The sequence below is a fragment of the Lycium ferocissimum genome, chromosome 4 (genome assembly GCF_029784015.1).
Source record: "Lycium ferocissimum isolate CSIRO_LF1 chromosome 4, AGI_CSIRO_Lferr_CH_V1, whole genome shotgun sequence".
Taxonomy (NCBI): Eukaryota; Viridiplantae; Streptophyta; class Magnoliopsida; order Solanales; family Solanaceae; genus Lycium; species Lycium ferocissimum.
The window spans coordinates 1,351,940-1,424,028 of NC_081345.1; the positions used below are offsets into that span (position 1 = coordinate 1,351,940).

Below are 72,089 nucleotides of genomic sequence, written 5' to 3' on the forward strand. Positions count from 1 at the left end.
ATAAAGAGATAATGGAAGACCTCTATCTCTGGATCTGTTATAGTGGAAGAATGTGATGAGAGAAAAGGACAACAATCTACAAGGGATAGAATTTAACGTAAATTGTATTAATTCACAAAATTCTTAATAAATTGTGTAATTTGATTCAATTTTAAAAAACAAGGTGGAAAAAATGACTAAAAATCGCATTAGTTAGTAATCATCAATTTGTATCGAATTGCAACAATTTCTCAAACAACTGAAATTTGATGTATCTGTGTAGGTTATAAAAAACCTGCACAAAATAATTGCCACAACAAGAACAATTTTGTGGAGGTTGAAACAAACGCTACAAATTGAATGTATAGTGCTGGAAAAATAATGATTTTAATATTTCAAAAGGAATTATTATTTTCTAATGTCTGCTTTTACAATTTCAACATACAATTCACACAAATCTGGATTGCGTTAATGGCATTCAATATGAGTAAATTTTGGTCAGTTACCAAACATCATTTTTAACAATTGACTATTGACTAGGCCTTTAATTTTGAAACGATTTTTTTTTAATGGGAGAGGTTTTTAATTCGGGTGGGTGTTTTAATTCGGGGTTTTTTTTGTGGGGGTGGGGGTGGGGGCGTTTCCAACAGATTATGGGTGTTTTAGTGTTGGATTGGTTCTTTTAGTCAGACGACGCCACATGTCATCTCCGTCAAAGTAAGGGTATATTTAAAACATTGGCTGACGGTAGGGGCTCAAATGGCCAAAAGATATAACCGGGACAAAGTTTAACAATAAAACAAAGTAGAGGGGTATATCCGACCCTTTTCCGTTCTCTAAATCTATATATGTTCTTTCATGTGCTCATTTTTGTAATAGTGAAAAAATAAAGGAAAACTTCTTCTTCTCATTCTGTATTGCTGGGTTTTCTTTAAGATAAATCTTTGTTAGATTCTCGCTCCTAATTTATACTAAGGAGCTTGTTGAATTCTGGGGGTACACCTAAATCGGACGAGATAACCTTACTGACTGTGTCTTTGACATGCCTTGAGCTTTCAAGAATTCCCGTCAATTTTTGTGACCAAGTATTTTTCGTAAGATTTCTAACATATAGTAGGGGTCTTTTACAATCGCCACACTTAAACCGTCATAAAAAGAATTATTTTGTGGGGGTTGACTCAAACACCGCAAAATAAATGCATATTGGGGTTTCTTATGACCTCTATAAATAAACCGCCACAATATAATAATTTTTTTATAGTGTTACAAGTAGCCGATACTCGACGCATTACAAAATACTGAACAACTTTAAATATAAGACAAGTTACCCTTTGAGTTCTAATTACGAATTGTGATAAAGCAGAAAAAGATGATTTGAACGTAAAAAGTAATATAGATATCTATTACGAATTGTGATAAAGCAGAAAAAGATGATTTGAAGGTGAAAAGTAAAGATGATTTGAATGTAAAAAGTAAAAATACCTGTCATTTTTAAAAGAGAAAATACATCTTTTCACCTCTAAACTTGGCCGCACAACTCACTTTAGCAATTAAACTTTAACGGCGTTTATAGACCCCCCTTATATATTATGAAGTGAAATTAATACCACCCTAAGATTATAATACCACTTTCACAATAGAAGGTGCATTACACACGCGCCAAGTCACTACCTTGTCAGCACCACATCACAGCCACCTCAGAGCCACCAATTTGTTCTTTCCTCTTCTCCAACTCTCAATTTCATTATCCCGTAAAACTTTCTCATCAATCTCCTTCAAAACTTTCTTCTCTATTTGATTCCCGGAAACTCCACTTCGTTACTCTTTTTCCTCTGTGATTTTTCTTCTTCTTTTGGGTATAACTTCACTTCAGATTTGTAGTGCCGGATAGTAGCAGTACCACCGTCGTTCGGCGAAACTCCATTAGAACCATCACTACCCGCTTCAATTTCTGAGTAGTAGTGGAAACCCATGCCCAAACTTTTTGCTCTGTACATTTTCCAGCAACATTGGTTATGAAATCTTTGCCAGCAACATTGGTTATGAAATCTTTGATATTATTACAAACACTTGCAATTGGAAATGATCCAAGACTTAAAAGAATGATTTATGTGGTTGAACCCTAGGGACTGCTAGATAAAGAAAGGAAAGATTTTTTTTGTTTTAAAAAAAAAAAGAAAAGATGAGCAGACATGGCACATATGGAAAAGAAAGAGAGAAATTGGGGGAAGGGGGCGGGCTAGAAAGGAGGGGGGTTAGAAGAAGGAGAAAGGGCCTGGGCCCATCTCTATTTTCGTTTATTATTTTTATTGGCCGATGCAAATATTAAATGGGGCCCACCCTTTTTAAAAATATTTATGAGCTTTTATATTTTTTTTTGTCACGTCAGCATGGGAGGTGGTATTAATTTCACTTCGTACTAGATTAGGAGGGTATGTAATTACAAGTTAAGTTTAGTTGTTAAAGTGAGTTGTGCGGCCAAGTTTAGGGAGAAATGATGTATTTTCTCTTTTTAAAAATCAAGATAAAATTAGATATCTTTTTCACATTTTACCCTTTGTATTAATTACAACATTTAAATTTAAGAGGGAGTACATCATTGATGAAGTTGACAACTTAGCATAGAGATATAGTAGTAAATATTTACTGAGCAAAGATAACATGGTGAAATATTTTAAGAAAGTAAAATAGTTAAAATGTTATCCGTATTAATATTTTCTTAAGAGGCGTGTAAATGAAAAACAGGATAACCAACCCGATTTGCAGGTATCGGGGCGATTTTTTGTCCGACCCGAATCCAGATAGTAGAAAGAAAGCGCGTAAATTTTCCCTCCTTAAAGCGAAAGAATTCCCCTGTGAGTGGCAGTATCCGCTATTTTCACTGGAAACCAAGGGCATGTCTGTCATAAAAAAAATTCAACCGAATGCACTTGTCTACTGTATTTTCCCAACACGAGAGGGAGAGAATAGAAGAGATAATAATATAATATAATAATAATGAAAAAAAGATCAACAACACGAAAAAGGAGTTTCCAAGGTGCACTCGTATCATATCGGTGATGATTAGGTTAGGTTTTAACTGATCCAAATTCATCACTGAATTAGCTTCTCCAAAGTTAATTTTTTTTTTTTTTTTTTTTACTGAAAACCCTAATTGAAGAAGAAGTAAAAGTGAAATTGGGGGGTTTGTGGAAGCTTGAATGGGTGCTCGAGAGAAGTCTTGTACCACCAACAACTCCATGCAGGTTACTTCACTTTACTCTCCTACTTATACTCTTTTTTCTTTTTAATTTAGTGTTTTTGCTTTACACCTTTCATTGAGCTCTAAATTGCACGAATTGTCCTTCAAATGGGCTGGTCTTTAATTTTTGGTCATGAATTTTTGCCACTTAGCAATCGAACTTATGCCTAGTGGGGCATAACTTGTGGGATATTGTGATGGGGAAGTATAAACTTATGCCCCGCAAAAAAGTTACTTGTTACGAGGGGCAAAAATTAAAGACCAGCACAAAATAGGGGCATTAGTGCCTGGTTAATTTTAGTTTTGTTTATTGTCAAATATGATGAATCCTTGAAGTAATAGCCGACTTTAATGAGTTTTGTATCGCGGGGTAGAAATGATTTTTTTGGTTTGTTAGCGATGATAGCTAATGTTATAAAGATAATTTCCAGTGGAACTGTTTCTTCGAGAATTTGATATTGGTGTCCTTTATAGAAGGTTTTTGTAGGAAAGTGAAATACTGTATCATTTATGCTTGTTTCGAAAGTCTACTTTTGACTCCTTATTAGATGCAGTTCACATAAGATAACTTGTAACTTGTAAATTAGGAACAAATGGTTCCAGCATAAATGAAAAGGGAAAAAGAATAACATCGTAATGAGATTGTAATCTAAATGCAAAAAGAAAGAGAGAATTCTAAAAGCAACAATTTACCTGGTTGGTGTTGAAAGCATCAGTGTTAACTCGTGAGAATCTAAGAAAAGGGGGAATTCATATGAGTTCAAGATGTTACTTATGTGGTCAAAATGCAGAGACAATTAGCCATCTATTTGTACATTTCATGGTGACCAGTCAGTTACGGGATTTGTTGATAAGGTTTAGAGATATAAGATGGACAACGCCAGGAAGAACCTCAGAAGTTCTGACAAGCTGGAATTCAGAGGGGGATAGCAGCACAAATGAAGACAGATGGAAATTGTCCGGTGCAACAATTTGGAAGGAAAGCAATTCTAGGTGTTTTGAAGATACTAGTTGTTCCTTACAAAGGATTAAGATGAATTTTATTCTTATGTTTTGTTATTGGTGTAAATCAGAGTATGTAGACGATCCAGTTTCTGTTATAGACATCCTAGTGTCCTTATGAGATAATATAGGGTTTAGCTTTGTCTACAGTTTATACTTTTGGTTTGGATCCACTGATGTAAACACTTCATTTTGGTTTCCAATACTTTGTGTTGATGATTCATATACAGTTTATTACCTTGTAAAAATAGAAGAAGAGGGATATGGTGAAACTGATAGATGCTACACCTTATTGGATTGAGCCTTGGTATGAAAACTCACTAATTGATCACTTCCAAATTCAAAGAGATGATGGAGTTGAAAAGATAGGACATGGAAAGAAGGTCAATACCATCCTAACAGAGACAAAAAATACTAGGTCATTTCTTCATATCTATCCTAGCCTTGGTGGGCATAGTCACATAATAACTGTTGCATAGCATAATTACCTGATACCTGTTGCTAATGGAAAGTGGCAGGTATCCAGTGGAATTAGTCGAGGTGCACGCAAGCTGGCCTGGACACCACGGTTAAAAAAAAAAAAGGTTAGCATCATTTGCCTAAAATGGTGTAATCCGTATTTGATTTGTTTCCTAGCTTAGACTAGGCATCAAGTCCTCAGAGGTTTACATTTACGACATATTTTTGTTTTCATATTTGTCTTATGAAATAATAATTGGAAGAGTAGAAGAAAGAAGTTGATAAAATGTCTCTACTAGAATTTAGAACGACAAAATGAAATAGAAGAAAGATCCCTAACCGTCCACTTTCTCTTTCCTTCTCGGGTCCTAATTTCCATGCTTTCCATCCCCATGTATTATTTTTTAATGATCATTTCTCCGACGGATCATTCTAAAACTTTTGATGGAAAGAAAGTCTTTTTCTTATTCTGATAATAAATCGTCCGAACTTAAGGAAAGATATAATGTAAAGACTCTTGGTTTGATGGATTGAAAGAAAACCTGGACTTGTTAGGCGGATATTAATCACTCCTCGTTACAATGGATATGTTGTATTCTCTTACTTCTTTTGCTTGCCTTTGAACGTTATGGTAATGTTATTTGCAGATGGGTTTCTAAGGCAAAACATATTCATCTTTCCATTTTCTAGAATTTTAATAATTCTAAAAGATAAGGGTGTTTCACTAAAGCTTGTGCCTTCATCAAAACCAACTCCACCATTTAACATTTTCACTTCCAATTATTGTGCCTCTTGTATTGAAAATCGCTCTAGAGTTTCTCAAACTGAAACTTGTCAACATCCATTTAAATTCTAAACCCAACTTCCCAGGCTTAAACTCCATCCGCCCTCCCCCTTTCAACTAGAAAGTTACTCTTATCTCCCTACTAACACTCTTTGGCCATTCCATCCTCTATGGGTCTGTGAGGCCGTTTGGATTTAGCTGAATTTAAGTAACTTATAAGCTCAAAAAAAGAAGAAGTGTTTTTGAATTGTGATTGCACCAAAAAGAGGGAAATTTTAAAAAAGCAAAGAGACAGAAAGAGGCCATGACTTGGGAAATGGGGCCTACTTTCTAAACTCTCCTTTTCTTTTTTCCTTCCCCCACGAGCATTTATTCCAATGAAATTTATTACCTCTTTAATGATGGTGAATAAAATATTTGTTATTTTGGTAAAAACTCTTTTGAGTTATTAGAGATCAATGATGATGGTAATAAATGGTTCTTATTAATAGAGCGCATCAGGAGAGTTTAAGAAAATTTTCGGAGGGTATGTGATGCTCTGAACAGGCTTCTTAGGCGAAAGAGAATCGTTACAGATGATGAGGATGGAAAATGCAAGTTTACACTAATAGAGTTTTCCAGAACTTTAACAGCTATGTCATCATGTTAGGATTAAGACATGGCTGGATGACAGAAAATCTTCCATCATTATTTCGGCATGAAAATGCAACTGTGAATAGGGAGAAATAACAGACAAGATCCTCCGATTCTTGGGCATACTACCAACTCAAAACCAATCTCTTATGTCTTAGACACCAAGTCTTTCATGGATGTGGCAAGGATTCCACAATGGCAAGATAGGGCATCACAAACATCTAAACTGGGACCAACAAAGTTTATATTGGTATTGAGATGTACAATAATCCTTATCTTTCTAAATGTTTGGCAGGAAGTTCCAATGACCCCTTCAATATCAGTTCAACACCGAAACGATACAAGAATGGCTCATTAATAGATCAGTGCAGGTCCGATAAGAAGAACCTTGAAACACAATACTTTCCTTTTTGACTTCCACTTGAGGAAAAAAGCTATTTTTTTTTTTGATCAAGTAAAAGATTTCATTAATCATAACAAGGCCAACTTGGACGTATACAAGTGGTATACCAAAAGAGGAGAAACCTACAACATATGGTTCTCTCCAAAAGACAGCCAATCCTCTGAACAAACTGGAACTACATGGGTGCATCAAAAGAAAATAAGGGATCGGAGACTACTCCTCAATTGAGCAAAGCTCATTTACACCCCTTCAAAAGCTCTCTTATGACTTTATCTTCCAATGTAATAAGCATTTAAAAAAATGCTCCCAGGCCCAAACCCCGAGGTAAGTTTCAAAACCCTTTTCAGACTTTTCTCTCTCCTCTAACCTTCTTTCCGATCATCTCTTCTACTGCTCCAACATGACCCAGATCCATATCCGACCAACCTGCACCTTTTTTCGACCTTCTTTCTCTTCCCAAATGAACTAGATTCTATTTCCGACCACCAAGAACCTTTTTCCAGCCACCCATAACTTTTTCCGACCAACTCTTTTCTGTTAATCATCATTTCTCTTTCATTTTTCATGCAGAACAAAATCTTCTTTTGTTTGTGGGGAGAAATCTTTTGAGATTATAGATTCCGGCGAGGGGTGGTTTGTTCTGATTAAAAGGGGGAAAAGATTCTCTTAAAAAATCAAAATGGAAGAGGAAAACTTCCGGCGAGTGTGTGAGGCTCTCATACAAGCCTCCAAACAACCAGGAATTTTTTAGAGAAAATAAGGATGGAAATCTCAAGCCTACTATTACAGGGTTTTCGTAAACTTTAATAGCTATGGTTGTTTCATACACATTGAGTCATTGATGGGGGATAGGATGAATGCAGTCATCATCCCAGAAATTGCGCATAACTCGGGATGGGGAGATATTGTAGACAAAATTCTCAAATTCTTGGGGAAGCAAACTTCGATCAGATTCAAGCACACCAATACACACCTGCTGAACACCTACGTTGATACATCAAAACTTCTTCATTGGTCGGAGACTTCAAAACCCACTACACCTCTTACAAGGGAGAACAACATGGTGACAGAAGATGAAAGTCACCACTTCCTTTCAAGATGCTTGGTCGGAACCTTCAATGATCCTTTCAAATTCAGTCCAAACAATGAGGTCTATTCAAAAATGGTTTTTCAATAGGTGGAAAATCTGTGCCGGCATGAGAGTAATTCCTATGGCCCACAACCAATTTCTTTTTGAACAGCCTTCGAGACAGGAAGCTACGAGAGTTCACGCCAGAGATTGGTTCTGGAATGGTCATCACTTATCACTGGAGTGGTGGTCTCCGGTCATCGGCATAGAAGTAGCAACTCAAAGATCAGGTCAAAAGTGGATCAAGGCTTTTGGAATCCTAATTAATGCGTGGAGGTTTGATACATTCAAATCTATCGGGGATATTTGCGGAGGATTTGTGGACATCGATGAAGACACTAAGAATCGAAGTCACTATTCTTGGGCAAGAATCTGTATTAAAAACTCCACAATGGAACTCCCAGATAAGCTAGATCTGGATGTGGCAAATTGGAGATTTGAAATCTCGGAGATTGATTTGGGGAAAAAAGCTGATGGTAGGGTCAACTCGAAGTACGTGCGTGGACAGCTGGACAAAAAACCCTTTCAGTCACAAAATTATGGGGTCCTCTACCTAGTCGTATCAACAAGTGGGCTTTTAATCAGAATGGGCCCAATGAAGCAAGCAGCTTTAGAAATTACAAAGAAGATGAAATGGGCCATTCAGATTTCACTCATTATTACAACAAAAACCCAAAGAGAAAGGCTAAAGTCAAAGCCTCAGGAGTGGCGTCCAAATGGGAATATTCACGAACGGAGAATACTCGAAGATATGACCTTCTCTCCTATTGATTCTTCATCACAGCAGTTCCACCCCAACACCACCAGTACTGTCTCTCCTTCATATGCAGAAGTTATGGGGTCAACTTCGGAGGCTGACGATGAAGCAGAGGAGGCAGAAACATTCATTAATAATCTCAGATTTCTTTCTCAAAGACTGGGTTGGCCATTTTCTACTTCTTCTACCATCGTTTGTTCTGATACGGACTCACACAATGATTCACTTCCACTGCTTTGGCATCAAGATGATCAACTAGAGACAAGAATTCAAGAGCCAAAATTAGTAGAGATCTCCAAATGGACAAAGCTGATTATGGGGAAGGCATGCAAAACCTGTTGGGATTAATTGTGAAGGATTTAAGCATGAAATCTTTGAATTAATTACGAGAATGGACCAATACAGGCAATCACAATTGCAAAGAAAAAATTCTTCTGATATTCCCAACAAGAGACAAGGGAAGAAGAAAAGGGAGATTGAAGTCCAAAACTTAATATGTGGGATCAACTATGAAGGGAGCAACAAAAAAGAGAGGGACAGGCATCACCATAACTTTTCCAGATAAAAGTGAAGGTATTGAGCTGGAACATCAGGGGTCTTAATTAAATGGGTAAAAGGAGTACCATATCCTCTCTTGTAAAAAAATGGAAAACAAATGTTATATGTATTCAGGAAACCAAAATGGAAAACTTGAACACTGACTTGATCTATTAAATTTGGGGAAACAGATAGGCAGAATGGCAAGAATTGAAAGCCAGTGGAACTAGAGATGGCATTATCATCTTGTGGGATAAGAGAATGTGGAAATTCATTGATTCCCACCGAGGTTGCTTCTCAATTACTTGTTTTTTTGAGAGCCTTCAAGAGGACTTCAGATGGGAATTTACAGGTGTATATGACCCTCACACTAACATCGAGAGCGAGGGATTCTGGAATGAACTTGGGGGAATCAGGGGTCTATGGAGTGACAACTGGGTTGTAGGAGGGGATTTCAATGTGTGTTGATATATAACTGAAAGACTGAATTGTACCAGAAGATCTAAGTCTATGAGATGCTTTTCGGAGACAATGGAAGATCTTCAACTTATAGATCTACCATTGGAAGGGGGCACAGTTCACATGGTCTAGAGGTGAAACTTTGCTACAAGCCTCTAGAATAGATAGATTCCTAGTCTTTTCAGAGTGGAATGATAGTTTCAAAGTCATCAAACAAATAGTACTACCAAGAGTCATCTCAGATCACAATCCTATACTACCAGAGAATGGGGAATGGGATGCACCACCATCTGACTTTAATTAAATTTCAAAATATGTGGTTTCAACTTGAGGGGTTCCTTGACATAATGAGAGGATGGTGGCAGAATTATTCAGTCAGTGGCACCCCAGATTTTGTGCTAACTCAAAAATTGAGAAACTTGAAGAAAGATCTTTCCAAGTGGAATAAGGAGGGTTATGGCAGATTTGAAACAAGGAGATGCAAGGCTCTTGAAGAACTAGCTATCTTAGAGTAGGCAACAGAAACTAGTGTTCCATCTCAGCTAGAAAAACAAAAGTTTATTAGCCTGAAACTTGAGTTGGAAGTGATTGCCAAAGCTGAAGAAACCTGCTGGAGACAAAAATCAAGATGCCTTTGGTTGAAAGATGGGGACAAAATACCAAATATCTTCACTCTCTGGCCAACTCACATAGGAGGTTCAACTCTATTGATAAGCTCCAAATTGGCGATGTTATTATAGAGGACAAAGATTTGATCAAGGGGGAAATACTGAACTATTACCAAGAGCTATACAAAGAAACTGAAGAATGGAGGCCAACCACCAACTTTGAGGACGTTGCTAGACTTTCTGTGGAAGACCGTGAGGGACTAGAAGTTGCCTTTGAGGAAGAAGAAGTTCATGCAGTCATTCAGTCCTTTGCACCGGATAAAGTCCCAGGGCCAGATGGCTTCACAATGGCATTCTTTCAAAAATCCCGGGAGTTCATAAAGCCAGAAATCAAGGGTGCCATCATTCACTTTCACTAACACAATTATATGTTGAGATCATGCAATTCCACATTCATCTCCTTGATCCCTAAAAAGACTGATGCTATGGAAATGAGGGACTTCAGGCCAATAAGTCTCATTGGTAGTGTTTATAAAATAGTGGCCAAACTTTTAGCAGAAAGGTTGAAGAAGGTAATTGGGAAGCTTGTTTCCAGTCACCAAAATGCCTTCATCAAGGGAATTGATGAAAGACAGATAACTGATGTAGCCTTAATTGCTAATGAAGTTTTGGATTGGAGGATTAAAACAGGAACCCCTGGGATCATGTGCAAACTTGATTTAGAGAAGGCTTTTGACAAGATTAATTGGTCTTACCTGACAAGATTAATTGGTCTTACCTGACCTCTATTATGAAGAAAATGGGATTTGGGGCAAAATGGGTTAAATGGATTAAATATTGCATCTCCACAGTCAAATATTCAATCCTGATAAACAAAGGGCCTGTGGGTTTTTTCTTTCCACAGAAAGGAATCAGGCAAGGAGATCCACTCTCACCTTTCTTGTTCATCTTGGCTATGGAAGGTCTAAGCAAGATGCTGTAAAAAGCTAGACAACTGCAATGGATACAGGAATTTAGTGTGGGCACAAATATAGGAAACACAACGCCTATCTCACATTTACTCTATGCTGATGACACACTAATATTTTGTGAAGCAGAGATGTCTCAAATCCTTTATCAGAATCTTACACTGATGCTTTTTGAAGCATTATCAGGATTGCACATCAACATGTTGAAAAGTATAATTTATCCAGTTAATGATGTTCTTAACATGGAGGAGCTGGCAGGTATTTTGGTGTGCAGTATAGGATCATTTCCTAGCACTTATTTGGGCCTACCTTTGGTTGTCAAATTCAAGTGTCGTGATATATGGAATGGGGTGGTGGAGAAATTTGAAAAAAGGTTACCCAGATGGCAAATTCAATATCTCTCATTAGGTGGAAGACACACTTATCAGTAGTGCTCTTGATAGTATACCAACCTACCTCATGTCCTTATTCCTCATTCCCAAGACGGTGCTAGATAAGCCTAGCTGGACACGATCAGGAGAAATTTTTTATGGGAAGGGAATAGCAGCACTCACAAATTTCGTTGGGAAACTTACATAAACAGCTACCTTTTATAAGCTCCTAATACTATATAGCTACAAGTTTGTAATTTACAAACCGTAGCTACCTTTGATGTGGTTTCGGCTGTATTTCCTTTTTTTTTTTAAAAAAAAAATACAGCGAAATACATGTATCATAAAAACAGAGTGAGTAAATCCTTTAAGGAGTTTCAGCTGTATTTCCGTGTTTTTAAGTACAGTGATATACATGTATCATAAAAGAGTAGAGTAAATCCTTTAAATACACAAATGAGTTGTGTATTTCATTGTATTTATATACTGATAATCCTTTTATTTTCACTGTATTTAACTGTATTTCAGTGTATTTCAGTGTTTACACTCATAAAATGACAAAATGAAGAAAATACACTGTAATTAAAAAGGAAGAATACAATCAAAACCGATCGAATCTCCAAAGGAAATACAAAATACCACTGTATTTACTCTAAAAGAATGAAGAATACATTCAAATCCTTTTAAAAATACATTATATTTACTCAAATCTGAGATAGATTCCGGTCACATACAAAAAATACAATTAAAAAAAATAACGAATACACTCAAATACACTCAGATCTGATATACAAGAAGGAGAAGAAGCCATAGATTCCGGTCCAATCTTCTATTAAATACAAAAAAATACACTAAGAAAATGACGAATACACTTGTATATGAGCTACAAGAAGGAGAAGAAGCCATGAATTCTGGTCTCCACCTTCATCAATGCCAATAGGGCAATCAATTAGAATAAAATCAAGTCTACTTTCATCATGAGCTTTTAAAGCATTCACAAGCCAAGCCAATGCTTTCCCACCAAACCCAATTGGCAATTTAGGTCTAGGCTTGGAAATACATAACAACTCAATAATTTTGGGTCTAGTAAGATTTTCAGGGATGGGTTTGTGAAGAAGGCTGATTTGGGGAAAAGGGTTGTTAGTGAAGGAGTGGGGGAGAGAGAAAAAGCCAGGGGACCCGATGGGGGAAATGGCGGCGGCGATAAAGGTATTAGGGGATTGATTTGTGAGAATGGAGAGGATGAAGATCTATATGACAAGAGAGTTGGAAGAGATGAGAATGGAAATGGAGAGAGAGAAAGAGAGGGGCGAGGGAGAAGATAGATTTGGTAGGTGAGAGAAAATCAATTTAAAAGAGGAACTTGTGAAATACAGGACACTGGTTATGATGTGTAATTTAAGAAAATATTTTAGCTAGGAAAAATAAATAAAATAAAAGGTAGTTATTATTTATAAATAGGTCTTAGAGATAGCTATGACAAGTAAATTTTCCAATTTCATTTGGTAAAATGGGACAAAGCATTGCTCCCAAAGTGCAATGGAGGCCTAGGAGTCAAAGATCTGGCAATTCATAAAAATTCTTTACTTATGAAATGGCTTTGGAGGTTTGGCTCAGATGATGGAAGTCTTTGGAAGAAGGTGATCATAGCTAAACATGGTAAAAAGGACAACTGGAGCTCTAATACTGTGCTTTTACCTTATGGAGTTGGGCCATGGAAGTATATCAGTAAGCTGGGTTCTGAGTTTTCTCATGGAATCCACTTCAAACCTGGTGATGGTGTTCATATTAAGTTTTGGAAGGATAGATGGCTCAACAATACATCTCTCATGGAGGAATACCCCAGCCTCTTCAACATTGCCAGAGACAAGGATTCCTCAATTGCTCAAAACAGGAACAACAACAGTTGGGATGTGCATTTCAAAAGGTTTGTACAGGATTGGGAACTTGGGAGTTTGATGGAAATGTTAGCTAAGGTGGAAGCTCACAACATTGATGAAAGTGCACCAGACAAGTTGAGATGTGCAAACAAAGGGACATTCACAGGGAAAGAATGCTATAGGCAACTATGTTCTCATAATCAATTGCATGATATATGGCCATGGAAGCTAATATGGAAGACTAAACTGCCTATGAAGATTAAATGTTTCAGCTGGGTTATACTAAAGAATGCATGTCTTACTCTGGATAATCTGAATAGAAGATGCTTCCAGTTAGACAACATATGTTATTTCTGTGAGAGCACTCAGGAGACAGTTAACCACCTCTTTCTGCATTGCCCATTAGCTTAGGACCTTTGGAACATGTTTCTATGTATTTTTCAGTTAAGCTGGGTGATGCCACAAAGTTTGAGAGAAGCCCACATGTCTTGGAGTTTATGGATAGTTGATAAGACCATCTGGAATATGATTCCTGCTGCAATTTTTTGGTGTATTTGGACTGAGAGGAGCAAGAGATGTTTTGATGATACCTCAACTCCTATTCAAGCTCTCAAAGCCAAATGCTTAGTTAATCTTTTTTGCAGGACAATGTTGTCCCCACTCCCCAGTATCTAATACTGAACAGTTTTTAGAAATCAATGTATAGGGGCCTGCAATTCTGTATTTTTTGCATATCTGTGGTTACGATCTACTTGATGCTTTTCTAATGAAACATCTTACTTAAAAAAAAAAAAAGGCTCTCCTATTTCGCTCTTTCCAATGACCTACATTAAAGCAAGAGGAGTAACATTCTAAGCCTTGTGCCTTCTTCTCCTTGCTCCACTCTTCCAGCTGAACGTCAACTCCTTCACGTATGTTGGCATTACCCAAGAAAAGGTACTATAATTAAAGCTGACGGGTGGTTCTGAAATGGAAGAATCTGTCACTAGAATGGTGGGGTGTTGTGACTGAACATAAGGACGGGGGATGGGAGTTAGAAATCTTAGAGCTTACAATCAGAGTTTGTTATGCAAATGGATATGGAGGTTAAATAATGTGGAAAAAGTCCCCCGGAAAGATATGGTAGAGGTTAAATATGGATAGAGGGTTTAGCGCACCTAAAACAGTCAAAACACCGTATGAAGTAGCTGTTTGGAGGCAGATTTGTAACCTTTGGGCGGAATTCAGTACGTATGTTGGATTGATGGCGGACAATGAGAAAAAGATTAGACACCGGAAAGATAATTGAGAGTGTTCTGGGTTGCTGAAAGATCAATATCCTAACCTATACAGGTTGTGTTATAATTTTGAAGTTTGTGTAGCAAACATATTTTCATATAGGATGAAACTTCCATTCAGAAATGCAATAAGTTAACAACTATATTTCATAGACTGTAGCTGCTCCTTTTTTCCTTCAAAACATTCCTTATTTCTATCTTTCCATACAGTCCAAGCTATGCACAGAGGAATAGCTCTCCAGGTTTTCTTTAAGGATGCTTTTGGACATGCGTTTTCCCACTCTCTCACCCATTCTTAAACTTCTTAGGACTTGCCCATTGGATGCCAAAATTAACCATGAACATGATCCATAACTGCCAAGTAAACTCACAGTGCACAAAAATATGATCCATGGATTCACATGATCTCTCATACAAGTAGCATCTGTTGCACATGATCCAACCCCTTTTCATCAAATTTTCTTGTTCAGACATGCTTCAAGAGACACTAGCCAACCAAGCAAGTAACTTTTGTTGGAAGTGAGGTCTTCCATATCATCTCAAGGCCACTTTTGCACTTGCACTGACTGATCAGCATTGAGTAGTTTATATAATGAATTGACAATAAAAGAACCTTTTTATTAGCTTTCCAGAACATGCCATCTTCTTTTTCCGGCATTTTTTTTATTTTTTATGATAAGGTAAATAATTTTATTTACACTTGTGGAATTCCATGTACAAGACATATACCAAAAGAAGAGAACCTACACCAAAGTATGGTTCTCAACAAAAGAGATGCAATCCACTATACAAATAGGGACCTCATAAGTACACCTAAACGAAACTAGAGACAACATATTGCTTTGCATTTTCATAAAATCTTGTTCCACCCCTTCAAAAGCCCTCTGATTTCTCTCTTTCCAAATAACCCACATGATTGCTAAGGGGGCAACACTCCATGCCGTTAGTCTAAAATCTTGTTCCGGCATTAACTCTACTGATTGCATCTTCTAAATCAGAATACATCATGTTTGCATTATTTGTACTTTTGAAAAGAAGACGTTATGGATTTTCATAATTTGTTGGACTTGCTAGACTGCATAGGATTTTAATGTAATCAAGTCCAGCTTTATCTATGTATTTTCGCAATATCAGCTTGATACTATTTTCAATAAAATCTTACCTTATAAAAAATAAAGCTTACAATTTTTTAATTTTAAATTAATTCAAATGCAAATTAATTTGAGTCACAATTAACTTTAAGTTATAAGCTGAAATTATTTATTTTTTAATAGATGGTATTTATTTATATTCTCTTTATGTGAATATTTGTAATAATAATTTCATAACCGATTGAATATCAAATAAATATCATTATGTCGGAAAGTAAAATTGTAGCTAATTATTGATAATTGCTTTGAACTTTGACATAGACATGGGAAACATCTAGCCAATGCAATATATTGTAAAACGAGCATTGGTTGGTGTAGAAATCTTCTGATGAATGGTTTTCACTAATATACACTTAGCAATTGCATTAGCATATTAGCATATATGTATGATAACAAAAAAGAAATAGACAGAGAGATACAAGAAGGGGGTAAAAAGAATTGGAGTAAGGCTTTTAATGAGAAGATATTTTGGGAACTATAAAAGAATGCAAGATATAATACGGTAAGTTACGGGGTCAAACCAAAGTAGCTTTCTAAGCTAAAAAATAATAAGTTGGGACCTCCAACTTATAGCTTTTGGTTTATTTTGGCTTGAAAGTACTTGATTTTAACTTTTGGTGTTTACCAGACACCCAAACAAGCCAAAAAGTGCTTTTAAGTTGGTATGACTAGCTTTTAAGCCAATTCAAACACCCTCTGTGTCTCGACAAACCTGATGACGACAGAGATATTAAACCAATCTACATTCAGGATATTGCTCCCATATCCTTTCTGGATAATCCTCCACAACTTCCTTGGCATGGTGATTCATCGGGCCTTGACATGTAGTTGCTTCCCTCTGTTGAAGATACGTCAACTGGGATCAAACATAATGCTCCTAAAATCATGAGTATTTTATATATCAAAGGTGACACAACAATTGAAGAAATTATTTATTTATTTATGATAAAAATGCCAAGGAATTGTTTAATAATCCAGAATATGTACAATATGTCTAGAGAGAGAAGCTCCTACTTCTCTCTAGAATCAATAAAATTGAAATTTCCTTCAAAGATATGTTAGATTGGTCAGCTCAGAAATTGGGTGGCAGATGCTTGAAGACAGAATCAGGAGAGAACATTACTTCTTGTTGTCTAGTGACATGTTCTGCGAAGGAAGAAATTTCTGAAGACTTGCTTAGTTGGGTCCTTCTCAAAGTGGGTGGGTTCGTCAGAAGCTGTTAGTAATTGGGCTACGGAAGGTTGGAACGTAGCTGATGGAGTGAAAATCACCAAGCTAGGTGACTCCAAGTTCCTGTTTCGATTCGCCAACAAGCTTCAAGCCATGCATGTTCTTGAAGTTGGCTTGACGATAACTATCTAAAGCTCGAAAGTTGGTAGGAACTTTTTGGATGTGACGATTCAAGACTTCCCAGCAAACCCGAGAAAGTTGTCGGAACAACTACATTGCGTCGGGAGTGATCTGAAACGTTTGTATATGCGATGGGTTAGGTCGGGATTATGAGGCGAGCACCACTGAAGGTTGATTTGTGTCAAAGGTTGCCGGAAAATCTTCGGACGCGTTGGTGTGTGTCAGAGACGTGCTCGCTAGGACCATAGCTTTAGGTGGCGCGTGAGAGGGCTTCTGCTGGAGGTTCTAACTGGTAAATTGCACAGTGATTATTCCCAGTTCTGGTACCATGTGAAAAATAATAACCCGAGAGAAAATGTTTATTAATATTTGTATCTCTACTGTATTACACTGAACTCTATTTATTTATACTTATATTTTATACAAAAGACATACACCTTTTCCAATATGGGACATAGTCTAACATTTTCTTGATCAAGTAAAAGTATTTTCATTCATAAACATTGCCATAACAGCCGTATACAAAGGGTATACCAAAAGATCAAGAATCTACACACTATGATTCTCTACAAACTCCGCCCAATTCTCTATACAACTAGGAACTTTCTATTTACACCAAAGTAAATAAGAGAGCAGAGACTATTGCTCAACTAAGAAAAACTCGACTCTACTCCTTCAAAAACTCTCCTATTTCTCTCATTCCATACTATCCACATGAATGCAAGCGGTACCACGTTTCAAGCCCTTCTTCTCCTCCTCCTCTGGCTCTTCCAACTGAACATCAAATCTTTCACAGTTCTTGGCATTACCCAAAGTGTGTGAAACCACCTAAACATATCCCACCATAAGCTCATGGTAATCCCGCAATGTAGAAGAAGGTGATCCATGTACTCGCCTGTCTCCTTGCACATTAACACCAACTAACGCTGACAACCTACAACCTTCTAGATTTTCCGTTGTCAAAATCACACCTCTAGAGGCTAGCCAAGTGAAAAAACACATTTTTCTCGGCACACTTGGAACCCATATTGCATTACATGGGAAATCAACCTCCTCCATGACCAAAAGACTCTCATAAAAAGACTTCACAGAGAACACTCCATTATTTCCGAGGCCCCACCACCACACATTGGGATTAGTCGCCGGATTGACTTGCCTATGAAGTAAGTCTATCAATCTTTGAAAACTCACTCACTTCCCAATCTTGAAGATCTCTTCTAAATCTCAAATCCCAAAAAGTCTCTCCACCTTGTGTCCTCCTAATTTGTTGAATTGTCAAGTCTCTTTGGCAAGATATTCTATACAGACTCTGGAATTCATCTTTAAAGAAAATATTCCTACACTAATTATATCCCCAAAAATATACTCTACTCGTGTCTCCTACCTTGAATGAGATATTTTCCACGAAATCATCCCATCCCTTGATGATATTCCTCCACAAACCACACCCAAAAGGAAACATGATATCTCTAGTTTTCCAACCCCCTTCTGTAGTCCCATATATATCAACTATCACCCTTCTCCATAAAGCTTGTACCTCCAACCCGAATCTCCACATCCATTTGCCCAACAAAGCTTTATTAAAGACTTTTAAATCTTTAACTCCAAGGCCTCCCCATTTTTTAGGAGATGTGACAATCTCGCACCGTACCAAGTGGAACTTCCTTTCCCCATCCACTGCATCCTAGGAAATCTCTCTGAATTTTTTCCAACTTTCCAGTTACCGAAGTCGGAGCGAAAAACAAAGACAGGTAGTAAGTGAGAATGCTCGATAGTGTGCTCCTAATAAGCACTTCCTTCCCACCCTTGGGCAAATATCTTGCTAGTTTCTTCTCGACTCTCTGAATAATCGGATTCCACACGGTATGATCCTTGTTTGAAGCACCTAACGGTACTCCAAGATATGTAGTCGGAAGAGCCCCAACCCTACAATTCAAGACTTGAGTGAGTGTCCAAGATATGTGGGACATAGTCTAACATGTACATTAACTACTCTTGATTATCAATATAATATCATTCATATCCCATGTTCTGAGAAGTGCGGTCAATGGGATTAGAATTTGGCTATAAGTAAGCCTAAGGAAAGGGCAGGATGAGGCGATCACTTCTATGTGGGAAAGACAACCCTAAGAAAGAAGGAAAAGGAGGAAGGAGGGGGGTGGTTCCAAAAATAGGGCTTATAGGAATTCAGAGGAGCAGTGGACCTAGCTGTCTTTCTTCTTCTTCTCTTTCATTGTTCTCTTCCCCTGGATCGCTGTCTTTTAGCGTCTGTGACTGGGGTTTCCATCTTTTTCTCTCCTGTGTCTTTGCACTGAGTCTGTGGGTTCCTTGTTAGTTGGTTGTCTCTTTTTCTTTGTTTCAAGTTAGCATCTCAGTAATGCTATAATCTGTAAGCTTTTTATATGTGTTTCTTGCTTGTTTGCTCTGTGTATAAACTTCATATTGAATATTTGAGATTCTTATAGAATAACTGGAATTATTTGTGAATCTGGCAATGAATTTTATATGTGTGCACACATTTTTCATCTAATTGTGTAAGGAATGTATGCTGTTTGCTTTTTAGCTTAAATTATGTGGTTATTTTGTTTATTTACTTAAAAAAGCTGGCCGTGTGGTATTTCTATTGTTATAGCTACTCATTTATGCATGTCAGTTATCTTTTATGTTTTCTTTTAGTTGGGCACTTCATTTCTATTAGGCTCGTCGTCTTTGATTCTCACTTAAAGCCTTCACGCCTTGTCTTTGCCTTGCATTTTTTGCTTTCAGAAGACTGTTTTTAACTGTATATGGCTTTGTGCTTAAAATAATGTGCAAATAAATTGTTCTGTGTGCTGAGTTTGTCTGCTTTTCATCTGAACATTGAAAAATTTATTCTGATTGTCTATGAGAGATGTCAAAGCATCTATTTTCCTGGGAACTATTTTTACAGCAGACTGCAACTAGTTTGGGATTTGTGGTGTTGTCGATTAATTGAATTATCAAGAATTTTCTTTAGCTGTCTGTACCAAGTCTTATGTAAATAGTTTCTTTTTTCCTTTGGGCGATAAGCTAATATTGTAATTTAAACTTTGTATGATTCTTGTTGCAGCGTGTAAAGGTCTATCGTCTGAATGATGATGGGAAGTGGGATGACCAAGGAACAGGGCATGTAACTGTAGATTATCTAGAGGTGACTATTACCAGAACTTGCAATAAAAAAGACTATTACCAGAACTTGCTACCTTGTGCTTTCTGTTGGCAAAAAATCTTAGATATGAATACCCCCATATTCAAAATTTGGACTTTATGATGCAGGGATCGGAAGAACCAGGTTTGCTTGTAACCGATGAAGACGAGCATGAAACATTGCTTCTGCACCGCATCAGTGCAGAGGATATCTACCGTAAGCAAGAAGGTATTCTCAAGTGTAGTTATTTGTCATTCTTCCTTTTCATGATTTTATTGTTGTCTTGTTCTGCAGCTTCTTAATGGGAAGTTCTTTCTTATCCTCAGATACAATTATTTCTTGGAGGGATCCAGAGCTTTCAACTGAACTAGCTCTTAGTTTTCAGGAGACCACTGGTTGCTCATACATATGGCAAGTCTTGGAAATAATTTTCTAGCGTCTCACCCTCTTTTTCTTGGTTGTAATCTATTTTCTTGAGGTTTATTTCTGGATTTTCAGGAGGTGGTACAAATTATCATCTAAATGACATCTTCTACCTTTTCTTTTTCCTCTCTGTAGGGACAGCATTTGTAGGGTGCAGAGAAACATGCAATTTAGTAGCCTTAATTGTAAGTCTCTACATCCTACTTATATTAAAAAGATGTCTTATCCATTTGTTTAACAGAGCATCTTTGCATTTCAATGGTTAGTTATTTTGGCCCTTAGTAATAAGATTATACTTACCTGGGGACAGCCATATCTGTGTTTGTGATGCATAGCTGTTTATTTGTACTTTTCAGTTGAGCAAATGAACTAGCTACACCAGACTTTCACAATATGTTTCTGGTTTAGAAGTGGAACAAGATTGTTTTCTTGAGTTGTAGCATCACGTCACCAAGATTTCAGTTCACAACTCAAAATCAAACACTAAATTTAGATTTCAAGTTACATATTACCAAGGGTTGGCTGCTTGATCACAAAAAGTATTACCAAGGGGTCATCCGAAAAATAGTTTCAGTTGCTGTTGTTCTTGTCTTGAATAAATCATGGTGTTCGGTAACACAGCAAGTTTACCTGATACCTTATGCTAAATATTGGGCAACTCAAGTTAATACTCAGGCGTAGTTGGGCAGTAGGTAAACTTTCGTCTGAGGCCGAGATAACCAAATAAAAAATGCTTTGTCACATGGACTGGTATATGTAGATAGTGTTGTTAGACTATTGGAGTTCTTCCTTGTTGTCTTATTTCTGGGGAAAGTGAGTATCCTCATAAATTTAAACTGTTTGAACAAATGGACAAACAGTTTGAGAGATGATTTTAATGGAGAAACGTGATCAGTGAAGATTCATTTAGCCGACCCCAACTTGTTCGAGACAGGCATATTTGTTGTTGTTGAACACATGGACAAATTGTTACCCTTGTGCCCTTTGTTCACCTAGACATCCTTACATGAAGAAACCAAAAATTGCATTGTAGAGTCTGGATCTTTCCGGGAAGTAAGGAGAGGCAAAGAATAGAATATATTACTAAGTGGCTCATCTTTTCATTACTTGAAGCCTTATTCAATACTTTTTAAAAAGGTTCCATTCTTGGACTGCTGCTGCTTGGGATTTCTTGTGCTTTCAAGTTAGTATCTTCTAAATAATTTGTTGAAATGGTTCAATACATATATGCTTACTGTTCTTTTCGTTTGGTGCTATTTCCAGACGAGACATTTCATAGTGCCAACAGTGATTTGAGGGAACTGCCTCCAGTAGAGCTATCTACGCTTCCCTTGATATTAAAGGTTTAGCCATTTTCCCGCTTTTTGCATCTTTTATCTTATAAGAAGTTCTGATTTCCTCTAATATCTTCTGAGTTACTTGTTAGACTTGTCTACCACCCATAGTAATTGTCTACGCCACTCTGTGCTTCTGAAGTTGGACCGCCCGCCTTACCCATTACTTCCAAAGAAAAAAATGCCTATGACAATAAATTGAAAGGTTTTTGACCAATTTCAGTATAACAAAATTTTTAATGGTAAAACTCTCTGTTGCTTTTGTTGTGAAAGATACCTTTTGATTTCTGTATATATATTTCAAATCATATCCCCGATGTCTGAGAGTGTGCTGTTCAATTGTTTCTTTGCAGACAGTTGTAGAGAGTGGCGTTGCTGATCAGTTGCGTGTGACAGAACTAATATCGCATGATGTAAGCTTTGTCAGTCATTCAGTTGTCAGTTGTGTGCAAGCTAATTTGTAGCTGGATCAATGAATCTTCAATAAGGGTGAAGGTCTCCATTACCTGCAATTGCATTCATTATAATTCACCATCCTAACTATGAACAAGGGCTAAGACTGGCTTCCAAGATGCTTTTAGAGTGTTGGCTCTGCCATAACAGCAGTTTCATGTCTATCAGAAGACATGTGAAATGCATCTTCCTTTTGTTAGAATCAATTGTTTATCATAGCACGTTTGACTTTGTGCAAAGCAGTTTTTACTTCTTATGAAAATTGTCTCATTTGAGAAGTTGGGATATTGAAATATGGCTTGAAGTCCGTCTAAAATGGTCATCTTGTGTGGCGGTCGAATTCTGTGTAAGAAAAACTATCCAATACTCTCTGCTATCCTGTCTCTATCTAATTCCTCCTTTGGACACAGCTTAGAAAAGGGTCTTATGCGACCATCAGCTGTTTGTTAGGTTCATGTCACGGTTTCAGATCCTGTTGCAGCCAAAAACATGATATGTAAGTGGATAAGGTTAGAGGGTGGGCCCATAATTTATCGATTTTCAAACCGTGCACCCCTGGCCCTAGAGATTTCTCGGGTATAAAAAGAAATTCCTTCGAGGAATTAATCTGTATTTTTACTTCCTGTATTTTAAAGATATTTGTGACCTTATCATTACAACATTCAAGAATCGAACCGTTTCCAGATCTTGTAGATTCAAATGCTTAGGACAAGATAGCTCTTTGTATTGTGGAAAAATCTTCAAGGAAAACACAAGTTCCAATTCAAGTTTGTTTACATGTACCCGAGAAGTTATTTCACTACATGCAAGGCAAACCCCCTTATTTCCAAAAAAGTAAAAAGAAACACAGAATCAAAGAGAAGTCATTTGCATAGTATTTCTCCATAGTAAAAGCTACCTGTTTCTGCCATCTTATTCCTTCTTCTTGTTTTCAGTTTCTACAATTGAATCACCTGAGTTGATATTTATTGTTCGTGCAGCAAGTTTTTTTCGGAAAGCTGATGGATTTATTCAGGATCTGTGAAGACCTGGAGAATGTTGACAGTCTTCACATCATTTTCAAAATAGTTAGAGGAATTAGTTAGTATTGCCTGCTTTTTATCAGTATTTTTTTAATACTTAAATTTCAGTAGTTTTACGATCGTATGGTTTCTTGCAGTTTTGTTCAATAGTTCCCAGATCTTTGAAAAAATATTTGGTGATGAGTTGATTTTGGATATTATTGGATGCCTTGAATGTAAGTTTATCATCTATCACCCTCTGTTTCCAGTTGAAATGATCTCTTTAATCTTGATAGAATTCTCCTTTCTCTTTAAAGATTGTTGTAGCTTGAATGTGGGGCATTTTAGATTTCCCCGTGGAGAGTGTGTTTTGGTTTAGCTTTGGATTAATTCTTCTTGAGATTGGGTTCCTACGCTTATGGTGAAACTCATGCTGTCTTGATTGAAGTAGGTAAAGGTATATAATGCTCAGAGCGTAATTTTTAGAGGATAAAAGGATTGCATTTCCTTTTCTGGGAGTTGAGTCGCAAATTTCATGCATTTTTCTATGACATTTGGCCTTATTCGCTATAAATTGCGGTCAAGGAATGTTGAAATTTGTGAAACAAAGTAATATGATCTTTGATGACATTATGTACTAGAGTCAATGAGTTATCAAGTTTCATTCTGAAAAATGAGTTATCAAGTTTCATTCTAAAAAATGAGTTATCAAGTTTCTTGGTGCTCCATAAGATACACAGTTGATTGGCTGTTCCCCTGTCTGTTCTTCGTGATGCTTTAGAATGTCCAACTCATGCTCAATTGTGTTGGTATTGGAGACCTTGGGTTCATTATTGTTATTTGGTGAAAATTTCAAGTTCACATAAGTAGGATCTTTGATATGCATGTAATCTGTAAAATAGGGATTGTTGCTATGTCCCCTTAAGTTCCAAGTTTTTTTCCAGCCGCTTTTTGGGGTTGTTTCTGGAATGCTTGACCTGAAATTTGGTCTACAGATGACCCAGAGGCACCACATATCCATCATCGTAGTTTTCTGAAGGAGCACGTCGTATATAAGGAGGTATACTTTCCGATCCCTTAGTGTTTCCAGCCGAGAAAAACTGAGGAATATGGACAGAGGTGTTTAAATGCAAGTTTTCTTTGAATTTACTGATATATTTTTTTTTCCCATTTGGGTGCTTGGGAGATAGGCCATACCTATCAAAGATCCGGTAGTCCTCTCAAAGATACGTCAAACTTATAGAGTTGGCTATCTAAAGGTAGTAATATGATCTTGTACTCTTATAAGCTCTGGCTTGTAACATGAGTGGAACTTACTGTTTGTGTAACTAATTTCAGGATGTCATGTTGCCTCGAATGTTGGATGAGGCAACAATAGCAAATCTCAATTCCATAATCAGTTCGAACAATGCAATGGTAAGATATCAGTGATTGAAGTTCAATCTCATGCTTATGGTCCACTGACCCTTTGGTTTGATACAGGTTGTATCTCGCCTAAAAGATGATAACACCTTTATTCAGGAATTATTTGCAAAGTTGAGGTCACCTACTACTTCTGCAGAATCCAAGAAATATTTGGTAAAGAATCTTTTGAATCATGACTCTGTTGGACTTGGCTATTATTCATATTTACTAACTCTTTTATGAGAATGAGCTTCTAGTTTCATTGTCCTGTTAGTTCCCGATAATTGCTTTTACCTGTTTTATGTAACTGAAGGTATGAGAATGTTTTATATCTTATTCCAGCAATCAACAAGTATATATATACATGTACAGAATCCTAACTATGGAAAAAATAAAAGAAGATCCTATAGATATGATATCAATCCCTACAATTATACTGATATCAATCCCTAGAATTATGCTGATATCAATCTCTACAATTATTACATTCATTCCTTAACAAGAGTGCTATTAGCTCTATGTGCTATTGCATGTAGGTATGTCATTCTTTCTTTGAATTCTCTGTTTGCTGTGTAGTGATGTGGGCGAGTGGAATTAGGTGTTACCTTTCGCGGTCGATCCATTTTTTCCCTTGTTCTAAATTAGAAAAGCTTTTGCCCCAAGGAGAAGGGGCGAATATTTAAATGTTTTGTCATGCATGAAATTTTGGCTACATATTGTTTTCTCTACTGAAATTTGTGAAAGCGAAGATCTCTATTTGTTGAGGTTGAGAAACAAGGGAAGGCGACCTCACAGAGCTTTGGTTTAGTGGTAAGAGTGCAGTGCGTGATGTGTTGGATATGCGTACTTCAGGGGTTCAAACCCTGCCGCAGACAAAAGCCTAATATTTAAGTGAATAAGAGGACCAACCCATTATTTACGATGTTTCGGACCGTGCATCACTGGCACTCAGAGATTTATCAGTTTAAAAAAAGAAGGGAAGATCTTTCTGTATCTCCATCTTCCTTTTATTATCCAGCTATGGATAACAGACTTTATTTCAGAATGGGGGTATATCTTATGATATCACAGAATCTTGCTCAGCTTCAGGATCTGGGTTCGATTGGGTGGAGAGTGCTAGACTCAATGAGAAGGATGGTTCTCAGTAAAGGTGCTCTTTTATGGCTTTGCAAGAGATTGAAAGAAGCGACTGAAAACACAGGAAAGAGTTTCAAATCTTGGAGATGCAGAGACCTCTCGACTTATATTTTGGAGATGCAGAGACCTCTCGACTTATATTTATTGTACCCAAAAGTTCAATAAATATGGTAGATATCTCTCAATCATTATAGTTAAGGGGATGAACAGAACAGTTATCATTGTACCTGAAAACACATTTAATGAGGCATGGGGGAGTTTGTCCATTAAAGTGGAAAATTTCCTTAAGAGGAAGGCAGATATTCAAGGAGCAATTATTACATCAGGGGAAAATTTAAATAATACAATCACAGGGAAAGGAAACTATAAGGAGGCTTTACATCAAAGTAAATGGAGTCTGAAGGAGATGGAAGTGGCGAAAGCAGACTCTTTGCTGATTACGAATTTGCAGCTGGAAGATAATGAACAACTTCGTAGATGCCTGGTGGGGAGGTTTGGTGGCGATGAAGATGCTACGACTTGAAATGGTGTGAGGAGATGGGCGCATCAAACCTGGAAAGGTGCTCCTAATACTCAGGTATACGACATTAATGGCTTCCAATTCCTCTTTGAATTCCAGACTAGACAGGAACCGGAGCATGTCCTTATGGGGGAATGGAGAAGACAAGGGACCATTTTGAAACACGATTGATGGTCACCCATAAAGGGAGCCTTTCCAGATCAAACCAGATTTGACTGGTTCTGGATTAGGGTGTTAGGACTCGCTCTGCAATTGTGGAACAACAATGTGATGAAGAAGATTGGGGATGCTTGCGGTGGTTGGCTGGAATTTAAGAGGAAACAGAACTCAAAAATCATCTGAGATGGGCTAGACTAAAAGTCCGAGGGCTAAGGGAGATGGTTCCTTCGACGATCGACATTGTGGATGGTGGTTTGAACTATACCCATTTGGTGTGAATCGCGGTGACTTTCCGGACAGCGACAGATGCAGAGACCTCCAATTGAGGTGACAGCTGTGAAAAAGGAGATTTTACGGAGGACGTACCTGCAAAAAAACAGTCAACTGTCACCAGAAAGGAAAGGAGAAAACAGGGGGAAATACAGCAGATATCAAGGCGTACAAGGAAAAAGATCTCGTGAGTTAGAAGACCACGTGGAATTGAAAGTGGGGCCGCTTTAAATTCAAACATAAAAACCGGTTATTACAACTGGGCCAATTGAAATTTTCAAAGCCCAAAAGGACATCGAATCAGCTCCAGATAAATTGGGTATTTCAACTAAAAAGCCCAAACGATTTGCAGAACCCTTCGCAAGTTATATCAATAGTGACATGGGGACCGCATCGCACTCTTGCAAAAATTCTATTTTTGAGGGAGAAGTCGAACTCTGCATGCAAATAGCAGATCGACTTCACAAGTTGACTTCGCAAAAGTAAGACAACACTCAGACAGAAAATTCAAGGTCAAGAAATCCCTATAAGCCAAGAGAGATGAATTTTCCAGAAAGCGAGGAAGGTAGGGTGAAGAAGCAGATATGGGCACACATAAAACAAAAATTCAAAAGGAGATGGAATCGGAAACAGAAGAAAGAGCACAAGGGGATGACAGAAATCAGGAAATCACAGAGGAGCAATTGGTGGTATATAATGAAACGATACCGCTAGCCATGGATGACAGTATCTCTGAGGAAAGTGTGGAGACACAAGTCACAATTAAAGCACAACTAAATGCTATTAAGATTGGCCAATTGTTTGGTGTATCGATCAAGGGATATGAAAGAGAATTCTGCTCTTTACTCATGAAATTAGAGCAGAATAGAATAAGGGAGGAACAGAAAGCCAACGTCAACCCGGACAACAATTGTAACAGCCCAATGCCAAAGAATTGAAAATTTTGATTTTTGACATGAAGTTTAAGGATGGAGAGCCTAGGATCAAAGGGAGAAACCTCACCATTGTGGAAAAATGATGGTAAAGCTAATGACTTGGATGTGAGGGGGTTGAATGATGACAAAAAAAGGGGAATGGCTAGGAACCTGATAAACCAAGGGGGGAGGGAAGATGTTTACATTTTAGTAGAAACAAAATTAGAAGGCGATGTTAGTAACTTATTACAAAGTATATGGAGTAATGGATGGGTTGGGGAAAGACATCTGGAGGCTATAGGTAGCAGTGGAGGGATCCTAATTCTTTGGGATAGGAGGTTATTGGACGGGGAATTAGTTGAGAGTGGAGACCAAAGCATCACCTGTAAATTGACTGGGCAAAACCAAGATTTAACATGGTTTTTGACTGCTGTTTAGGCTAAATGCATAAGGCTGGAAAGGGAGGAGTTGTGGGGGGAACTGGGAGCTATGAGAAGTATTCGTGAAGGGCCATGGGTAGTGTGGTGACTTCAATGTCATCAGATATCCATCAGAAAGAATAAACTGTTCTACAATCAATGGAGCCATGTCAGATTTCTCTGAATGTATTGAGGAACTGGAGCTTTTTATTTTTATTTTTATAAGGTAAGAAAAGGATGTTGACAGGCGGGTATTGAGGAACTGGAGCTAATAGATCCTCCTTTATTTGGAGGATCTTTCACCTGGAGAAGAGGAGAAAATCGCAGATCTGCTTCAAGGATTGACAGATTCCTCTTCTCATCTCGGTGGGTAGAGTTATTCACCAACATCAAACAAACAACTCTTCCTAAATTGGTTTCTAATCACAATCCAGTTTTGCTGCATGTAGGGAGATGAATTTCAAAATAAGTATATTTCAAATTTGAAAACTGGTGGATGGAGGTAGCAAGATTCAAGGAGTTGGTGAAACTATGGTGGCTGTCCTTTACAGTCAATGGCAGACCAAGTTACATTTTAGCTGAAAAGCAGAAACTATTAAAAGGACAGCTGAAAGAGTGGAGTAGAATCAACAGGGGCAATTGGAAACAGCAAAAGGAGGAGATACTCCTTCAACTATCCAATTGGGAAACCATTCAGGAACAGAGAAGTCTTAAAAATGATGAGTTCTGACAAATACCAATTTAGCCATGGAGTTTGAAGAGTTGGCTAAAAAGGAGATAGGTTGGAGACAGAGATCCAGAATACAATGTTTGAAACAAGGTGATAGGTTGGAGACAGAGATCCAGAATACAATGGTTGAAACATGGAGATATAAACACCAATTATTTCCATAGGATTGCCACAACACATAAGAGAATCAATTCCATTGACAACTTCACAGTGGAAGGAGTTGATATTACTGATCCAGCAGAAATCAGTGTTGTCAAAGGCGCGCTTAAAGCGCGCTTCAGCCCTGAAGCGAGGCTCAAAACATGTTGAGCGCTCCTCCTCGCTTTATGTGCGCTTTAGTGTCGTCATCAAGGTTCTAAGACATACTTTTCCTTGCCATTGAGCCTCTCTTGAAGAGGTGACACTAGATAATTGATATTTCACTTTATCGTATTGTTTTTACAATTTCTTTGTCCATATATTTATTATTCATGCTTACTATTATTAGTCTTGGACTAAACATACATATATTTGTAATTTTGCACCATTGCGCTTTTTTTCACTAAAGCCCATGCTTTATTTTCGCTTTACGCTTAAAGCCCCATCTAACCTTAGAGCTTTTTTCGCTTTTCGCTTTTGATAACGCTGGCAGAAATAAAGGAGGCCATTCAGAGCTTCTATCAAAAGTTGTACAAGGAAACAGAGGAATGGAGGCCAGAACTGCAACTATATTATAACCACTCATGTATTAACAGGAGTGGTTACAGAGGCAGTTTGATTAAGGAGATTTTAGATAGCATCAAATTATGTGTTATGGAAAAGGCCCCCCGGCCTGATGGTTTTTCCATGTCTTTCTGTCTTTCCTTTTGGGATCTTCTGAAGGAAGACATAAAGAATACAGTTAATGACTTCCATGCCAATCAGAGAATTGAGAGAAGCTTCAAGGCAACATATGTGGCTTTCATTCCAAAGAAAGCAGGAGCCTCAGAATTGAAGGATTTGAGACCCGTAAGTCTCATCATTTGCATTTACAAGGTAATAGCAAAGTTGTTGGCTGAAAGGTTGAAGAAAGTGGTGGACAGGCTAGTCAACAAACAACAGATTACTTTCATTAAAGGGAGGCAAATTATGGATGCTGCTCTCATAGCAAGTGAATGTGTGGACACCAGAATGAAATGAGATAAGCCTGGTGTGATGTGTAAGCTAGACATTGAAAAGGCTTATGATCATGTTAATTGGAAGTTTCTGCTGATGACTCTCAAACAAATGGGATTTGGGGAGAAATGGCTGGATTGAGTTTTGCATAAGCTCAGTAAGATTTTCAAATTTGGTAAATGGGGATCCAGTTGGTTTCTTTCCTTCGGGGAAAGGTCTGAGACAGGGGATCCCCTATCCCCATTTCTCTTCATCTTGGCAATGGAAGGATTTGACAGTATGATAAGGATGGTACTCCATAACAGATGGATCAAAGGCTTTCAAGTTGGAAGCCCTAGTGGTCAAGCCAAGGAAATTTGTCATTTGCTTTATGCAGATGATATAGTCATCTTTTGGGAACCATCAGAGGAGCAGGTAAGTTACATCAGGCTGATACTTCAACTTGTTGAAGCCGCATCTGGGCTGAGAATAAACTGGGGGAAAGTCAATCTTTCTCCAATCAAGGAGGTGGGGAACATAAAAAATTTGGCAGAGATACTGGGTTGTAAAGTGGATACCCTTCCCACAGTTTATTTGGGTATGCCATTGGGAAACAAACATAAGGAGGAAGTGATATGGGATGGCATTGTAGAGAAAACAGAGAAGAAATTGGCAAGGTGGAAGGCTCAATATCTATCACCAGGAGGCAGACTGATTCTCATCAACTCAGTGCTCGACTCCCTCCCAGTCTATGTAATGTCTTTATTTCCTCGTCCTTCTAAGGTGTTAAAGAAACTGGACAAGCTTAGAAAGGATTTTCTTTGGCATGGTTGTAAGGAGAACAAGGGATATAATCTAGTAAATAACAGTGACCTACAAAATGGACTTGATGTTGGAAACTTTTCTTCTTTCAAGAATTCAATGCGGGGGTCTTTAGAATGTTGGCAATCCTCACCTCATGGTCTAAGTTTTGGGGTTGAATTAGGCCCAAGGTCTATAGCAGGGGATGACACGTTCCTATTCTATTTTACCTAATCTTGGGCTCTCATGTTATATTGTCCACACTCTAGATGTTCAACCCTAGGCGGAGGGGCATTTGAAGACATAGTTAAGTGAATATAGTTGATCTTCTCTAAAGGTTTAATCTTTTAAATGGTGGTAACACAATTCAATATGGTATTGGAGTAGGTGCAAGTTTGAGTTCAAGTCTCACCATCATAAATAATTTCCACATGCTTGGTTCAAGAAAAATTGTCAGGCCCTCACGTAAGAGGGGCTGAAACATAATTAAGTAACTAAAGGATGACCCATTCAACAATTTAAGCTTTTAGATGAGGTGGTCAGACAATTGAACACATTTATACTCACTAATCTAGGTGAAATTAGAATGCCATCTAGTGTTTTTATGTCAAATGCAAGAAGACAACTATTATGTTCTGTTCATCCTTTTACAATTCCTAACTGCTTTATTGAACAATATTCCAGCTTTAGTCTGGTGGGCAACTTGGAAAGAAAGAAACACTAGGATTTTTGAGGACTCCAGAGATAATATTGTCAGTATTAAGTGTAGATGCATATCTTTGCTTATCTTTTGGAGGAAAAATGCCTAATAATGGTGTAAATGATAACGTGGCCATGGTTGATGTTTTAACTCGTTACACTCATTGTAATGTCTGTTCCGGACGTAACTTCAGTTTATCCTTATTGCTGGCTGTTTTCAGTAAAATTTCACATTACTTATTGAAAAAAAAAACTGGTTTCTTTGATTCTCAAAGAGGAATTAGGCAAGGGGATCCCCTATCCCCGTTTCTATTCATTCTAGCTATTGAGGTTTTAAACAACATGATCAAGACAGCAAAAGTAAATGGATGGATCACAGGTTTTGAGGTTTCCACAGACAATGAGAGGAGTTTGGAGGTGACTCATCTCCAATATGTAGATGACACTGATTTTTTGTGATGCAATTGAGGAACAACCAGTGTTGTCAAAGGCGTGCTTAAAGCGTGCTTAAGCCCTGAAGCGAGGCTCAAAACATGTCGAGCGCTTCGCCTTGCTTTATGTGCGCTTCAGTGTCATCATCAAGGCTCTAAGACATACTTTTCCTTGCCAATGAGCCTCTCTTGAAGAGATGACACTAGATAATTGATATTCAACTTCATCGTAATGTTTTTACAATTTCTTTGTCCATATATTTGTTATCATGCTTATTATTATTAGTCTTCACTAAACATATATATATTTTTGCATTTTTTCGCCATTGCGTCTTTTTTCATTAAAGCCCACACTTTTATTTGCGCTTTGCGCTTTAAGCCCCGGGTGACCTTAGAGCTTTTTTGCGCTTTTTGCTTTAGATAACACTGGGAACAACTAAAATATCTGAGAGTAATTCTGGTACTCTTTGAAGGCATCTCAAGGCTTCACATCAACTGGGGGAAAAGCCATATATATCCCATCAATTCAGTCCCTAATATAGAGCTTCTGGCCACAATCTTGGGAGGTGAAGCAGGTTTTTTACCCATGCCTATCTTGGGATGCCATTGGGTGCTAAATCAAGGTCAAAGAACATTTGGGATGCAGTTCTGGAAAAGTGTGAGAAGAAGTTGTCTAGATGGAAAGCACAATATTTGTCTCTGGGAGGCAGGCTCACTCTGATCAATGCAGTTTTTGATGCTCTTCCAACATATATGTTATCCTTATTTCCTATCCCCTCAAGTGTAGTCCAAAGACTCGACAAGCTCAGAAGGTCCTTCTTCTGTCAAGGAAACAAGGAAAAGAAAGGTTATAGGAAAAGAAAGGTTATCATTTAGTTAAGTGGAAAGTTCTGATCAGTAGTAAAAAACAAGGTGGTCTTGGTATCAAAAATTTGAAGAATCGAAGTAAGGCTTTAAAATTGAAGTGGCTGTGGAGGTATGCTCAAGACTCACATTCTTTATGGGGAAAAGTGATCAAATTGAAGTATGGGGAGCTGGATTTTTGGCTACTAAGGAGGTAAATAAATCATATGGTGTAACTGTCTGGAGATCAATCAGAGCATGGTGGCCTTTTTTTAAAGAGCCACTCTGTTATCAGAGTATATAATGGCAACAAAACAATTTTCTGGGAAGGATAGGTGGTTGGGAAACAAACATTTGGAGGAGCTATTTCCTGATATGTTTGCTCTGGCACAACATCAGAACAAAACAGTGGCTGAAATGTGGTCACCTCAAGGTTGGGAGTTGATCTTAAGAAGAATGTTGAATGACTGGGAAATACCTAGACTAATTGAGCTTTTTTTTTTTTTTTTTTTTTTTTTGAAACTGGTAACTGTATTGTATTCCATATGAACAAAACAGTATATAGGTTGTACTGAAACCATATCTACAAAAGTATTCCAAGATTCTACTATTCTAATCCTATATTGAATCTAATACATCAATAATGGAAATAGTATCATCTGAGTAAGCCTGCTTACACCAAAAACAAAGCAATAAAATACAATTCAACTTGACCTTCTGCACTCCATTCTCTATACTCTCAAAACATCTGGAGTTTCTCTCCTTTCATATTGCCCACCATATGCTGGCAGGGACAATTCTCCATCTATTTCTGTTCTTTGCCTGCAATCCTGCATCTTCCCAACTCTTTAGAGCCTCTGAAACCTTGCTAGGCATGGTCCAGGCTATACCTTTGAGATTTAAAAATATTCTCCAAAGCTGTTGTGTAAACTTACAGTGTAGAAACAGATGATTAACGTCTCTGTTGTTTCTCCACAGAGGAAACATCTAGAGCATAAAATTATCCCCCTTTTCATCAAATTATCCCGTGTAAGAACTGCTTTTTTAGCTAAAAGCCACACAAAGCAGCTAACTTTATGTGGGATTTTGGATCTCCAAATGTGTTTCCAGGGCCAGTTGGTAATCTGTTGAATTGATTGATTTATCATCCTGTAGGCTGAACTAACTTTGAACACTCCTTTTTTATTCCCCAGCCACCAAAAAACATCCTCTCCTACCTGAAGTCCCTTAAATTGTTCCAGTATGTTAAGAAAATCAGCCACTCTTTGTATCTCCTAATCATTGATTTGCCTTCTGAAAGTGAAATTCCATCCTTGAGGTGTTCACAAATCAGCCACAGTCCTTTGATGATCTAAGACAATATTGTATATATTTGGAAGTAGTGTTTCCAGATGACCAGCCTCAAGCCAATTATCCTTCTAGAATCTGGTTTTGACCCCATTCACTACTTTGATCTTGGAGTTGCACTTCACTTCATTCCATAAGGCTCTTATGGATCTCCACAGACTAACCCCATATGGTGTGGTAACCTCCTTTGTCATCCAGCTATCTTCCTTTTCATATTTTGCATTGATAACTTTCCTCCATAAAAGTTGATTTTCATTGGCATACTTCCATAGCCACTTCATTCTGAGTGCTTTGCTCTGCATTTTCATATCTTTTATTCCCAGTCCCCGACACTTCTTGCCAGTAATCACTACTTTCCACTTCACCAAGTGAAATCCTTTTTTTTTCTTTATTTCCTTGCCACAGGAATTTCCTCCTGATGCTATCCAACCTCTTGATAATCCCTGCTGGAATTAGGAACAGAGACATCATATATGTTGGTAGGGCATCAAGGACTGAGTTGATGAGTGTCACTCTACCCCCTAAGGACAAATATTGGCTCTTCCATCTGGCTAGTTGCCTCTCACATTTTTTAATCATATTGTTCCAAATCTCTGTTGAATTAGATTTGGCTCCCAGAGGCATTCCCAGATAGATAGTTGGCAGAGTACCAACTTCAACACCTAGATTTGTAGCCAACAAGTTCATGTTTGGGACTTCATTGATAGGATACAAAAACTCCTCCAATTAATGTGCAGCCCCGAGATTCCTTCAAATAGGACTAGTATCATCCTTAAAAACCTTAGTTGCTCCTCTTCAGCATCACAAAAGATCAGTGTGTCATCTGCATATTGAAGGTGTGTCACCTCCAGACTTTCATTACCAGCTCTAGCCACCTCAAAACCATTTATCCATCCATTCACCTTTGTTGTCTTGATCATATTGTTTAGACCTTCCATTGCAATCAAAAATAGGAAAGGTGACAAGGGGTCACCTTGCCTGAGACCTCTTTGTGCTTTAAAAAAACCTGCTGAGGGAACCATTAATCGAACTGAGAAACTAGCAGTTGATATGCAGAATTTGATCCATTGGATCCATTTCTGTCAAAACCCATCATCTCCAAAACCTGGAGTAAGTACCTCCAGTTTACATGATCATATGCTTTTTCAATATCTAGCTTGCAAAGGATTCCAGGTTTCTTCTGCTTAAACCTGGAATCTACTGCTTCATTAGCTACTAGCACAACATCCATAATTTGTCTGCCCTTAATGAAGGCCATCTACTGGGAGTCCACTAGTTTTGCAATGACCCCTTTCATTCTTTCAGTCAACACTTTGGAAAAGATTTTATAAATACTACCTATCAAACTGATAGGCCTGAAGTCCCTTAGCACCTTTCTTCTTAGGAATTAGAGTAATGAAAGTTGCATTAAAACTTTTCTCAAAAACTCCTTGCTCAGGGAAGTTGTGAAAAGTGTTCATTATGTCGTGCTTCACTACTTCCCAACATTTGATGAAGAAACCCATGGTGAATCCATCAGGGCCTGGAGCTTTGTCAACTGCACACAATTTTAGACATCTCAATACTTCATTTTCTTCAAAACTGCCTTGTAAAGACTCCTTTTCCTCCTCTGATATAGTAGGGCAATTTGTGAAGTTACAGGCTGGCCTCCATTGTGTGGTCTCAGAATACGGCTTTTGATAGTAATCAATTATCTTTTCTTCAATTCTAGCTGGCTCCTCAATTGTTTCTCCCTGAATCACAAGCTGATCAATATTGTTATATCTTCTGTGAGCATTTGCCATTTTGTGAAAGAACTTAGTGTTCTTGTCCCCTTCTTTTAACCATAGTGATCTTGATTTCTGTCTCCAAGATATTTCTTCATTCTTGACCAACTCCTCATACTCCATAAGTAAAGTTGCCTTCTTGATTGATTCCTCTTTCTTCTAGCACTACATCCATTTCAGCCATCTGTCCTAGCAAACTTCTTCTTTTAGGGCCCAAGTTTCCATCCTCACTTCCTCGCTCCAAGTCTTGAGATTAGACTTTAGAGCTTTTAATTTACAAGCAAGTATGTAGTCTGGTTTGCTGTGAAGTTAAAGAATTCCACCAACCCCTAACTCTATCCACAAAACCCTCTAAACTTAGCCACCAGTTTTCAAATTTAAAATAACTTTTACTCCTATTCCATGAACCACCTTGTAAAGCAACTGGAATATGGTCTGAAACCAGTCTTTGAAGAGGAATCTGTTTCAAATTGTTGAAACTATCATCTAACTCTTTTGAGATTAATATCCTGTCAATTCTAGAAGCTATCTCTAGATTGTCATCTTTGAACCAAGTATAAGTAGCATCCTCAAGCTGTAGGTCAATTAGGTTCATGTCTTCAATGAGATCAGAAAATTCCTTCATCCCCCGGTTCTTTTGAGTACAGTTTTTCTTCTCTGAGATAAACCTAGTGACATTATAATCTCCACAAACAGCCCATGGCCCTTCCATTAAGCCCCTCACAGAACCTAATTCTTCCCACACCCCTCTTCTTTCTTTATAAGAGTTTGGAGCATACACTCTGTGATATGGCATGAGAAGTTTTGTAATTGTGCTTCAAACTTACAGGTTAGAGTGTAAGCACCTATTTCAAGAATACCCCCCCCCCCCCTTCATACTCTTTTATCCCACATCAACAGAATCCCCCCTCTTGTTCCACTAGCTTCCAAACAAGCAAAACTAATCCATCTCCCCCCCCCCTCCCTCCCCCCCAAAGATTTGTTTCACCAGTTCTGTAAAGTCACCCTCAATTTTAGTTTCCTGAAAACAGATGATATCTGCTCTCCAGTCAAAAACTAAACTGCTCACCAGTCTCCTTTTGTCCCTATTGTTTAATCCCGTAACATTCCATGTTACTAGTTTGAACTGCATTAAGAAACAGGGATGATACTTCTCCCCTTGTGCCTATTCCCATTGCTCTTGTATTTAGCATCAAAAGAAACAAGATTTTTCAGCTCTTGTCCACCCTTAAACCTTGTTTTTCTGCATTCAGAATCCTGCACCATTCTTCTTACTGCTGTCGATTTGTAGTAATAGTTCCATAGCCTCTTCCTCATGCCCCTGGAAATCTACCCCAAAGATTTTGTTGAATTTACTCATATTTTGCTGTACCCATACCCAAGCTTCTTGCTCTTTATCCACGATTGTTTGCTGTTGCTGAATTTGGATAGGCTCTGCCTCCTCAACTTCCCAGTTTTCGATAGCATCGAAAGGATTCAGATCTGCTATCTCATATAGGTCCTCTGCCACCCTCTTTCCACCATTTTCCCCAGCCACCATCTGCCTATCATCTTTTTCCACCACTTCTGAAGTTTCCCCAATCATCTCCCCAAACGAGTTCATCACTTCTTCTGCAAAAGTGTTCACTTCCTTTGTAGTTTGTGTGCATGCATGCTTTTCTTTTTGTTTTGAGAGCTCAGCCATGGTCATGCAGTGCCAATTGTTGTTGTACGATGTTGAGGGCAAGTAATAATCACAAGTTAAGTCATTAAAGATAACTTGTCCAGCAAAATGAGGCCCATTTATCACTTTCAGAGGTTTCTTAGGTGTGGGCTCACATACCCGGCCCAATCCTGAAATTTCAGTTAAATTGTTTACTTGCCCATCACGTGATACCTCTGATGTGAAGTCAACCACTGTATTTGACAGTCCCATGTGATGCGTATCTCTGGAATCCCTAGGAGGATGGGATTCTTGTACTTCTTTGCAGAGGTCATCTCCTTTTACCCAGCATGCAATAGCTTTTCCTGGATCTTTCACAGCAGCATCTACAACAGCATCTCTGATGGTTCTTGTACCCAGAGGATGGGATTCTTGTACTTCTTTGCAGAGGTCATCTCCTTTTACCCAGCATGCAATAGCTTTGCCTTGATCTTTCACAGCATCATCTACAGCAGCATCTCTAATGGTTCTTCCTTCCTTTTCCGGCGTGATTTCGAATCTCGTTTTACTTTCCACCCAGATTGGGAAGTAATACGTGATTCCATTACGATTGATCAACACCTCCCTCGGTATAAATCTACCATCATTGGACACCAAAATTCTTGCCCATTTCATATGGTTCTTGAGTTCTGTCTCCTCCTCTGTAGCCACCCATCCCCCACAGATTTCACCTATATCTTGGAAAATTTTCTGTGACCACAAATGCAGTGGGCATCCCACTGCTCTGATCCATGTCTCCTTTACTTCAATGGAGTTTGAGACACTTCCTGATAATGGGCTCCACCATTCGAGGTTAAAACAGATGTTCTTCCACCTCCATTGTCCTTGGAGAGTTTGTTCAGCCATATGTCTATTTGGGAATTGAAATAGGAACATATCATTGTATAGCTATTAGCTCATAGATGTTTATCCCAATAGCCTTTTTCCAGTTGGATGCAGACCATCTCCTTATATCTGCTAGGGTAGGTTTTTCCTTTGACTTTTCTCCACAACATCCAACTAAACATCTCTTCAAGAGCCCATTTTCCTGATCTGCAGATGATTCTGATATTTCAATGCTTCCTTTCTTGCTTTTAACCTCTGCTGTACGGAGATTTCTCGATTGCCATTTACTCTCTTGTACTACCTTTGAGAAAGGGTAGTTGGTTTCATTAATTCTAGGAGGGGCTGCTTGTTCCTGCTTTGAGTGGCACTTAATGAATCTTTCAATCTTAAATGCTAAGTCAACCCATCCAGCATTCAATACAGGCTCTGGAATGATTAGGACTGATCTGCCACTACCATTTAATGATAAGATGCTCATATATCTCCCATGCTCATTGTGTTTCCTGGTGCAAAAGTGCTCTGCTTCTCGTTCAGAAGTTTTCCATCTCCTCACCACCGTCTTCTGATCTGTTAGGGCTTCTTTCAAAGTGAAAATGATCCACTCCATGATTTTGCTACTTATGGATGTCCTCCTCATCATCTTTCTACTTCTTTCTACCCATTCATACCAGTCAGAGTTTCCAGAAGACCAAGGATTTAAACCCTGCATTGAAGTAAATTCTATTGTCACCCATGTCTGAGAAGAGAATCTAAGTTGTCGAACTGAAAGAGAAGGATAAGATATCACAGAAGGTAATAACTTGAGAATAGATGAGAGAGAGAGAGAAAGAAATTCCGGTAGAAAGTCACCGGAAAAGGGTTAGTTCCCCTCCTAAGAAGTAGGAGAGAGAACTTTCTTGGGGAGAGTGCCTGGGAGCATTTAGACTAGTTGAGCTTTATAAACATTTGGAGTCTTTCCAAGGGCTGAAGGATGGGGTGGACTGTTTGTGGTGGACTTGGCATAACAAGTGGCACTACAAAGTGAGTTCAGGCTATAAGATCATGAAAATGACTAAGCCACAAAACTCTAACTGGCCATGGAGACAAATTTGGAAAGTTAAGATACCTCTTAAGGTTACATGCTTCACATGGTTGCTAGCCAAAGAAGCTGTTTTGACACATGAAAACCTGAGAAAGAGTAGGATTATCTTAGTTTCAAATTGTTGCATGTGGGGAAGCAGCCGAGACAGTAGGGCATTTGTTTTTACATTGCAGAATTAATGATCAGCTATGGAAACTTTTTATCAATCTCAGAGGCATATCTTGGACAATGCCTAGCAAGATTGTTGACACTCTCTCTAGCTGGGAGGAGGCTAGGATTGGGGCAAGGAATAAAAGCTACTGGAGGATCATTCCAGCTTGCATATGGTGGACAATCTGGAAAGAAAGGAACTCCAGATGCTTCGAGGATAGAAGTAGCACTCTACAGAAGATCAAGCAAGACCGTATGTTGCTATTTTGTTTTTGGTGTACAAAGAATCCCTCTGTAGATGCAGAATCAATCCTAGAAGTTCTTGACTCATGTTAGGATTTTACTTTCTTAGCTTCTTCGTTTTTTCCTTTTTCTTTTGTAAAGGGGTTTTCAGTACTACCTAAGTACTGGTCTATAATACAAAGTTGCTACCTGTCCAAAAAAAAAAAAAAAAAAACTGCTTTGACATGCCCTTAAAGGAGACATAATAATAGCATCATACTTGCTGCTCTTGCATAACACATGTTAGTATCTTCTTGAAGTTTGTATATGTACCTATTATTTTTCTTCCTATTTTGCTGTTTGGGCAGGAAACTTCTGAGTAGTAGTAGTCTCCTTATCATATGATTGTTGATTCTTCGTTTTCCTATTGTACTAGATACACTTTTTGCATGAGTTTTGCACCTTGAGTAAGAGCTTGCAGACGGTCCAGCAAGTTCGGCTATTCAGGTATGCATCATAATTCATAGGCTTTTCCTTTGTTCTAGAAATGGTTGTCCTGTATGCACGAAGATGATTGTTTGAATTTTAGATCTGTTGCTTTCTGGCGAGTGAACTTTTCTCGAATTATGGTTTGTGGGTGATGGAACCGGAAATATGTTAATGGTTGCAGGGATCTTGTTAGTGAGGGCATATTCGATATTATAGTTGATGTTTTGCAGAGCCCCGACAAAAAGCTTGTGCTGACGGGGTAATGGACCATAACATTATTCTTCAGCAAGTAGATTCTTTTTCTTTTCTTGTTCTTTGTGCATGCACCTTGTGTTCCTCTCTGAAGTTCGTATTACGAAAATGCTAATGGACGCAGGACAGACATTCTGATTCTCTTGAATCAGGACCCGAATCTTCTGCGGTCTCATGTAATTCGTCAGGAAGGTCTTACCCTTTTTGGACTTCTGGTGAGTAACTATTGGACTTCTCTTTGTTTTGTTTTTTTCATTTCAGAATGCGGCAGCATTTGATGCTGATATGAGTCTATATCAGTGTTGCTATGGTTGAGGTTACCTGTCACTTGAGATGCATGGAATCATGTAAGTCAAGACATGCAAAGATCCATATTGAAACCTCTTTTCATAAGATTTTGAAGCACACCATCTCAACACTTGAATCTGGGTTATTCTTCTCTTGCAAAAGCGGTGTTTGATTCATGAGATATATTATTAGAAAATATTGTCAAATTAGTTTTTAGCACTCTTTGGCAGTTTAGAGATACTACTAAGTACTGCTCTCTCTTTGTTGTGTTCCTCGCACCCTCTGACCAAAATTTCTTTATGATAGTGAGTTTGCCTCAGATAATCTCAATATAACTGTGTCCATTAATGATTCTTTCCCCTTAAGTGAGCATTCCGTTGTCTCAAAAAGCGATTTTCTGTTGGCTTAAAGGTTGCCAAGATTCATCTAAACGTCTGGGACCTTTGCTGAATGTAGTTTTAGCAGACTAACTTTCTTCTACTGCATTAAAGAATAGCAAGAGCATCCCTTGTGAAAAAGACGTGTATTAACTGGGTTGTTTGATGGCATTGAAAAGCGGGGGTTGTTCACCACGTTGAGGTAAACCAACTGATTGTTGAATGCAGTTTCAAAATTAGTGGTGGTAGGTTTTAGGTATCCAACTTCTGGTAGGTTTTGCAGTTTATCTTGCTGTAGCTTGTGCTGCTTAATGGTTGATTACTGTTTATTAGTTTTTCCTTTTTCTCGGGGTGGGGGTGGGGGGTTGCGGCATCAAGGCTTTTCCGTGATTACTATCTGTCCGGCAGTCCTTTTGTTAGAGGTGGTGTGTGGAATTTGCCGATAATATTGTCTTAATTGATGAAAGTAGTGCGGAAATCAACCAAGTCGGGACTATGAAGAACTCTATGAGGCTATAAATATCCAAACACCTTTTCTCTTTGCACACATGCTTTATTTACTCCCTTCATTTCTTTTTACACGTCCAGTATTCACTTTGCAATCCCCTTAAGAAACTATTGTAATTAAGTGTTGGTGTTACTAAATTATACTTGTCAATAGTAATTAATCTCTATAATACTATCACCTTTAAATCTCAATTCTATCAACAGAAGCAATGATTGACACCAAAAGTTTCAACTTGAAGCTTAGTACTCCTTCCGTTCCTTTTTCACTTGTCCAGTATACTGAAAATATATTGTCCTTTTTACTTGTGTACTTCAGCATATCAAGAGAGAATTAATTTTTTTTTTTTTTTTTTTTTTTCAATTTTACCTTATCATGAAGTAACCATTTTCCAAATTTATTGGAGTACTAATAGTCAAATTTAGATTTTCAAAGCATAATTATAGCAATGAGCGACTATAGGAACCCTCCTATTTTCCAACCTTTAGCAGAAATATTATGGAGTAGTACTTGTCTCGACTATATAAATATACTTCTACTCTGGATATTCATTGGAGTACTATGAATTGGTAGTACTTGTATTACTCTTCTCTTTTAGAAACTACTTTTTTCTTAAAAAAATTCTCTAGTTTAGTCAAGTATTTCTGTGAGTATATTTCTGAAGAAATGGAGAAAGATATGAAAAAGATATTGATAGTTAAAGATTCAAAGGATGTTCTTGAATATTCAACAAATGTTGAAGTTGAAAATTCAAAAAAGAGAGCTGAAGAACCAATAGAAATAGTTGAAGATTCAAAGATAAAAGTTGTAAGAGATTATGACTTGAATGTTATGGATTGCGTTTTTAATTTTATCAAGTTTCTTAAAAGAGAAGAATCATTTGACAATGACAGAATTACAAAAAACATATAGGAAAGTGTTGAAATATTATTTTCCATATTTTGTTAAGATAAACATATATTACTCCTTTTGGTGAAGTAGATTTGTAACTAAATTTTTAAACAAAGAAATCAGTGAATGCATGAATAAATTTTTCTATTTCGTTATTGATTCTAGAATTTTAAGTCAGTCTGGGATTAAAAATTGTTCATGACTTGCTCATAACTAGTTCATTTCGATTATTCAATTCCAACAATTTCTTCATTTTTCTTTTCGTACTTGTTTATTGTCTCTTATGTAACACTATTTTTTTTTAATAAAGTAAAGTTGTTAAGAAATAATGCCTTTTAATAAAGTGATGTTTAAAATAAATTTGACAAAATCTCATCAAATTTGACACAATACCAACATAACAGTTCTATTAGTTTGGATTTGTTAAAGGGAGAAATAATTTGACATCAAGAAATCCTCTACACCACTTAAAGGACCAAAAAACAAAATTTAACTACACCAAAAGAGTAATATGTTTAACTGAATAAAAATTTGGATAATATTTTCCTATTTGTTTCTGTATTTCTTTGTTCTCAAATGTTTCATCTCCTTCTAAGAAACCCGTTCGAATTAAACCCGCAATCCACAACATTCAAGTCATAATTTTTTACAACTTTTATCTTTGGATCTTCAACTTCAACTGTTTCTATTGGGGTTTCAACTTGTTTTTTTTAGTCGTCAACTTTAATATTCCTTGAATCTTCAACTTTCTCAATTGAGTTTTCAACTTTTGTTGAATCTTCAAGTACTTTCGTTGAATCTTTAACTATCAATATCTTTTGTATCTCTCCCTATTTCGTAAAATAAAAAACTTGTGGAAATACTTGCCTAACCAGGATAGGTTTTTTTTTTTTTTTTTTTTTTTTTTTAAGGTGAAAAATAGTTTTTAGAAGAGAAAGGTAATACAAGTACTACTAATTCACAGAACAAATATCCGGAGGAAAAGAAATGTATATAGTGAAGAAAAATACTATTCTATGGTATTTTTGTGTAAATTTGGAGAATGTTGTTTGTTGTAGTTGTCCATTGCAATTACGATGCTTTAAAAATCTAAATTTGACTACTATTACTTGAATAAGGTTGGGAAATGGTTACTCAACGATAAGGGTAAAATTGAAAAAAAAAATAATAATTCTCTCTTGATTTACTAAAGTAGACTAGTAAAAGTAAAAATCTACTTTTAGCATATTAGACAAGTAAAAAGGAACGTGGGGAGTGATTTTCTCAAGAAATTTTATTCGTATCCAAATAATTCGTAAGGGTTTTACGATAAGCAGCAGATACTTCGTGAGTTAGATGAGGTACGCAAGTTCGTTCGGGTACTTAAAATTGGTGAATTGCAAATTCTGTGAAATTAGTATGTGACTGGCAATGTTATATAGAAGAGAAGAGGCTCAACCTGTCTCCAAGATGAATATTGTGGAAATGTGGATGTTAGAATAGGTGTGTTGTACAAGATTTTTTGTTACCATCTCAAAAAAGGTTAAGAATGATCAAGTTCGACAAAGTGTGAAAGTGGCACAGATTGAGGAAAAATTAGGAGAAGGTCGCTTGAAATGGTTTATCGATGCTCTACATAGACGTATTGATGCATTGGTCTGTAGGAGTGGCTATGTAATGGAAGTAAGGGATTCATTAGGCAGTAGTAACTTGTTGCGGTTAAACTACTTTTGTGTGCTGAGATAAGTGTGTTATACAGAAAGTCCTCCTTTTCTTAAAAAAGAATATTTGGTATTGGATAAAAACCTGAATGCGTAATAGATATAGAGGACTTGTATAGTCAAGCCCAAAAGTTGATTGATTGATCAATTTGTCATGGTTGTTGGTTTCCTGAAAGGCACCTTTCTGTCTTGCCCCTCTTATTCTTAACCTCTTCTTTTCTGTAGTTTGGGATAGGTGGTGGGTGGTCTCTCCTTTCCTTCTCTTTGTTTATAATGTTCTGCATCTCATTTGTTTCTTATGCTGGCTTCACTTCCTGCCATTACTTCTTGGGTATCCCAGCCCAGGCCTAGTGTTTAGAAAAGTGTCCGCAATGGTGAAGCGAAGCGAGGCGGAGGCTGGGCACTTCAATGGCCTGAAGCGATGGAGGTCCAATGAGGCGGGCGCTTCATGCCCTGAAGCGAGAGGTGAACAGAAGCGTGAAGCAGTAGGAAGTGTGCGCTTTTTTTTTTTTTTTTTTTAAAAGAAAATTATTAAAAAACTGGACTCCTTTTAGAAGAAAAAGAATCCTAAAATCTAAAAAGGGTCCGACTTAGGATAAACCTTTTCTTCTTCGCTCACTGCTGGTGGAGGGGCTGGCAATTTTATTTTTTTCAATTCTTGCTCGCAGTCGCTAGAGTTGCACGACTGTGTCCTCTGTTTCGCTGGACTGTTTGCTGGAGTTTCCTCTGTTTTTTTCATTCTGGGCTAGTCTGGTTTCTTTGTCTTTCTTATTTTTTTCTTTCTGGCTATGTTGGTCGCACTCTACAAAAATGTTGCCGCACCCATGTCGGTTTCTCCTAAAATGCACTACCTTTGGAGAACCCCACACGCATGCGTCAACATTTCTGAAGAATTCGAGCAACATAGCTTTCTGGGCTGCTCTGGAAAGTTTGTTGGTATTTAATTAATTCAATGTGTCATTTTAGTTTATTAATTTAATAATTTAATAATTGTTCAAGGTTTATTTTGGTCCTTTGTAGAGAATTGCTCGCTTGAAGCGTGAAGCGGGCCTTGTCGCTTTTTTCTGCTTCGCGCTTCCAAAAACACTGTCCCTGCCTCTCTACCTTCACAAGGTAGGGATAAACTCTGCATATACACCACCCTCCCCAGACCCACTTGTGGGATTACACTGGGTTGTTTTTTTTTTTGTACTTATTGGGTATCCTACTCAGTCCTAGGAGTTTGATTCATATGTAGTTTACCACTCAGAATTGAACTTCCATTATATTACATTAAAACCAGCATGACATGTGTCAAAAAACCATTATATTCATAGATAACAGACACCCTAATCAAAATATTGTAAGGTTAAGAAACACATGATCCTTTTGAAACTAGGACCTTCTATTTGCTTCTTCTTTGTGTAGTATTTATTTTTTGACAAGTACAGTTGTTCAGTTTCTTTTCTAGTTTTTGTTTCTTTTTTATCAGTCTGCTGTGTTTATGTTTAGCAGATTGTTTCAGGACTTGCTGCTATGGAGTGCTTTCTATGTAGAGGAAGCAGTGAATAATGACTTTGTTTTTAATTTTCAGGTCAGAGGTATGCTAACAGATTTTGGGGATGACATGCACTGCCAGTTTATTGAAATTCTTCGCAGTCTATTAGATTCATATGCATCAGGATTACAGGTGCCTTGTCAGTAACTTTATGGTTCCCCAATGATATTGGTAATTTTGTGTTTGTTTCAAGGGTGTGACCCCTTAAACTTGCTTGTACTAGAGGAGTTAAAAGTTGACTGAAGGTTCTAACTTTTACGTACTTGTACAATCTTCCTTTTCTTTATGTATTAACTTTGGTTCCTAATTAATTATTTCCAAGCTTAATACCTGACCTGGATAGGTGAGAAAACTGTGTCGCATTCAACTTTATTATGTTTACAGCTTGGTCAGGAAGTAGGGGAGGGAAGGGAAATAAAGTTAAGTGATCATTTCGTCACTTAAAACGAGGAAGTGATGCGAAACAGACGGTATTTGCTTTGCGTGGGTGAAGCGAAGCAACTTCAAAGAAGCATGCGATTCGTACAGTGAGGCGCAAAGCTATTCAGAACAGGAAACTTTCTGTTCTTTGAATTTGACTTTAAAAGATGAATAAAGCTTTGCACTTTCTTAGTGCAACGTCCTATCAATAAAGCTTACCCTACCTATTAAAAAACAAATAAAAGGGGAAAAAAAGTAAACATGGCTTTCTGTTATCTGGGATATGATGAAATAGGATGAATTGGGATGGTATTTTGTAAGTACATAAATATCTTGAATATACTTTAACTATTTCTTTATTTTTTGATCACCTGGAAGGGACAAAAAAAAGATCTTGTTGTTTCTTCAACAAGTTTTGATCTCTAGTGGACCTCTCTATAGGATTCGAACCCAAATGAAGTTCTGGCCCTTCAATACCTGATCTCAATCTAGTATTTTTTTGATAACTGTGGTGTCCGGGCCAGCTTGCAATCACCTTGACTAATTTCACATGGTATTTTTTACCTTCCACCAGCACAGGTACCTGGTAATTCTGTCCACCAAGGCTTTAGAATATGGGAAGAAATTGCCTAGTTTTTTGCCTTAGTTGGGATTGAACTTGAGACCACATGGTTCTCAATCTTTTGGAGTTTTTCTCTGTTACACCTTTCTTGTGCTAGGTGGTTCTCTTTTTCTTTGCTTCTTGTTCTGGACTTGATACTGGTCACGGGCTATGATGATAAGTCAAGAGTGATGACACTGTAGTTGGAAATGTAGAAGTAACCGTAGATTCCTCAAAAGTCGGTATAGGTTAGACCTCAGAGATATCAAGATGATCAGAAGAAGATGCAAAGTAGGGTCGAGACTGAAAAATGTGACATCGGCTAACATAAGGTATCAACAAAGATCAGATGAGTAGCAGTGATACTCCTTTTGAACCCTGAGAATAACCAAGGAAGACATATTTGGGAGCACGAGAGGCTAATTTATGTAAACAACATGTGCTCTCAAGGACACAAGGGGAAAGAGATTTTGTGACTGAGAAAACAATATTGAATAAGGAATCTGATTCTGGATGGAAAATGAGGACATCCGATTAATTAAATAACAAGAGGTGAGAACTGCATCGCCCCAAAAACACACCGGAACATGGGATTGAATGAGGAGTGTGAGCAGTCTCAGTAAGGTGCCTATTCTTCCTCTCTGCTACCTCATTTTGCTGTGGGTGTACGAACAAATGTCTAATGAATAATTCCTTGGTGAGTCAGAAACTGCTGAAATTGGGAGGATAAGTATTCTAAGGCATTATCACTTCGAAAAGTACGAATAGAAACACCAAATTAATTTTGTATATCATCACAAAAACTCTTGAAATGTAGAAAACAACTTGGAGCATTCTTTCATTAAGAAAATTCAAGTACATCTTGAATAATCATTAATGAAACTAACAAAATAATGAAATCCTAAGATTGAAAAGACTCTACTAGGACTTCGTATATCAGAATGAACTAATGAAAAAATAAAATCTACACAACTCTCAGCACCATGTGGGAAGGTAGTGCGGGTGTGTTCCTCAAGTTGACACTACTCACAATCTAATGTGCATAAACTAGACCAACTAAGCATCAGCCCTGTAGCTTGGATAAACTCGGATGTCCTAAATGTTTGTGAATTAATTCTGGAGGATTTGTAACTAGACATGTCGTGGAGGAATTAGGAGAGGCAAGGTAGTAACCTTGAGATTCATGTCCTGCGCCAATTTTCTGTCTCGTTCTATGGTCCTGCATAATCGAAGAATAATCAAAAAAATATTATGACATAATTTAGGAAACGAGTCAACCGAGTGACAGATGCAAGATTAAAAGGACAACTAGGACATAAAAGAACAAAGTTCAGCTTGTCAAAATCCTTTGGCTTTTGTTTGGATCCCATTGGCTAAGTAACAATGGGAAGAGACTGTGAATAAACAATATTTGACAAAAGTAATTTATTATTAGAAATATGATCAGAAAGGCCCAAGTCCACAACCCACGGTCCACGGCTATTATTTTTTCATTTTATTACATAGGGGGTAGGGGAAGGGGAAATGTGGAAGGGGATTATAACGTGGGGATTCGAACCCTCACCACCAAGGTGAAAGTTCAGGTAGCCAACCGACTGAGCTACTAAATCCCTATGGTCCAAGGCTATTAGACTCTGAAACACGAGCCAAAAAGTTACCAACAACAGAAGTATGTCTGAGCAACTGACGCTACTTGTGGGGATTTTGGCTTACTTGCACGATACTGAAGGAACTCATTATATACCTATTCAGATAAAGAAAAACCCTGATTACTTGCAGTGTCAGTCTGCGCAACATGAACATTCTTGGGTGGTCGACCATGTAGAGAATTGAAAACTTCACGAGTATGTCCAAGCCTATTACGCTACCTACACTTGGGTCGAGATTGTCCTAAACGACCTCCTCTTCATTGATTTTCCATAGATTCGGATGTTTGATATTCCATTCATTTGAGATGCGAGAATCGAGGAGTCACCTGTTGGTGATGAGATAACTATGTGACTGGGTGCTGTAACATGGCAAAGTAATCGAGCAAATACTTCATTAACTGTAGGGACAGTCGGACTAGCCAAATCATGTACTGAATCAAATTCATTAGGGAATCCAGCAAGTCTAAAAACTGGAAAAATCTTTGTCATTGTTCTTTTTGTTTGTCAATAATTGCAGTAACTGACGTCAACTTCTCAAATTCCTCGATGACTGCCTATACTTGTCCCAAGTAAGTAGACGTATCTAATTCCTATTTCTTTAAGTTTGTCATCCGAGATATCACATCATAAATTGAGATATATCATTAGTGTATAAAGTGTGATCCTTTCCCCAAATTGAATAACATGTCTGGAATAGACGAAGCAAGGGCATTTATTTGGAATCGGTAGATAGCCATAGGAGACTACATAGTGGAGCGTTAACCTTCGTTCACTCTACTCGGGCCTTTTCATATACTTCACTATCCTTGGTGATTAACTGATCTTGAACACATTGACCTTTGCACCACAACTCAATCGAGGACCAAGTTGGAATGTTAATCGTCCGAATTGTTGAAACTGGCTGAAAAGCCTGTACCATTGTCGGAAGTGGCTGGAAGTGGTTGGGAACGAGATGGACCAATATGGAATCTCTCGACGCACTCAACAGAAAAAATATCGCCGGAATCTCTCGCATGCGCCGGCACATGTAACAGATGCGCCTGCCGGAGCCCTAGACTCTAGCGTCGTGTGAGGGCGCATCAGGGGCATGCTGCCAGAGACGTTGACTGGGTGATAACTCTCAACCCATGAAGATTCAAATAACCCACCCTACGAATACTATTGAAGGTTGACGGAAAGCGATTAAAGATATGCGGAATAGAGATTAGGGCTAGAACTATCAAGCATCCTACTAAGAACTAGTTGAACACATTGATGAGTTAGTAATAATCACTACCCAGGATAGCTAGCAAAGAAGGGATGAGTCAAATAATTAAGATGCAAATAATTAATATCAAGAACAATCAAAAGAGAACTTGAGATTAATTAGAATAACATTCAATTAAAGAAATAATTCATAGAAGTGAGGAAGAGAACCAATACATGAATCAGCTAATTGTGTAATCAAGAGGTTGTAGAAGAGAACTAAGCTAACCCTAATCTAAGCTAAGACGAGTGTGCTACATTCCAAGAGAATATCTCATCACTCATCAAAATCTAACCCTACCAAAAGGGAAAGTGAAGGAGAAAGGGGGAGTGGGCATTAAAAATTTGGGGGCTCAAAACATCAGTTTGTTGCTAAAGTGGTTATGGAGATACAATCTTGAGGAAAATGCTCTATGGAGAAGGGTAATCAGAGAAAAATATGAGCAAGATGAGATGTGGTGCTCAAAAGAGTGTCAATATTCCATATGGGAGGGAAATGGTAGAAAAACTTTGTTCTGTACTGATAATTGGTTAGGACGCGGTACTCTAAAAGATTTATTCCCTGACCTTTACAACATTGCCTCCCTTCCTGAAGCAAGTTTATATACAACTTGGGATCCTCAAGGGTGGAATATTACTTTTAGAAGGGCCCTAAATGATTGGGAAATAGGAGTTGTAGAATTTTTTTAACTCTGGAAGAATTCAAAGGGCTAACAGAGTCTTGTGATACGCTGTACTGGAAACCTGGCAAAGATGGTGCTTTTCCAATGAAGTCTGCTTACCATATTTTGTGTAATTTGGATGAGCAAATTGCACAGTGGCCATGGAGATATATTTGGAAAGTTAAGGCTTCTACAAAAGTTCTGTGTTTCACCTGGTTAGTGGCAAGAGAGGCTTGCCTGACTCAAGAGAATTTAAAGAGAAGGGGATTTCACTTATGCTCTAGATGTCCTTTTTGTGTTTTAGAAACAGAATCCAATTGCCATCTGTTTCTTCATTGTCCTGTCACTGATCCTCTGTGGCAACTTTTTTCTCAACACTGGGGAACCTCAAATGGTGTATGCCTTCCAACACTAGTGATTTGCTAAGGAACTGGAACTGCAAAGGGGGTGTATTCAGACAGAAGTGGTGGAGATTGGTTCCTGCTTGTATAGGTGGACAATTTGGAAAGAAAGAAATTTAAGAATTTTTGGAGGAAGAAGTAGCTCTTTACAGAATTTTAAGATGAAGTGCTTTCTTCTTCTTTCTTCTTCATTGTTGGTGTAAACAATGTTTTGTGGAGGAGGCAGTATCCTCCGTAGATCTGATAGGTGCTTTGTAACTGTTAGGATTTCATAGTTGGATCTGCTGTCCTATTTCTCTGTATCTATGGTTCTGGCACTAGCCTAGTGCCTTAGGTCAATATACAAGTTACCATTATAAAAAAAAAGGGGAAAGTGCCGGTATTTATACTAGGCAAATTAACATCACTATACCCATAATTGCCCTGGGGTAAGCTTAAAATGTATTCAGCGCCTATAGAAACCAAGGTCGAATCATCTAGACGTTTGGTAATCGTCTAGACATTTGGCCATCTTCTCCTCCAATTCATCTCCACGTTTGTAACGCGTGGAGATGTTTCCTGAGGCTTCAACCAAAATCGTCTCCACGATTTATATACGTGGAGACGTTTCCTTCATGTCTCCAGCTGCTTAGTGTTTTGTCTAGCTCCACGAAATAGAAACTTCTGGTCTACGAATTTTTGGCAGCTTCCCTCTTCTTCTTCTTCCTTTGTCTTGTTTGACTTGAAAGCTTGGTTTCCATGACCTTTTGTAGCACTCTAATTATTTGATATCTACGTGGGAACCCTCCTTAGCATGAGCACTAATCCGGAAGCTATCACTGGGGTTTGGTTGCCAGAGGTTGCTGGATCTTGTGGTGGTGTTAGTTCTCGCACAATTTTGGCGGAAAGAAAGGCGACACAAATCAGATCTGAAAGTCATCGGAAAGAAGGCACGGCGACTGGCTTTTCTGTCCTGGATGTTTCTCACGGTAGCTCTTATATCTAGTGAGAAATAAAATCACGGGAACAATATTAATAAGATGCATAAACTACATTATTACTCTGAGCCCTAATTTTAAACAGTACATTACAATTCTTTTCCATGTGGGATCTATATACATTAATATCCTAATAATTTATATGCACCAGCTTGAGGGGGAGTGTTAGCATCTCGTAGATATTCTAGGATCTTATAAATATAGTATAGCTTGATTTACTCGTGTAATTATGCACTTTGATTCTCTTTTCCTTTCTTAGAATATGTATGCTTAGCTTTTTAAACACCAATGCTTGAGAGAATAATCAAGCTGAGTTTCTCTCAATTCTCTTTTTGTTTCTCTTACTTTCTAACATTTTCAATTTGTCACAGAGAGACACTATTGTTGAAATTTTCTACGAGAAGCACCTAACTGGACTGGTTCAAGCTATAACAGTATCCTGCCCCCAAAATGGGGATTCACTATCTGTCAGTGAGTCTGCAACCTCTAGCGCCGATGGAGGAAATGGGAATCAAAGTTGTGTGAAGCCTGAAATACTACTAAATATATGTGATCTCTTATGTTTTTGTGCCGTGCACCATCCTTATAGAATAAAGTAATTTTCTCATCTCGGCATGCAATTTGTTTGGTACCAAAGCGCTATTTTGACTCTTTGGTAAAATGTGGTTTCTTTTCTCTGCTGCAGGTGCAGCTTTCTTCTTAATAATGTGGTCGATAAAGTTCTGTTGTTGACACGAAGAAGAGAAAAGTACCTAGTAGTTGCTGCTGTTAGATTTGTGAGAACTCTTATTTCCCGCAATGTGAGTTGTTGACTCATTTGAACCAAGAGGATCATTTGTCAATGTGATTACATTAAACTGCATCAAGTTTTGATTAATTTGTCCTTCATAATGACCACTTTGTCTCTGCCATGATCTCAGATACTTCGGCTCTTGTTGTCTAATCTGGTCAATCCTCTTTTGCAAGAAGCATGTCTTGCACCTGTTATGTTCCTCATGTGTGTTCCTATTTGGTTTGTCTTGTAATTATACGTCTTTGTTCGCAAAATAGACTTGGCCAATGATGACCTGTACTGGTTGGGATCCTTGGTTCAATATTTAAAAAAAAAATCTTATTATATAAGGTAAACAGTGATTCTATAGGCGAAAAGGGGGGAACATGTGAGCAAGATAAACAAAAAAGAATCCCACACGCTAGAGTTCCTTTTTCCAAATACCTCCCAATGATCTAATTTGGAAATGGCTTATATACTGTGTAAGCACACAAATAAACCCAAAAACATCTCCAAATGGAATATGATATTTTCTGTTGAATGACAAGCCCTTCAATCTTTTTCATTGAAATTGTCAAAAAAACAGGTTGGTAGATGATATTCCTAGCTCAATTTTAGCTTGAGGGACACTAATTGTATTAACTTTTATATGCTGTCCCATTGAGGTGAAATGGATTAGGGTGAACCATCAACAGATCCAGGATCTGCCAATTTGTATAATACAAGGTTTGGAGAGAAGAGTAAACATTTTCTTGGTTCTAGAGGATAGAACTTTTAGATGCGCTCCTGATGGACCTGTTAGCAATTCTGTACTATTCCCTTCCCCCCAAAAAAAAAAAAAAAAGATTCTGTACTATTCAGAAGATTCTTGCATCCAAGTTGTCATTGCTTATTAAATATCAGTGACCAATATCTTTATTTATATTAGCTGTGGTCTAGGGGTCTTAATATTTGCCTTTCCTTCTGAAGACTTCTTTAGGAGTTATGCTTCGGTGTATCTATAAATATTTCTTAAAATTTTGGGTGTGTTCTGCAGGATGAGTATTTGATGAATCATATCGCCGAGAAGAATCTTTTAAAACCAATTATTAATGCTTTTGTTGCAAATGGAGATCGCTACAATCTTCTGAACTCGGCTGTTCTAGAGCTTTTTGAGTACATACGTAAGGTGCGCATACCTTCCTTCACTGGGTCAGGTTGTTGCCTCCCTGCTCTCCGTCTTACTTTATATTTGTTTGTTCATGCATCCTTGGTGTTGATGTGACATTATGCAGGACAACTTAAAAATATTGCTCAAGTATTTAGTGGACTCATTCTGGGATGAGTTGGTCAAGTTTGAAAAGTTTTCATCCATCAACTCTCTGAAAGTTAAATATGAGCAGGTATCTGCATATTTATGCCTGTTTCTGTCACGTGTGCTTGTTGGATACTCGAACTCATTATGGCTGATTTGTGTTATGCAGTCCCTAGAGGATTCAGGGATGAGAAGTGTTGGCGATTTATTAGACCCGAGGAAACGAGTTGATGAGCGTAGTATAGAGAAAGAAGAAGAAGAGTATTTCAACGAAGACAGGTACCCTTTACCTATTATTATGTAGAATTATTTTTATTTTGATACCCACTGAACAAGCAATCCGTCAGTGATGAGGAAGATTCCGCATCAGCCTCTGTGGCCAATGCAAGCAGAGTGAGTTCTCATCAGGTTGTGCTGAATGGATCTGCTCCGAGCGACACATCTGTTAGGTATGTTGTGATTTTTAGAATATGTATTTGCTACATTTACATATGATGATGACTTCTCTTCTGTTGCTGAAGATCCGGGGAAGTTGTTGACTATGAGGATGATGACAACGATGAAGATTATAAGCCACCACCTAAGAAGCAGTCAGAAATTCTTGATGAAGATGGAGCGGACTCTTTCCCCTTGAAACGGAAGGTGGCTCCAAAAGAAGACCCTGAGCCGAAAAGGTTGCAGCGTGTTGCTAAAGGTTCCAAATCAAGGGATAGTGTTTTTGCTGCTTTATGCTCAACCTTAAGTCAAGCCGTGTTGCCCTCCAAAAATACAGAAAGCCCTGCTGATAACGGGAGTGCTGCACCAGGTAGCCCTTGTTCTGATGAAAACAAGAAATCTGTTGAGGTCAAACATGATGAGGAAGGAAGTCTTTCTGATAATGGTAGTGCTGATTTGGATAATCATGCCAACAAACAAGCAACTTCTCCTAAAAGATTAGCTGAAAGCTTGCACAAATCTCCAGATGGTAGGAAGCATGAAGAAGACTGTCCATTGATACAACCGAAGTCATCTCCTGAAATGGCTGTAAATGGATCGTAATAGTTAAGATTTGGGATGCCATTTTGTCTCCTGTCATGATCAACTATCTTGAGCATGTGCTTTTGCAGATAAGCTAATCTGTACAAGTTCCAGAACGCGAGTTCGGTTAATTGGTGATTGTTTGTGGGATTTTATGAGTATTGGCGCAGAGGAGTCTGTACAGTGATGTAACAAGCATGGGGAGAGATTAGTGGCTTCTCCAAACGCATCATAGCTAGAGAGTTTTCTTCTATTTTTTGCTTCATCTTTTCCCCACTTTCCTTAGCGTAGTTATGTGAGTCATATTTAGTAGGGCATCAATTTTTGACCTTGCGAGGTGTTCTTATGTCTAGTGGTCAATGATGACCAACAGTTACTGAGAGAGGTTAGTGAATCCTGCTTGAGGCCAAGGTACCTACTCATGTTTGTGTAACTTATAGGGAATTGTACATTATCCTAATTCCAGTGAAAACATTGTCTACTAGTATATATATTTGAGATAAACAGCACTGGTGGTATGACAAATAGAGAAAGCTTATCTGGTCTCTCTTTTTCTGCTTTTCATTCTCCTTTGTGTAGAGCTACTTTGGAAGGATATATATATTTTATTACGTGGGGGTGGATGTCCGGGTTGTGCTGAAGGGTTGCTTCTCCGACTCATCATCCCTCATCTATGTCAACTTGTACATTATCCTAATTCCAGTGAAAACATTGTTTACTAGCATATATATTTGAGATAAACAGCACTGGTGGTATGACAAATAGAGAAAGCTTATCTGGTCTCTCTTTTTCTGCTTTTCATTCTCCTTTGTGTAGAGCTACTTTGGAAGGATATGTATATTTTATTACGTGGGGGTGGATGTCCGGGTTGTGCTGAAGGGTTGCTTCTCCGACTCATCATCCCTCATCTATGTCAACCTTTTTCTTGCTATCTAAATCTATCTTTTGGCTTTTCAAATTTTCTTCGTGACAATTCTATTACTGAACAAATAGGAAAAACTCTATGCTATTAATCAGGCACAGAAGAGCAAGTAAAAATCTCATTTTTTTCTGAGCCACACGACTGTTCAAAAGCATACAGTAGTTTTTCTATGTTTCTTTAGAGTGATTCATTCTTTCTTTCGTTGCTAGACAGGACAAGGATATGTTTTCGTTGATCTTCGTCTTTCTTTGGGTAGTTAGCTATATCTTGGCCAATATTGCTTTTGCTTGCATTAGTCAATACTTATTTAATTCGTCAAAAGTAGCCTTGCTACATGCAGGTAATCAGCTTGAAAGATGATTACAGGCTAAGTAGATGATGAGACCTATATTGGCAAGAGTTTGAATGCCACTTCACGTGTGTTCATCATTTGTTTTTTCGTACTCTTCTGTTTTGACGTATAGTCATATTCTAGTTAAAATAGGCGTGTGCAAATTTTGGTTTATTATCGGTATCAATTTAACGCTTTGAAAGTTGTGATTTTGATATCAGTCGATCAGTTTGGTTATTGATTCTTTGAGTTTCCTTAACCGTTAACTGATTACCCAACAAGGTTCTGTTAAATTTACCTTTTTATGCATGATTATATATACAATGGTTCTAGAATGACTTTCAAAGTAGAAGAGGGGATTAAACGGGAAGAGAATACATATTTGATGGCGAGGATATCGAATTGCATTTCTGAGACACTGCACATCGCCAGCACCACAATATAGTAGAGTTACCGTGAAGAAGCAATCCTAACCGTCGGTTGATAATTATAGCAGCAAGCGTTTCAATCTCCTATGCTGCTATTGTAGAATTAAGACATCATTTACTTCACAATGTTGCCTTTTTAATAATATTTAACCTTGACATGCTAATATATTTATATTGAAGAAAATGCATATTACCAAATGAAAACAAGAAGGAAAAGAAAAAATATATAGAGGAGTAGGTCGGCCGTCGACCCTTAAAAGACATTTCATATCGCTAAAATCGATAACCAAACCTTTAAGGACCATAAATAGCTTAATTTTTAACCAAGTATCTTATCTGTTCGGCTATCAATTTAGTATGTTTACAAATCGATAACTGATAACATACAAAACTGAATTTAACTGACAGATAAACAACACTAATTAAAATGGCATTGGCCGATCAATTTTTGTGCATTAATAATGTTCAACCACCATTTAAAATATAGTTGAGAAATAGTCTGTCTCTTTTAAATTTGCTCTTCATCTTCTTCATCATATCTGAAACGTATCACAAAAGAGCGGCTAGTTTCAAACTCTTCCATTTTCAGAAGCATAAATATAAATAGGCTGCTTTTGTTCTTCCTATTGGTCGCACAAGTGCACGAAACAAGATAAACTTGTACATGAAGAAAACGAACTTCTCAACAATGGAATTAAATCTCCAGGATAATGTCTTGGTGCTTCACTTGTATATGTTCAAACTTTAGGACAGTGTCCTGGAGTTTCACTTGTATAAGTTCGAATTTTAGAATACGTTCTTAGAGTTTTAACTATGTAAGTCCGACCGTCAGGATAGGTCTTGGAGTTTCCCTTGTACAAGTTCAAGCTGATTGTCCTAGAATTTTACTTTTACATAGGTATCACTTCATCAAATTATCATTATTTCTCAAGTACCACCCATAAAATTGCCCCGTTATATATTTTTTTTGTCCATTTTGGACTGAAATTATCATTATTTTATCTAGTACCACCCATGAAATAATCTAGTATTTTCTCAGATACCATTTGTCACACCCCAACCTTGGTAAGGTGTGACTGGCACCCGACATCTTACAGAAACCGAGCGAACCAACATATAACTCGCATCCTCTATGTCTCAAGCGACAAAATAAGACCAAGTGGCTAAATTCAAACATACTATCATGCATAAGTACATATATACAATGGGCCCACGAAGCCGACGTAACTACTGGCAAGACGTAACTAAGCTGCATACAAGACACTGTCTGCAAAGCCTCTACGAACCTTACTGAAGTATACAAGTCGGGACAAGACCCCCGACATACTCTTAACACAAAGTACATATACGACCCAGACTCAGCAATGCTCCAGGAAGAAGTGGAGCCCACCAATCAAAACTGGTACCTGAAAGCAGCCTACTGGGGAAGATCCTCGTCTCGTTTGTCTATACCTGCGGGCACGAACGCAGCATCCACAAGAAGGGACGTCAGTACGAATAGTGTACCGAGTATGTAAGGTGAAAATATAACACAATAAATATATATACTGCAAGAAGAAAGAAAAGAGCCAACCTGGCACTTCTGACTTACCAAAGAGAATCTAGTACACATGTCTCTTAATACTCTCATCTCTTTAACTACATCTATATTTGATACTGTGTCTCTAACTTACTTATCGTCCTGGTGCTAACTGCCCAACTGACCAGTGGTAACTGCCCGACCGGCCGTAGCACGGTGGTAACTGCCCGTGCGATTATCGCTTGACGGTAGAGCGCAACTGCCCGATGATCAGTGGTAACTGCCCACCTGGCCGTAGCTCGGTGGTAATAACTGCCCAACTAGCCGTAGCATGGTGGTAAATACATAGCTGCCCAACCGGCCGTAGCCCGGTGGTAACATCTACCCGACTGGTCGTAGACCAGTGGTAATTATAATCGACATCATAATTAAACTTCTACAAGTAACCTCTATGCACTTCTCATGGGCATCACTTAATCCGTAGGGTCCACATACTCACATAAGGTTTATAAGCACAACTCAGGCCATTAGTACTTCTTTCCGCTTGACTAGACTATAATAAAATCCTAAGATACAACAGAAACCTCTCCTTGAACATTAAACACCTCATTAGAGATCCTCTACTAGCACTCTATTCATGTCCGATAAAACATTCCTTAAGAACCTATTCCTAAACTCGTTGGATTATTATTATGGAACCATCATCATGAACACATCTCACCTTGAAGGAACAAAATCATAAGGTGAGATCAATATCAATGAATAACATCAATAGCCATAAAACAGGTTCAATGATATCACAAGAACGTCGGGAACGGTAAGCTTTGGTACTTTAGAGACAGGGTTATTGAGGATATCATATAGAGTTTCACAACAAAGGAATCATGCCTTAAGAAAGAAAAGTTTAGCCTTAACATACCTGGAAACTCACTTCTCGACTTTCCAACCTACCTCCCGTCTTGTAACCTATTTATGATCGTTCGTAGTCTCGTAGTCTACATACAAAACCACTCATACTATTGTTAGGCTCACCATCATACACTTGTCTCAGGCCTTTAATTAAAATTCTTTTAACATCTGCCGAAATTCGGGCAACATCTCCTCTGTTTATATGCCTAGCCCAAAATCACAATCCAGCAACCACCACCACCAACAACAACACTAACATCAACAACAATATTATCACTACCAATAAATTCCATAAACATCCCACACGATGTTTATCCAATTTCTCAACCCATAAATTCGTTATACGATCATTTAATAGCTTTATCTCCGTAAATAAACTTAAATCAATATCAATAAGAGAAGATTCATACCTTACTCCGGCTAGAACCGTAATATCTTCACTTTCCACCTTGAATGCAAGCCAAAATTCACCGCAACACAATATTATAATCACAACCATACGCTGTTCGAAACTAAATCCGGAGATTCCACTTGATTCGCTCTAAAATTTTATGGCGGAAGTTTGGAGAAGGTTCCAGAGGGTTGGGGATGGTTTCCAGGGGTTATGGGATGAAAATAAGGGGTAAACCCCCTTTATATAATGTCTTAGGGTCGGTTTGCACCCACCTACTTTTTGCTCTGCGCGTTAACGCCACTTTGGGGCGCATTCGCGCAGAGTAAATCCTCTGCTCGGACAGTCTATCTTAAAATACTCATAACGTTTGATCCCGATGTCCGATCGATGCGCAGTTTTTTGCGTTGGGAAATAGACTTCCTGAACTTCAATTTAGGCTTTTGCTTTGCTCCAAAAATCCTCATATACTACAAGATATTCTTCCTCCAATTTGGGCCAAAATTGGCCTTCATACTTTCTCCAAAGTTCCAACAAACTTAATTTCCTTAGATCACTTGTCCTCCTACCTTTCCATAGCTTATTATATGAACTTAAACCCTCATAACCATAAGATAAACGCATACAATCTCACATACCTCCTGAAAGGTAGCTCGAATCTCAACATATGAAACTACGGGGTATAACACCATTCATGGAGTACCCACTTATAATTTTCTTTATAGTCGAAATCGTGATGTATGTACCATGATGTATTGGGGAAATGATCATCTCTAGTGAACAAAGTTGTCCACATACTGTGATCCAGACCCAGGAAGGGCCATGACGAGTGTATGGCGTATACAAATTTTAACTCGTACTCTATCAAATAATAGTATAGAAAGATATCGATCACAGAGATTGGTTTATCTATTCTACAAATGTTTCTTATTTTAATTTCTATTCGAGAAATCAGAAAGAGTTGAATGGTGTATTAACTAATTTGGAGTCTGTGAATAGAGAAGCGGAGAAAATATAGAGAAGTAGGGAAAATATTTTGTTTTTCACAAATATGATAGAAGGTGTCGGGATCTTGACTTCACTTTATTATTTCTTCAACTTCTATTTCTCAAAAATGTATAAATGTCTCTCGCCATTACATCTGTATATTATTAATGAAGTTGAACAATTAAATGTATTCCGCGCGGTTATACAAATTAATCGTCAAAATAGTAATATTAAAGAACCAGAAATATATGCTTGAACTAAAACATGCTCTTGTTAGTAAGTCCCTTTCGATTATCTTTCTTGCTATAACTAATTACTACGTTATTTGTCGCTCTCGATTACAAATTGTCACGACCCAACTTAGAGTCGCGCGGGCACCTACCCTTCCGCCTCGGTAGGCGAACCCTCAATCAAAATAATACACTAACCAAGTAAAGAGCAGATTCATTTAATGCAATAAATAGATATAATCAACAGCGGAAATCAATGATTCTATTAATCAAGTTTGCGGAAGTGATTACAACAGTTAAATAGATACAAACACTCAATTCAATTCCCATGACCTAGTCTAGACTAGTACAAGAGCAACTAAAGTGATCTAGATTACAACAAAACTCTAAGACCCAACCTCCATCCCGGAATAAAGTGGGAGGAGACCTTCAAGATAGGCCCCGCGCATCTTCCGAACATGTCACAATCAACCACCTGAAACACTCTAAACCCCAAAATGGATGTAGCAAGAGTAGTATCAGTACAATCAACACGTACTAAGTAAGTATCATAGGCCAAAAATGGTTAGAAATGCATATCAGTAAAAGAATTCACAAATAAGCATGGTAAGTAACTAAATCAAGTCATACATCTATCTGCCGCTCATTATAACATCAAGACCCTTAAATTATTAACTTTCCTCTAATAACCACAAGTCAATTCCACAACAATCTCACAAAAATCATATATCAATATACCTTTCGTCTTTAGTCTAGAAGTCGCCTCATCCTTATGATATTCTTTATTCTACATCCTTTGGAAGCCAAACATATAACTGATCCTACGAATGATCTACGAGATAAATCAACAAGTATAAGGCAACCATATTCGGAACCGAGCACACATCATTGCCTAAGTAGAGCATCTAAACCCAATTGTACCAAGTCTCCATATGTCCAATCCGAAACCAACATCACAAGTAGAACACCAAGTCATCTCAATATAAGCCATGATGCAATGCAATGCAATAATGTATGAATGCAAATGCAATGCAATGTAATGTTGTGTGCACATGTACTTTGGACGGAAATATCGACATCTCGGTAGCACAACCCAAGGTGACTCGCGAAGTCTAAGTGCCACTCGTCCCGGATCTTTGCCCGACAGACAGACGAGACCGGAATCTTTGCCCAACAAACAGACGAGACCCGGATCTTTTCCCACGGGAGTTCTCACCGGCACCACCCTGGGGGACCCACGGAGTCCATGAACTCTTTCAATCGATGATTCCGAGACTAACATCGGATATCAGACTCTCATGTTACTCTCATTTAAAAATCGAGCCGAGCTCATCAGAGTGTTTCATCAAGTACCAACAAAGTATCAACACTGTATCACGAGACTGAGAGTGCATGCAGTGCATGTATCAACATACATAATAAGATCAATGTCTCAAGTACCAACATGGGTACGCCAACAACATATATCAGTGTCACAAGTACCAACATAGGTAAGCCAACAATATCATAAAGACGACACAAGTCATATAGAACTTTATCCTCGTATAACATCAACCCGTAAGATACTACAATATCACAATCAATAAGGAACAACGGATTTCAATAGCTACTAACAACACGTGGCATCAAGCCAACACAGTAGGACAATCAAGTCACAACATAATATTGCCACTTTCCCTTTACTGCCTACCAATCATTATTATATGATAATTTCACCTTCTACTTACATGACATCACTACTACCAATCTAGAATTAATTCACAATCATTGGTACATTTTATCTGCCTAATATCGATTAGGTCCACTATAATAGCATAGCACAATCTAGGCACATCTTACAAAAATTTCTCACTCAAACCATAGAAAAGTATGAAACAACCACTCCTTCCAAGTCACATAGAAACCACCGATACTCAAGGAAACCAATTCAAAACATCCTAAGGAATCTACAGGCCACAAGCCTAAACACACAAATCACACGACAATACCATCCTATGGATCCATCCCAAATCTCCAACTCCTACACATGCATTCTCCGTTCCTTCTAATACATGAATATGGGAAACTAACCGAAGTCTACCAAAAAGAAAAGACGTAACCTACATCAAGGACGAGTGGGTGCCACGAGCATCCGTTGATTCTTCAATTCATTCACCACGTCGTAATCGGCACGAAGTAACTCGATACCATCATGAGACCCAAAATAGGAATCACCGTTAGAACTCTTATAAAAGACTTCGAATTGATAAGGTAAATTTGGGAACTTAGCATACCTCTAGATTTCATTCATAACAACACTAGGTGATTTATCAACCTCCTTCCACGAATAAGGTCAATTATTTTAAGCCATTAGCTAGGTAAAGTTACCATTTTTAAGCTTATCTTTGAGATATCCATTTTCAAGATTTATGGAAGAGACCCATTTATAAACTCGTAAGGAAATAAGAAACTAATTTAGTAACCATTCTAGGGTGATGAACAAGAGGGAATAATTCAATGAAATCCATATTAAGAACAACTAACCAATCATCTCTTTAAGTCTAGGAAATAGTGATACCCATTTTGTGATTTCTAGATGAGGGATTTTTAATAAGAATCACTAATGGGGAGAAAGAATGCATGAAGTTAGAAGGATTACCTTTCCCAAGAAAATATCATTTTTGGCTCCATATATGCTCCAAAGGCGGCTGGACTCTTTAGGGTTTTGGAAAATGAGGTCAAATCCCGAAATGACACTTAAATAGGGAAACCCATTGCTCGTAATCGCTGTTGCGGCCTGAGATGCTGCTTTAGCGGTATCGCTTCTATGACAGAGGCATCGCTAGGGCGTTCCTTGAATGAAATTGACTACATCGCTTCTGCGGTGACCAATCGTTGCTGCGCCACCACTGGGGCAGCATGGAGGACGCTATAGCGATACCACTGGGCCCAGATCCAATTTTTATATGCAACTCGTACAATTTTTCGATCAGGTTAAAGGTTTTTAGAATTACAAGAAGGACCACGTATGTCTCAAGGAGTCAGCGTCGCGAATATTTCAAAAATCATGATAATGACGAAACGGGTTGTTACACAAATAAGGGTATGATCAATTATATCATGAAAGAGATAGATGTTACTAAATTAATATTAACAATCCATCAATACCACAATTACCGATATCTTCTTCCGCCTCTCTCAACTACAAATAGTAATACGTTGATAGTAGTACGAAAGCGGTAGATGTTAACAAATTAAATAACATCTAATTGTAAAGCGGATAAAAATTAAATAAAGCTTCTAGCTCAAACATGTGAAATTGAGAAATAATATTCACTATTATTTCGAAATATCAAGATTCATCATTTTCCTTGTAACAATCCGTTTGATCGTTTTAGGCATTTTACTCTCTTTCCCCAAAATACCCTTCTCAAAGTATCATTTCTGAGTTTGTGACTTGCGGGGATGGGTGGGGCGGTTGCCAAGGCTATCGGGCGAGTCTCGGTTGATTTTGAGGTTTTTAGAATTTTCTAAGTTGAATAAGTGAAAAAGGGTTGACCTACAGTTGACTTTTGCGTAATTGCTTCTGAAATCAATTTCGGATAGTTCCGTGGGGTCCGAAATATGATTTTTGACTTAGTTAGGTCCTTGATTCGGGTCCTGAGGCATCCGGTGGCGTTTTGGGCATTGGTTGGAAGTTTGGTTGGTGTTGACTTGGGTCAACACCAGGTAGTCAACACCGGGTTAAGGAGACCTCTTTTGGGAAATCCGAGTGTGCGAGCGAGTACGTAGCGTGTTTTACAATAGATATGCATGTTTGGTTTGTGTCTAGAAGGTCTTAGAGGATTTTTGAGTGATGGGTCAAATTTGGTGAAAATCAGAATTTTCTGGTTTCTGGTGTGACCGCACCTGCGGGCCCACCTCTGCAGGGTTTTGTCTGCAAGTGCGAGATTCAGTGGATTGGGGGGGAGGGTGCATCTGCGGACTCTTCCCCGCACCTGCACAGTCAGGGTTTTAAGTTGGGACCACATCTGCGGCCTTTTCTCTATTGGTACGAGCCCGCACCTGTAAGGAAAGGTCCGCAGAAGAGAAATTACCATAAACCAAAGCCATTATATTTCCTAAAATCTATCCTAGACTTCATAAGTTCATAAATTGGGTTGAGAGCTTTTGTGCAGGCGATTTCAAGTGTTTAGGCTTCAATTAATCTTGGGGGTAAGTCTCTAAGCTCTAGTTTTGTATTTCCTACTAGCCTAATCCCTTATTTAACCTTCTAATCATCTTGAATTTGTTAAAATTTGGGGTTTTAGCCCTAAGTCCTAAAAAGGGTTTTTCTTGAAACTAAGGATCAATTTGATGGTGTTTTTATTCAGTCTTTTGCATTTAGACTAGTAAGGCTTTGAATGAACTAATTTTCCAATAAAATTTTAGTTTTTCCCTTGTGGGCCCGAGGTCCTTTTTGGATTCGATCTTTCGATAAGGGTGATTCGAAGCCTAGCAGAGGCGGTTATCATTCTGGGAAAGGGGGTCATCAGCCCAACAGGGGTAGCTTACAAGCACTGAGGGGTGTAGCTCAATCTGGCCATGGTGGCCGAGGAGGTCATAGTCCGAGGGTGGACAGCTTCATTATTATGCTGTTTCGGGCTGGCCAGAGGCAGAGGCTTCTAATGCGGTTATCATAGGTACTATTTCTGTAACACTCCATAAATAATAGTTAGGTGTGAATGTGTTAAATGACTATTAATGTGACATATTGGTTGTAAGAAGTCCTATCAAGGTGAATTTGGGAGAAAATAGTCGTTTGAAATCAAGCGTAAGATTTGATAAAATTGTCTAAGTCTGGGTGGCTCTGACTTCTAGCTAATTTATGTGCAAATCGGGTGGAAATTTGAGTAAACTTAAAACATGAAAGTTGTAAATCTTTGAAATATGTTTTTAGCAATATACGGTGGAGCTTAATCAGAGCTCTATGCTAGGAGTTTTGTCCGATTTACTGGAAACTACACAATCTGCGCGACTGGCTGCGTGAACAAGCTTCATGTGCGGGAACGCGCACCAGAGGTAGTGTTACTGCCTTTGTTGTGCGATCAGCTGCGTGGTTGGGCCTCCACCTGGGTTGCTGCGCACCGAGAACGACGCTTTAAAAGCCTAACTTCGTTATAACTTTTCCCCACTTCGTTTTGGGCGGCTTTTTGGAGGAAAAGAACCCTAGAGACCTCTCTCAGACCCTAAGGTGAGTTCCTAATCCATCTATGTCAATTCTTCACCAAAATTAATTTTATGCGACACTAGTTCATCCTTCCAAACCCTAGATTCTTGAAAATTTAAGGATGGAGAAGAAGGAGGCGTGTGGGATTTTATCTAAAAGGTATGGACTTTGATTTTCCTGCTAGTATTGAAGATTGTTAACATAGTACAAAGTATATTGTGAGATTAGAATCTATGAATGGTTCATAAGAGATTCAAGAACAAGTTTTAAGGCTTATAAAAAGCCCTAATTTTCGATTAAAGGTAGAAATCCCTAGAGTTGGTTAAATTTCTAAACTTTGTTATTAATAACCATTGTAGAATGATTGTTGATCTCAGAAGAATTATGTCTGCTAGCTTTTAGCTGGAATTAAGGTATGTCTATTTTCAAAATCATTTTGATATATGTATATATGCTTTGAAACCATCGTTTGAAACATGTCTACTTTTAAGTATATTTTTAAAGCTTGATTGATCTTGAGAATCCTACTTGATTGTTTGTACAAGTTTAGTGGTAGATCTTTGTTGAACTTATTTTGAATTCAAGGTGATATTTGAACAAGGTCATGCGCGTGTAGGGTCAAGCCGGCATCAAACCTTATATGAATTATACTATATGGTTGAAACGTGTTTTGCCCCATTATGGGATGATTGAAATTATACTCTAAAGATTGAAGCTTTAAATGTGTTTTGCCTTTGAATGGGCGTTCTTGAACTTGAAATTGATTAAGTGATTTGAACAGGATTTCTAACTTGGCTATGACTTGAAATACCTCTATTGTGAGAAGATAACTTGAGAAGTGAATTCAGTTGTAAGCCATAATTAATGATTCGGTTAATATGCCATGACTTGTATCTGTTTGTATTTGGGCCTATATGGGAAAGCTGTGCTAGTCTAGAGGACGATTAGCCTCCATGGGATAGTAGCCCTGGTGTATGTATTACTGTGCTAGTCTAGAGGACGATTAGCCTCCGTGGGATAATAGCCCCGGTTTATTGGTTGTTGTGCTAGTCCAGAGGACGATTAGCCTCCGTGGGATAATAGCCCCAGTGTATCTATTGATGTACTAGTCCAGAGGACGCTTAGCCTCCGTATGATAATAGCCCCGGTGTATCTGTTGCCGTGCTAGTCCAGAGGACGATTAGCCTCCGTGGGATAATAGCCCCGGTGTATTGAATGATTGTTCGCCTGTGAGTCGGCATGTGTTGATCCTTTTTGGTTACCTGTGAATGGCTTGTGATGCTTGTGAGTTCCTGATTAAAAGACTTAATGTGATAAAAGGTTTGATGGATTTAAATTGTTATATTTCTTGTCTATTTCAAACTGTTTTACTACTATTGATTCACAAGTTTTGCTGTAACTATCTTATTTTGATTTATTAACTATTGCCCTTTAGACCTCAGTGAGTACCCAGTACTTAGGGATACCATTGTTCTTTTTGCTGGTATGTTAGGTAACGAAGAAGAGCAGGTTCGTGATACGCGTATGGAGTTGGAGAACTTTCTGCTTTCCAAACTTGTTGATGAGCCAACATGTTTGTTCATGGGACACCCCTCTATCTTAATTTTTTTTTTTTAGTTTCTGGGTTGCGTCCCGAAGTTAGTCTAGTCATTTATTTATCTTAGAAGCTCTATAGATAGTTGTCTGAATTGTGGATAGATTGTCGAAGTCTCGTATGACTTGTTGGGGCGTTTGCCATGTTTACGACTAGTTATTTATATTAGACTCCCATTGATTTTTTTTGTATAAGTGTGTGTATGTTTCCATTTAACCTTAATGTTTGTCTAAGTAAATGCTGAAAGAGTGTTAAAAGAGATTAGATGTTTTTTGATTTTATAAGGTGCTTCAAGTGTTTTTCATAGCATCGGATGCCTGTTGCGTCCTGGGTAGGTTTTGGGGTGTGACAAGATTTGTATCAGAGCCTAGGTTTAAAAGTGTCCTAGGATTGGTCTTGTCTGTGCAGCTGTGTCTAGTTGAGTCTTCCTCGTACAGCCTGATCACCTGCATGATCGAAAGACTACCAGGACATTTTTTGGTGTTTCTCATTCTTCTTTATTTTTTATTGTGCTATAGAGTTTGAACTTTTCTCTAGGATCGTTCTGATGTGTTCGTTACTCATGCATTGCAGATATGAATTTAACTCGTACTGTAGTTTCTAACCTAGTGAACAATGGTGCTATGAGGTGCACATTGGTTGTGCTGCATAATTTGATCGATAGTACAAAGTCACTTGGAATTTTGTAGTAGGTGTTTGGTGATGATTGTAAGGTGTGGTCCCTGATGTTTTGAGACAGGCAATCTTACTATTTATTCTCTTGATGCGTATTCGTGGATCAATCCGATTTTGAATATTTCTTATGTGACTCCGTACTTTGTTCTAGAGTGTATAGAGACTGTGTGGTTGTAGTTAAGGGTCGTGAGACTACTACTGATTTGTTTGAATTAGAAATGGTAAACTTTGATGTGATTGGGGATAGACTGGCTTTCCAAGTGTTGTGAAACTCTGGATTCTCAACCAAAAAAAAAATGTTAGGCTTGAATTTCCTGATGAAACCTTTATAGAGTGGGAGAGTGATATTGCTAAACCCCGATATAGACTTATTTCATATCTGAAGACTCACAAAATGAACTCTAAGGGGTGTAGTTACCATCGAGTCGCCGTTAATAGCACTAGGCCAAAATCCCCTCCCCCCCCCCCCCCCCCCCCAAATTCCCTATTCCAGGTATGTGTTGAACCTTCCGGTTATTAAATTCTTGCGAAGGTGTAGACTAAAGGTATGAATTCCTCCTTTTGTGTTTAGGCTTGAATGATCTAGTGGATCCTTGTAGTGGCTTGGGTCATTTTCTTGGGTGATTGGTTGTTATGTTGTCATTGGAGATAGATTGTCTTGAAAAAGAACTCTAGAAATTTTTAAAAATTTGATGTTTAGTGAAAATTTTAGGCCATGACTTTCACTCAGGGACGAATGATCCTGAGAGGGGGATAATGTAGCACTCCGTAAATACAGGTTAGGTGTGAATGTGTTAAATGAGTATTAACGTGACTTATTAGTTGTAAGAAGTCCTATCAAGGTGAATTTGGGAGAAAATAGTCGTTTGAAATTAAGCGTAAGATTTGATAAAATTGTCTAAGTCTAGGTAGCCCTGACTTCTAGCTAGTTTACATGCAAATAGGTAGGGAATTTAAGAAAACATAAAACATAAAAGTTGTATACATTGTGGAGCTCAATTGAAGCTCCGTACTAGGAGATATGCCTGTTTTACTGGACACTTTGCAATCTGTGTGACTGGCTACGCGAACAAGTTTCAGGCGCATGATTGCGCGGGAGCGATGTTACCTTTCTTTGTGCGATCGGTAGCACGCGGTTGGGCCTCAATCATGCATGCACCCGCGGCGGGGCCAACACTTTAAAATCCTAACTTTGTTATAACTTTTCCCCACTTCATTTTGGATGACTTTTTAGAGGAAAAGAACCCTAGAGACCTCTCTCAAACCCTAAGGTGAGTTCCTAATACATCTATATCAATTCTACACCAAATTCAATTATGTGACACTAGTTCATCCTTCCAAACCCTAGATTCTTGAAAACTCAAGGAAGGAGAAGAAGGGGGCCTGTGGGATTTCGTCTGAAAGGTATGAACTTTTATTTTCCTGCTAGTATTGAAGATTGTTAAGCTAGTATAGAGTATATTACGATATTAGAATCGACGAATGATTCATAAGATGTTCAAGAACAAGTTTTAAGGCTTATAAATAGCCCTAATTTTCAATTAAGGGTAGAAATCCCCAGAGTTGGTTAAAGTTCTAAACTTTGTTACTAATAACCATTGTAGAACGATTGTTGAACTCAAAAGAATTACATTTGCTAGCTTTTCACGGGAATTGAGGTATGTCTATTTTCAAAATTGTTTTGATATATGTATATATGTTTTGAATCCATTGTTTGAAACATGTCTACTTTTAAGAATATTATGGAAAGCTTGATTGGTCTTAAGAATCCTACTTGATTGTTTGTACAAGTTTGGTGGTAGATCTTTGTTGAACTTATTTTCGAATTAAAAGTGATGTTTAAACAAGGTCATGCGCGTGTAGGGTCAGGCCCGCATCGAACCTTATACGAATTATACTATATGGTTGAAATGTGTTTTGCCCCATCATTGGATGATTGAACTTATACTCTAAGATTGAAGCTTGAAACGTGTTTTCCTTTGAATGGGCGTTCTTGAATTTGAAAATGAATAAGTGATTTGAACAAGTTCTCCAACTTGGTTATGACTTGAAATACCTCTATTGTGAGAAAATAACTTGAGAAATGAATTTGGTTATAAACTATGATTGATGATTCGATTAATATGCCATGACTTATATCTTTTTGTGTTTGGGCCTGTATGGGCAAGCTATGCTAGTCTAGAGGTCGATTAGCCTCTGTGGGATAATAGCCCTGGTGTATCTATTGCTATGCTAGTCCAGAGAACGATTAGCCTCCTTGAGATAATAGCCCCGCTCTATCTATTGATGTACTAGTGTAGAGGATGATTAGCCTCCGTGGGATAATCACCCCAGTGTATCTATTATTGTGCTAGTCCAGAGGGCGATTATCCTCTATGGGATAATAGCCCCGGTATATCTGTTGTTGTGCTAGTCCAAAGGATGATTAGCCTCTTTGGGATAATAGCCCTAGTGTATCTATTGTTGTTCTAGTCCGGAGAACGATTAGCCTCCGTGGGATAATAGCCCTGGTTATATGTTGTTGGGCTAGTCCAGTCGACAATTAGCCTCCTTGGGATAATAGCATCGGTGCATCTATTATTGTGCTAGTCCAGAGGACGATTAGCCTCTTTGAGATAATAGCTTTGGTGTATCGAATGACTGTTCGCTTGTGAGTCGGCATGTGTTGATCTTTTGGTTGCTTGTGATGCTTGTGAGTTCCTGATTAAAAGACTTAATGTGATAAAAAGTTTGATGGCTTGAAATTGTTATATTTCTTGTCTATTTGGTTGTTCACAGAAACTTCTAATAAGGTTGATGACGTTTGTTCTATCGCTTACTTTCAAACTGTTTTACTACTATTGATTCACAAGTTTTGCTGTAACTGTCTTATTTTGATTTATTAACTATTGTTCCTTAGACACTCATTGAGTACCCTCAGGCATACCATTATTGTTTTTTATTGTATGTTAGGTAAGGAAGAAGAGCAGGTTCGTGATACGTATATGGAGTAGGAGAACTTGCTGCTTTCTAGACTTATTGGTGAGCCTACATGCATGTTCCTGGGACACCCCTCTGTCTTAGTTTATTGCTTTTACTTTCTGAGGTGCATCCCGAAGTTAGTCTATTCCTTTATTTATCTTAGAAGCTTCATAGATAGTTGTCAGAATTGTGGGTAGATTGTTGAAGTCTCGTATGACTTGTTGAGGTATTTTCCATGTGTATGACTAGTTATTTATATTAGACTTCCGCTGATTTTTTTTTATAAGTGTGAGTATGTTTCCATTTAACCTTAATGACTTATCTAATAAATGCTGAAAGAGTGTTAAAAGAGATTAGACATTTTCTGATTTTATAAGGTGATTCTAGTGTTGTTCATGTCATCGGATGCCTGTTGCGGCCAAGGTGGGTTTGGGGCTTGACAATTTCGGTCTGTCACCGGCAGCTTTGGTATTATTTGATCCTGGCTCTATTTTCTATGTTTCTATATATTTCTCTAGGAGTTTGGATATGATATGTGATCTACTTGATATTCCTATTCGGGTCTTTACCCTGTCGGTGATTCTATCATAGTACATCGAGTCTATAGGTCTTGTGTGGTTACATTCATGGGTTACGATACTTAGGTAGATTTAGTGATCCTCAGCATGATAGATTTTGATATTATCTTGGGTATGAATTGGTTATCTCTTTATCATGCGATTCTAGACTGTCAAGCTAAGTCTGCCACGTTAGCCATGCTAGGTATTCCGAGATTAGAGTGGAGGGGTACTCCTAGTCCTACTCCCAAGAAGATTATATCATTCCTTCAGGAGAAGAAGTTAGTGGATAAAGGGTGTTTGGCTTAGTTGGCGCATATTTTGGATACAAGTGCGTATACTCCTTCCTTAGAGTCGGTACCGATAGTTAGTAAGTTTTCAAAGGTTTTCTCCACAGATTTACCTGGTATGCTACCTGATTG

The 72,089-nt window shown here is 38.0% G+C and overlaps 1 protein-coding gene across 6 annotated transcripts; it reads left to right on the top strand.

The window, feature by feature from the left end:
* The first annotated feature begins 2,915 nt into the window (after positions 1-2,915).
* Positions 2,916-55,520, top strand: LOC132051456 (uncharacterized). 6 transcript variants are annotated; one of them, XM_059442520.1, is made up of 25 exons: positions 2,919-3,224; positions 20,077-20,157; positions 20,283-20,382; positions 20,481-20,611; positions 20,713-20,762; positions 21,841-21,920; positions 22,265-22,324; positions 23,345-23,444; positions 23,524-23,601; positions 24,361-24,425; positions 24,556-24,624; positions 24,704-24,781; positions 24,848-24,943; positions 40,335-40,405; positions 40,569-40,646; positions 40,764-40,854; positions 45,421-45,513; positions 45,974-46,069; positions 52,264-52,487; positions 52,578-52,692; positions 53,701-53,832; positions 53,939-54,046; positions 54,128-54,237; positions 54,306-54,407; positions 54,480-55,520. In XM_059442520.1, exons 5-25 carry the CDS (start codon positions 20,741-20,743, stop codon positions 54,994-54,996), a joined length of 2,385 nt encoding a protein of 794 aa, XP_059298503.1. In that variant the 5' UTR covers positions 2,919-3,224; positions 20,077-20,157; positions 20,283-20,382; positions 20,481-20,611; positions 20,713-20,740; the 3' UTR covers positions 54,997-55,520. The 6 variants fall into 6 exon arrangements, with proteins under 6 accessions (XP_059298507.1, XP_059298506.1, XP_059298508.1 ...); XM_059442521.1 differs by lacking the exon at positions 2,919-3,224 and adding an exon at positions 19,098-19,377; XM_059442522.1 differs by lacking the exon at positions 2,919-3,224 and adding an exon at positions 19,098-19,267.
* The last annotated feature ends 16,569 nt before the right edge of the window (positions 55,521-72,089 follow it).

Excerpts from the sequence above, each read along its gene's own strand:
- LOC132051456 (XM_059442525.1), top strand. The coding sequence starts at position 3,180 with ATGGGTGCTCGAGAGAAGTCTTGTACCACCAACAACTCCATGCAG. Across the intron at positions 24,625-24,703 it reads ATAGAGTTGGCTATCTAAAG|GATGTCATGTTGCCTCGAAT; the intron begins GTAGTAATATGA and ends AACTAATTTCAG. Across the intron at positions 24,782-24,847 it reads TCAGTTCGAACAATGCAATG|GTTGTATCTCGCCTAAAAGA; the intron begins GTAAGATATCAG and ends GGTTTGATACAG.